General features: G+C 44.4%; 1 protein-coding gene across 1 annotated transcript; it reads left to right on the top strand.

Moving 5' to 3' along the window:
* The first annotated feature begins 33,367 nt into the window (after nucleotides 1-33,367).
* Nucleotides 33,368-59,727, top strand: CD96 (CD96 molecule). Its single transcript, XM_054389791.1, has 13 exons — nucleotides 33,368-33,425; nucleotides 34,276-34,701; nucleotides 37,344-37,453; nucleotides 39,108-39,330; nucleotides 42,407-42,462; nucleotides 48,499-48,589; nucleotides 49,409-49,573; nucleotides 50,714-50,767; nucleotides 51,752-51,826; nucleotides 54,790-54,867; nucleotides 57,250-57,339; nucleotides 58,454-58,574; nucleotides 59,619-59,727. Exons 1-13 carry the CDS (start codon nucleotides 33,368-33,370, stop codon nucleotides 59,725-59,727), a joined length of 1,656 nt encoding a protein of 551 aa, XP_054245766.1.
* Nucleotides 59,728-71,798: the final 12,071 nt, after the last annotated feature.

Raw genomic sequence — 71,798 nt, 5'->3', positions numbered from 1 at the left:
CATATACATCCCAGTGCCTGTGCAGGCTTCTGCTGTCAGTAGATTGGCAGCCTGAGGGTGTTTGAACACAGGGTGGTAAACACCCAGGAAATGTATAGAATTAATGCATCATGTTTTGCAAGGACCTCCAGTGTCTGCACCTGAGCACCTCTGCTCACTTCTTGAGCTATCACCTTTGTTTGCTTCACCTGAAGCATTTGTGCCCCACCAAGCTGTTAGCTTTTTTCAGGAGAGGCTGAATCATGCTGCAGGCTAAACATGCAAATGAATCAGAAAATCTGAAGGATTGTTTTGTTCATATCTTGCCCTTCCTTGTGGCCCCTTGCACCCCATGGTGCCTTAGCACTGAGAGGAAATTCCTGGTCTTGTGTAGAAAGGAGTATGCATAGCTATGGAGTAGATGGCAGCATTATCATAGGAGCGATTATCTTTCAGCTTTCTGGTCCTTGTCATGTAAACTGCGTTCCTGTCATGAAGAAAAGTCCTTATTCCCTCCTGACATTTTAAAATCTGAGTCTGTTCCCTGCTTTCCTTTCTCTGGCAATGTACTCATCTTAACCTGAAAGTAAGAGTGACAAAGTCAGCCTAGTAGGTCTGTGACATTGCATGTATCTAGGGAGGCTACACACAACTTCTGAATTCTGGCTTGACTTAATGAACTTGCTTTTAGATCCTCATAATTGTAACTATTGCAACCTTTTGTTGTTGTTGTTGTTTTCTTGTTGGTCCCCTGTGTCCCTCCCTACCCTACCTTAGAATCTTGGGCAGTGACACCTCCAACTAGACCAGGTTGCTCAAAGCCTTACCCAAACTGGCCTTGAACACCTGCAGGGAGGGGGCATCCACAGCCTCCCTGGGCAAACTGTTTCAAGGTCTCACCAACTTGTGTTGTTTCCTTCAGTTACTGTGCTGAACAGAAAGCAAACATTTACGAGCTGATCCGTTAAGATCTATCCAGGGCCTGATGATTTTTCCTGATCCTGAAAGGAAGAGAAAATATATGAGCTTTGTATTTCTTCTCTGTAGAGATCACAAAGTCTTTGGTGCAGCTTGATGCTGAGGTATGAGGGCTAGACTTGCCCAAAATGCACTAACAGGGCAGGATTGTTTTCTAGTTGCTGGATGCATTTGCTCCATGCTTTTGTTGGAGGTGCTATAGGTCCTTCAGCTGTCACCAAAAGCCTACACGCACTAGTTTTTCTGAAAGCTGAAACCTGCATCCACGTTTCTGAAGTGGCTGAGCACCTCTCTCTGTTTGGGCTGTGTTGCTCTCCATTTCTCTCTCATCTTGATATTGAGATGCATTGTATGGGCAGGAGGCCTCTAAAACTGTTTTGCTGTTCATTACAAGAATCCATATGAAGTGGTGAGGCTGACAATTCACATAGCTTCTTTGTGTTTTTTTTCTTCCTCAAGCATTCAGAGACTGAGGAAAATTAATATCACACTTCTTATAAACCTGTCCTCGTGACTGATGCAAACTCTTCTAAAAGCGTGCCAAAACAAAAAAGTAATGGTGTTGGGAAACATAAACTCATATGAGGACTTGCAGGAAAAGACCTTCGGCTATTTGTAATCTCCAGATTTTAAATAGTGTATCAGCTCAGAGGTGTGTGATGAGTTCTGCCTGCAGAGAAAGAAGCCTTTTCCATGCCCCCTATTCTTCAAGCAATGGTGGCAATGCATGTTGACCTGCATGAAAAACATCACTGGGCTTAATACAATATTGGAGCAGAACATGCTCTGAAATCTAACTTGTGTAAGACCTGGAGAGTTGGCAGCTTTCGTATGTTTCTCAAATGAGAAGCTGCTGATCCAGTTGCTTACTTTTCTGCTCACTTATCCTGATTATTCTCATCTTTGTCAAAACACACTTTTCCATTTTTCACTCTGTAGATTAAAGCCCAACAATTAGGATCTTTGCTGCCTCATTAATGGTAAAGTGCTTGTGGCTTTGCTGGAAACAATGCAACCTCTTTACACCCCTGACCTGTCTTAAAACAGATCTGTAAAGCAGAACAAGCCCAGTGAGAAAGGCTGTCCCTCTCTCTTGATGTGTTTAGTGAAGAATGCTTCTTCCTTATAATACCTAACAGTAAGTTCAGGTAAAAAATAGAGGCTTCAAAATTCCAACTTGTTTTTGCCTCCAAACATTTTTTGGTCATATTGGCTGGCACTGAGTTCTCTGCAATGTAAATCCCACTACACAGCACTTGAGTTTCTGGCCTTAGAAATAAGTGGAGACCTGAGTACACCAGCTTTTAATCTAAATAATTCCTTTGTTAGGACAAAGATCTATTCTTTCCTGTGCAGTTATTACACTGCATGCAGTCTCGTCAATGCTGGACCCAAATTTTCTATTAGAAAGTGGCACTCAGCTAGGCTTTCACATGTGCCTTCAGCTTTATTTAGAAGCCTGTGGTAGACCTGTATTTACTGTTACTCTGATGCACTTGAGCTGTCTCCACAGACATATCTGACCTTTAGTTATCTGTGTCAATGCAAAGACAAGCAATAAGCTCAACATCTCAGATGTGTATGTAGTTTCTGCGTGGGTCTGGAGTTTTTTGACGTTTCCTCTCCCTTCAGTGCTATTAGTTTAGCTGATGGACCTCATCACACAGTCTTTCCAAACTGACAGTTTACTCCAATGTATCATACCTGCTGCTTTGCCCTGGCATACCCAAACAGATAATTTTGAGCACAACCATTCCAAAAGGCAAAGGGTGATAAATAGCAAGTTAGAGAAAATTCAGGAAACAAAAATAAAACAGAGTTTACTAAGAGGCAGAGAGTCCCAAGGGAGGTTTTTATGAAGAGAACATAAATCCAGTGAGTTGCAGTTGTTAAGACCCATGGATTTCAAGGCTCAGGAGGAGTGACTTCCTAGACTGTTTATAACATAAGTAAATTACACCCACATATGAAACTGAAAATAGAATGAGAGCTCTGCTCTTTAAAAAGTTTTGCACCTCAGTGCCATAACCTTGAAATTAATCTTCCTTCCTTTAGCATTCTCATATCTCTTGCAAGTAACATTGCTGTGTTATCTGTGGAAGCAACCTTCATGTCAGTGCTCCTTGGCAGCCATACTGTGAAGATGCTGATGAAAGAAGAGAGGTCATTTTATATGAAGCTGGTGTACCAGATGACTGTTGCCCTCATTGTGTCCAAAGGAAAAGTTCGATTTCATGGAAACTGCCAATGGACTTGGTTGAGAAAATAAAGTATTCTGAAAGATAGCCTCCTCTTTCACAGTCTGCCTAATTAAAAAGCTAATTGAAAATCAGCTCAGAATGAGCTTTTCCCCTGTAGATATGACCTTTGCTCAGGCTTCAAGCAATGCTTTTGAGACATCAAAATATGTAGGCAGTGATCATAGACTGAGGCTGAGAGCAGATGACACCCATCTTAAGCCTCTCCAGGATGTACTTGAGAATGAAACCCTGGACTGATTCAGCCTTTATTTGCCCTCCAGACACCTGGGAAACTTAGAGCGGTTTATGGGCTTTCCATCACAAAGACAGAACTGAGAGCCTGGAAATGAAATTCCAGATTACAATAATGAGGAGTACATCATGAGAACATGATAAGCACCCAGTAAAATGCATGAGATTTTTAATGAATCTCTGCGGGAAAGATGCTGTCTCAGGTGAGCCATAATGTCTTTAAATCTCTGCACCAGTGAAGATTCAGTCAGCAGCAGAGAAAGGCAAGTGAAACTGGATGGTAAAGCCACCAAGTATTTTTATGAAAGAACAGTGACAGAAGACAGCCAATAACAGAAGCACAGTGTGACTGGCATTGCACACATTCCAAAACGGTGAAAAACAACCAAAGCCATGTCTGGACACTTCCTGGCCTTCCAAGTTAGCAGCCTGAACTGCCTCTGTATTTCCTGGAGGTGTTCAACGCCAGGTTGGATGAAGCCTTGAGCAATCTGGCCTAGTGGAAGGGAGGTTGTGACTAGCTGATCTTCAAGGTCCCTGCCAAACCAAACCATTCTATGAATCTACAAATGTATGTCTTCATTCCCAGCTGAACCTACCTGCATGTGAAAACTAGCTAGTTCCAGAGCTGAAAAAAGAACTGATGTTGACCAAAACCACCTTCTCTGTTAACATTTACTGCCTGTGCAGTAGCACCACGTATCACCTGTTAGTCTCATGAATCACTTTATCTGTGCCAGGCTCAGTAGGTAAGCTGGAAGGATCCCCCGAAGGTAAATCAAGGGGAAAGAGGAACTCAGATTTATATGTGGAGAGCTGAAGGGCGGAAAGGTGCAGCTGGCTACCCAGGTTTACAAAGCCTGTGGGAGCTGAGAACAGAGCTGGGGTACTTGGAGTCTGCTGAGTATCTCCCTGTTTCTTTTCATAGCTACACAGAAAACTAGATTTTTTTATTATTATTATTATTATTTTTTTCAGGAATATCATCTGCCTGGGCTTGTTTGTGGCAGAACAAACTGTTTTCTGAAGAGTGCCATACAAGATCATGATATGCAGCTGAACTTACTGATGGCTGAGCTTGTTATTTGTTAGTTTCCTTATTTAACATTTTTAGAGGTCCTGTCGTAATGTCTATGGAGAGGACAGATGTATAACAGTCAGTCTGACTTATGCAAATTAGAAGTGGGAAAATGGGCTTAGGTAATGGGGATGTCATAAATATCTCCAAATGATGAAGAGGTATGTTATCAGAGAGGTCGGGGCAGGACACACTGATTGCTCACATTCTAACATTCATTATGAGTCCCTTCTCTAATCCCTTTGGCCTTTTTGTACCTTTGACAAGCAGAGAGCTGGAAATGGAGTCTAGTGAGGATCACACCATAAGTGACATTAACTCCAGCAGAGGTGGCTGACTGGTGGCAGTTCTTCCCTGTATGTTGGTGTTACAGTGACAGATAGGTGCATATTCAGATGTGTTTCTCCAGGAGGCATGAGGCCCACAAGTGTTTGTTGGTTTCCAGCCTGCCAAAGATTTCTATTGATGGCAAAAATCTCCAGGAGGCACTCATAGAGGAGAAGAGTCAATGTGGGCATCAAAGCCACCACACCAGAGTGGGATAGAATCACAGAATGCCAGGTTGGAAGGCACCTCAAGCATCATCTGGTCCAACCTTTCTAGGTGACAGCATAGTTGAAATGAGATGGTCCAGCACACTGTCAAGCTGAGTCTTAAAGCTGTCCAGTGTAGGGGAATCCACTGCTTCCTTTGGGAGATGATTGCAATGTCTAACTGTTCTCATGGTGACACATTTTCTTCTGGATTTCAATGTGAATCAGCCCAGCAGTAACTTGTACCCATTGCCCCTTGTCTTTTCCATGCAGAAGTTGAGCAAGGGTGAAGGGGGGTGGCTTTGCAAGGAGCCCAGCAATAACTCCCAGTTGCCTTACTGGTTTAGGTCTCTTTCCTAGATTTTGGGGTTAACTCTCCCAGGCTGCTGGTCTGAGCTCATACTCTGCCTCTCTCAGGAAAGCCTGCAGTGATATCTGTGTTCACTTAGAGGCTGTGTGTTCAGGTCTGCTATCATGGACTCACTCAAAGTGATGGCTGCAAAGGCCCATTGAACTCTCACTGAAGGTGTCCCTGTAAGAAAGGCGTTCAGGTGGTGAAGGTGAAGAGCAGAGATTCTGGCTCCAGTTCACTGGAAGGAAGCTGGGTCAGAGGAACTCATCAGCTGTGTCTCCAGAACACAGCCAGCTTGTAAGTGCGTGAGACTTAAGTGCCCACCACGCCTGTCATGGGTAACCTGTGCTGGGTGTGGTCAGACAAGGATCTTAGGGCAAGTAGAAACATTACTGATGTTTGTGCCAGAGATAGAGGGTGCAAGACTGGGAAACAAAATACAATGATTACGACACATTTAGAAATAGAAAAGGTATACGATAATGAAAGTGCAATTGTGTTGTATCTTCTTCTGTAGTGCACTAATTAATAGAATCTTCGTAAGCCTCTGGAAGTCCTTAGATGTAACAATATCTGCTCATTTCTTCTGAATTTTCCTTTGTTGGCTTTTCCCAACTATTTAACAGCAGGGAGTACTCAGGGAACATCAAGTAAATCAAAAAAGCTAAAGCAGCATGTGGACAGGCACGCATACGAATAGTTCTGTATTTGATAAATCATTTTTTCAGACAAAATTATTGAACTAATTGGCTGTAATTGCTGAATCACTTCATTGCGTTTGTGTTTTACAATTTATCTTGCTCACTTATGCTTCATCATAATCAATGAGTTGTCCTTCAGGTGTGACTGAGGGGTGGTATAACATTGATAATTGTTAACTTTGCCTCCATGGGAACAAAATAACTTCAGGAACTCTAAAGCTGATTTTAGGGTTAAGAAAGGTAACAGTATTCAGCTCTACAGGGATCTTCTTGTTCTGTGTCTGTTACTAAACAATTAAGGACAGTGTGGATTGTCTTTGGAAGGAGCTGTTCTCTGGGCTTCTAGACAAGAAGCTGATTATGAAGATCTGGTGCCTAACATTTTGCAGCTGAGTCATTGCCAGAGTGATTGATTTTAGGCTATGAAGATGTTATTTATAAGCTTAAAACAATAGGAGAGGTTGTCATTCCAGGAAAGTTTCTATTTGTCATTTTTGTCATTACCTTGTTGGTAGTGGCTTGCTGTTGATTATGATTTATCAGATGTAGATGCTGATGATATGGAATAGAGTACCCTTCTGTGAAGTTCTGCTTCAACAAACCTGTCACTTCACATTTCTCAGTTTTGTTGTGTTATAAGACTGTGGTGCTGCTTTCATGACCAGTTCAACTTGTCAGGCTGATAGAATACTCTGTTTAGCGTAAGACTTGTAGCATATGCACAATCGTGATCAGAACCAGAGGAGAGACTATCTACATGAGTACAGTATCTACAATCCTGTTGTACTCAGTTCCTGCAGGCACAGAGAGAGTGCTAAAAAGAACAAACAAACACAGGGGAAAAAAAAACCAACAGAACAAACCTCTGAAAATCTCCTTGTCATGTTGGAACTTCTGTTTAAGGACAATGGGTGCGTGGGACTCGGATCTCTTGAGCAGGATGGACATTTGCAGTCTGGATGGCAGAAGTCTCCATTGCATCGCCCTTTGTATCATCATTGTATCCACTGTGATTATCTTAAACTATGTTCAAAGCACCCAGCTGTTCAGGAGCTGGTGACTATTTCTGCAGGATGAATTTCTGCTATATCTCGGTGTTCCCCCTATGCAAAACTTGGCCACTTCTGCAACATTAACTGCCTGGGGAGTCCCTTGGACAGCCAGATATCCCCTTGGGATGCTCACTGGCATACTGAAGCAGAGATATTGTTCTATGCGTATCAGGGATCTACCCAAGCTCATCTAGCATTTTCCCAAACTCCCTCTTGAATGACTCTTGGGAAAGTTAGTCACACATTTTACTATGACAGTGACAAGTGACAAGTCATTTGGTCAACACTATGCCTCACATCCATCTTTTGTCTTATCAGTCCACTACTGCTTCTGTGCAGAGACGAACCAAGGATCTGCTGAAATCCTGGAAGTCAAAGCATTACGGAGGCACATGGACTGGATGTGCAATCAGGCACTCTATTGAGTAGACCTCAATTATAATTACAGAACAAACTTGAGTTTCCTCCTTATTTCTCACAAAGTAAATGCAATAGCTCTTGCCACCCAATACACATCACAGTAATTTACAAGGTGTGTTTCCATTCTAGCTGATGCCCCAGGAAATGGTGGATGCTTGCCTCTGAGCTCACACATCAGAAACTCCTTCATTTCTGCCATCACTAGCTAAAATAAGTCGTTTACATCAATAACTGAAGCTCGGTGTTTTTACATGCATAATACCGTTGCCTGCTCAAAGCACAACCCTCATACATTTTCTGTAAACCAAAAAATAGCTGCTCCTTAAGCTGTGATTTGAATTTCAATATGAATTAAATAAAAGCAACAACATTTTTGAGGATATTAGCTTAGAAATTTAATTCTACTTTCTTCACTCCTCATTTCTTGTTACTTATGACACTTCACATCTTTAATACTAGCAGTTATTTACAATGGTTAGGTCAGTGAAAAAAACCAAAATCAATATGGCTTTTTCTGTTAAGAAAATATTGGCAGAAATTACTGGAAATGTCTTGACAGCTAAAGCATCTAACTAAAGGTGCCACATAAAATGTTAATAATCATTCAGTACTTTTGATCTGCAGCACCACGTGGCAGAGGAGTAAAAAGCCAAGCTAATGCTAAGCAGCCTTTGGCAAACGTAAATGAATGTGTAAAAGCCACACAATTCACACTGACGTTTTCTACAAACAAAGGCAACTCTACACTGTTCAATAATTGAAAAAATCCCTGTGGCATGAACATGCATGATGATGGACAGCAAAAATACTTTGTCTTCCTTGCAGTGCTTGTTGCAGGTTTCATGACTAGAGCTTGCTGAATTATTCATTGGAAACAGTTCTTGTTGTAAATATCTCCTTTTTGCATTCAGAAGCCAAGAGATGCTGTGCTTCAGTTAGAAGAAGCTGTCATATGATATTCGTTGGGCCAAATCCAGCACTCAGCTACTGTGTTGGGATGAGAGAATCAAAATGTTCCTTAGTAGAATCACAGATGTAGCTTAAAAAAAAAAACCAGTTTTTTCCCTAGTTTATCAGGCAGTTAGGTGCCATGCAACTTTCTTTTCACCCTATGTGTGGTCAGCTTGCTACATGAACTTGTTGCTCCCTAATCTCGTACCATGGGTTACCCAGGGAGATAGCAGTGTCACCATCCCTGCAGATGTTCAAGAAACATGTTCAAGGACTTGGCATTTTGGGATGTGGTGTAATGGCCATGGGGATCTTCGGTCAGTGATTGGACTTGATGATCTTAGAGGTCATTTCCAACAGAAACAATTCTATGATTCTTTGTTCATGGATCTTCACCTGCATCTAGTGATGCAAGTGCACAAAAAAAGACTGAAGGCAAGCTTCACCATCACAGTGTTCTCCTAGATAACCTCCCAACCAGTTCAAGGCTTTCTTTGATAATGTGAAACAAATATTTCTGGCCAGTGTATGTGAAAGTTGGTTTCAATGAACTGGTCACTGAGAGTTTTATTTCAGCAGGCCACAAATGGTTTTGTACAGGTCACCAGCTCTGGAGTGCAAGTTCCCTGTGGCAAGGAAAAAGCTGTGGAGATTTCTTTTGTAAAAGCATTGGTAGCGTTCTGCTGGGCAGCAAGCAAGCTACCCCAGTCAGCTACTGCAGAGTTAGTCTCCAAAGTGATGAATCATGCAAAAACCTAGTTCCTTGTGACTGTCAGCACCTTTGGTGAAGCACAGCTACATCGTGACCATCTCGTATATGGATAGCACATTCAATCAGCATTGTTGTAAGGAAGGGAAGGAAATCTCATACTTTTGGTTATGATGCCAGTAAAGGTCTTTAGTATGTCTATCTCTTCCTTTTAAATTTGAAAATAAATATGGTACACAAGCCAGATTCCTGTTTTAGGTAGGTTCTTGTAACTCATAAGCAAACCCCACTGATTTGAGAGACAGAAGACTACACACTGGGTTTCAGTAATTCTTATTGGTAACTCTGGGGTTTTTTTCCTAGAAAAACATATCTAAAAGGGTGTTTCTTAGGTTTAGGGAGTGAGACAGATGCTCTTCACCCCTTCCCAAAGGAGTGAAAGAGAAAACACTCCACATAAGATTGGAAAGAATTAGAAGTTTAAATGGAAGCATGATTCATAACTAATACAACAGTACAAAAACATGCAAAAAATACCAAACAATTCATATTCAGCCCAGCTCTCCAGTCTGGGGAAACCATCACCTTCCCAAAACCTTCCCCCCACCAGGCCTCATACCCTGGACCAAAAAAGTCCCCATGGCCTCCAATGCCCCACCCATACCTCCCTACCCAGACCCAAATGACGCAGTGAAAATTAGCTTGGCCAAGGCTGAAGCCAGGCTGCAAACCTCCTCCACACAACCAGAGATAAGGCCCCATGCATACAGGAGAACAGACAGGGCAGAAACTACAATTATGCTCATTTATATATGGGAGTAGACACAGAATTATGGGAATGGAAACAGCAAAAATTGCGTTTTTTTCTCGTGCCCACCTCCGTGCACCTCTCTGGTCCTTGGAGGTCTGTACTCTATGGTTAGGTCTTAAAGACATCCTGCCTAAACCTGTAACAGGGTGTGAAAACTTCTCCCATGAAACGTCAATGATCTCTCTCTGCAGCATGTCTTTTTAAATTAAAAATGCTTGTTTACTTTGGCACATTATTGAAAGCAGGATTGTTTTAGTACATGCTAGAGTGTCTTCAGAACTGCATGCTGAATTACATCAGTCTGCAACATATTCGAAATTCCTGAAGAGTTTTTATGTTGTTCTCATGCAGAGTCAATGACTGTTGTGGGCTTTTTTAATTCTTTGGAGAAGGGATGGGGAAATTGTTAATTTTTCCCAATACATTTTTAGAATTTGGTAAGTCTTTCAAAGATTGTTTTGTATTATAAGCAACAAAATTCAATAGTTGAGAAGGAGAAGGAATGGTAAGCTATAAATTTGAATGACAGTTCAAATATTATACATGCTATAAATTTGAATGACAGCTATAAACATTTTATCTGTATTCTCTAGGGGTGGAGAAGAGAAAGAAATCTTCTTTTCTTCTAGAAAAAAAAAACCACAATCCCAGACATCTCATTTTAAATTCTAAACCTTCAAATTTGTTCCTTCCAGACTCTGTATTTCCCACTGGTTGTCCTACAGTTTTCTGTACTAGCTTTTGCAGTGCACTAAGTCTGTTGGTGTTGTATTGCTTTCCTTGAGCCAAAAATCACAGGTAACTGCTCAGGTACACATTTGTCAGTGAAGCTGCTGTGTGCAAGATGTAAGGAGTCAAAAGAGAAAACCAAATAGAGGATAGGAAAGGGAAAGAGACTTCAGCACTTATTTATTTTTAAGTCATTAAATGTTATCAAAAAATTCGTGAAAAGCTTCAAATGAATGTTTGAATAATCAAATGAATTTGAATATGGGTAAAGTAATTGAGAAATTAATCTTTAAATCTGATAAAGGAAAATATTTGTCCAACAGAATATTTTTCAGCATGTGAAAAGGGGAATTACCACACACTACTTCAAGCTTCAATTTCTGGTTTTTAAAACCATCCTAAATATAGAGTTTTCTTTACCTGAAGCAAAATTAGCTCCTCTGTTTTTGGGTGAGATGGGTGAATAGGGGAATTATTGTTTTCCAGACTTCATTAGCTAGTAAAAACATGTAAAAACCAGCCTCAGTTCCAATACCTCATAGACTGAACCCCAATGGAGCACAGCTCCAGACATGGTGGAGCAAACGTACAGCTCCTCAGTTGGGCTGATGTGAGATGAACCACCAGGGCATATCTATGCCCTGGAAAATCTGCTCCCTGGCATATTTTTGCTTTTCTCATCTCACTCTCCTTGCAGGTCTCTTTGTCATCAACACTGTGACCGTGGGGTGGCTTCTCGCTAGGGCTGCTTTTAGAGCACCTTATTCATGAGGTTTTCTTGTCTTGAGACTTTCTGCTCTTGGTATCCAGCTTTCAGATGCCCATGGACTTCCCCTGACCTCAAGGCCTTGCTGCTGGCATGAAAGGGAGTCCCTGGTGTCAGCTTCTTGAAGCCAAACACCAGAAAAAAACAACAGCAGGAAACCCCATGAGAGGGACCTGGCCCATGTAAGCAGTGATGTGATACCCTGCTATATCACCCTGTCCCCGTGTGTCTCATAAATCTCTGTTCAATGGCAAGACCGTCAAGATAAATAAACAAGTAGCATAGCCCATGTACACTCGTGAGTGTAGCAGCTGAAGCTGCCTCATAGGGGACCACAAATCCAATAGCAACATACGTTTAAAAGAGCAAAAACAGTAAGGTCCATTTGAAGGAGCACCATGTGCCAATACCAATGGCTCCATACACATCAGGAATGGCTCTTGAATACCATAAATCAGTCCTTTGGATTGCTAGAAGGAGAGGAGGTTTGGTCAGATGTCAAGAGATACCAGGCTGCAATAAATCATAAAGACACCTGCCTCATATTCACAAGTGGAACGTTTCCAGAGATAAATATCAGGATAATGGAGTCATTATCTAGGCTTTATTGCTGAAGAGTAAATCCTAAAGAACTGATTTTTTTTCCTCCTTTTTGTTTTTTTTGTCCCTAAGAAGCAATAAAGGAGAGATCCTGCCTCTAGCGCTGTACAGGCATGTGTTTGTTTTCAGTGCTTCAGACAATGCTTTTGAAAAGTCTAGTTGCTACGCAGAGAGAAGCCTCCTCTCCCTCACCACTGGCTCTCCTCCCCTCAACAAACAGTGAACACCATGGCTTTCTTCACCCTGCCCTTGCAGAATGTTGCAGCACTGTTTCCAGCCACCAAAGGCATTCATTCCCATTTTTGTCATTTACCAAGGAGCATAGTTCAGTGGAAGCTCCAGCTTCACTGCAGGAAATTGACAAGCTTAAATCCAGACCTGAGACATCTCTGAAAGAGCTCCAGTTGAAGCCAGGGAACAAAATGCAATAAATTGGTTGGCTTTTCCACAGGAGGGTAAAAGCTACTGAAACCTGGTAAAGCCAGGTTCTGCTGCAGGAAAAGCCACATTTTAAAAATGAGACGTGGAACATACTCACTACAATCCAGAGGTAAGTTAAAGTGATCACCTCTCAGTGACTTAGATTTGGCGGGTGTGAAATAAGCTTTTAAGAGGCAGGCACATTCTTGATAGAAACAGACATGTTATTGAGTTCTCATTGTACAGGAAACTCTATTGCTCCCTGCAAGCTCTCCCTGAGAGGTGTCACAAACTGGAGCAGGTCCTTGAAACTCTTACTACTCTGACCAGCCTTTAGAAGTGGTTCACTCAAGGTTAGAATAAAGGTCTGGTATTGCTTTTCTCCTGCTTTCTTGCAGAGTAAATGGAACTTCCTTTACCACAAAGCTTGTTAGTTACCAGAATTTATAAAGCCTTTATGGAGAATATAATTTTATTTAATTGCATCAGGAGGAAAAGAGGAAAACAAAGAGGAAAAGAGAGTTATAAAATGATGCTTTCAGAGATGTAAATACATCACATAGCATTTCTCTAAAAAGAGGGAAAGTAAAAAAAAAAAAAGAAAAGAAAAACAAGCAGATGCATGCTTTTTTTCTGACAGTAGGATTAAGATACCTGATAAAATTTGTGCAAGAGACAGGATTTTTTGAATGAGGCTTCAGGGTTTTCTTTAAGCAAATGTTATTTTAAAAAGGATCCTTAAAGGAGATGTCTCCAAAAATTAAAATCTCATCTGGATATTTTTTTCCTCTGATCAGGACAAAATTGAACAGGAAAGTAGCTAGAGCTGCAGGATTTCTGCTGTGGCAGAACTCAGAGTATCTGAGACACGTTTGGGTCAGCTCTTGAATTTAGCCTTTGCTCAGATTTTTTACATGTAGATGAGTGCTACTTCAAGACTTACAATTCTGACTTTTTGCCACAGCCTGTTTATTCATCCACTTGTGCTTTATAAGGAGTATAAGACTATTTTAAGGCTGTGAGGCAGAAGGTGATAGGAACAACCAGGTTTTACATAGCTCTACAAATTTCATACATATAAAGTGTATACAGAACAAGAACATGAAGGCAAGGCATTCCTTTATCCAACACTATTGCAAATAAAATGATTGTTTATCAATAAATACGTAATGCACTTTACAACCCCACTGTAAACAGTGAGAGCTGAATGAATTTCAATTATGCAGACCAATGATATTGTGCCATCCATTCCATAAATCAGACCTAGGCACAGGCCTACAAGCTCTTGCTGCTTCACTGATTTTTACTGCTGTACAAAATGATAACTGGAAACCATATAGAACAAGGCAAATTAAGAATCTATTGGGGGAAAATGCAATTGGAAATGAACATCCTCCTAGAAGCTATATTCACCAGCCAAATGCCTTGTGAGATTTTATCTTCTGTGCACAGTATGATGATATTCCTATGCATATACGGTTAAATTAATTTTCCCTTATCAGCATAAAAATGTGACTGGCCAAAATAGATTAGAACTGCATAATATGTTGGATCACATTTTATTTAGGTAGAGAAGAGGGAAATATTTAATTTCATCCTGGAATGCTATTGAGCAGAACAAATGATTGAGTTCAAACAAAGAGATTGTGCTTCCTGGGGTTTTGTTCTTTTGTTAGGTGAATGAAATGATCTCTGCATTCCTGATGAGATGAGGATTTTCTCACTTGCAGAATAGTGAAAAGAAAACAAAATAATTTCTCTGTAGTCAAAGAGAAACTTTTCTTCCCAATGGAGTCCAGTCTCATTCTCTGAAGGATTATTGAGTTTTGTGGTGTTCAGTCAGTTTGTGCAGTTTGAGGGTAAGATGGGATGATGTGGTCTGTGTCCTGCAGGACTGTCCTGTAAATTAAGTCATCTTGTAAACAGCTGCCAAATGCCCACACCTGTGAATAAAAGCTTGGTCCACAGAGGATAAGCAACTGACTTCAAACCAGTCCAGTCAGGTTCTTCTATTAACCTGCCATTTGCTATTAACATTACATGTGCCCTTTTTAGCAGTAGTTTGAATTCACCTGCAACTACTCTGAGCAAGCGACATCAGGGCCACCAGCACAGGGTTGGCAGGCTTGTGCCTTTGGACCCTGAGGATGCTGTCCCTTGTGCACAGCACCACTGAAACTCAGGACATGGAAGACCATTTTGTTGAGAGAGGAAAAAACTGTAAGAGCAGGGTGGTGGGTTTGTTCACTTTCTAATTCTGCTAGTTTACTTCTAAGTAAGTGTTATCTTCAGGGTGGTTGGGCTTTATGGTTTTGGTGGTTTTTTTTTCTTCTTCAGCCACAATTCTATGGAGAATTATTCAGCCTTCAGCTATTTTTTATGAAAACTTTTGAAGAAAACATCTAGCGTGTTTCTTAGCTTCATGTTTCAATGACAAAATGCCTTTCAAAAAAAGACAGGCAAATATCTCCAGTAAGAAGATTTATTTTGATGGCTACTTCTACTTTCAGCCATGTAGGTATTTTTAAATCCAAAATTCAAGCATTTTTTTAATTGAACTGGTGAGGATTTAACCTTAAGATGAGGTTTAATTGCATATTTTTTTTATCACAGAATCACGAATCATCCAGGCTGGAGAGGACCTCTGAGATCATCAAGTCCAGGCATTTCACCGCTCTACCATGTCTGTCATTGCACCATGTCCCCAAGCACCAGATCTATATGTTTTTTAAACAAACCCAGGGATGGTAACTCAACCACCTCCCTGGGCAGCCCTTTCCAGTGCCTCACAACCCTTTCTGTGAATTTTTTTTCCTAATGTCCAGCCTAAACCTCCCCTGGCACAGCTTGAGGCCATTCCCTCTGTGCCCACCTCTCTACAACCTCCTTTCAGGTAGTTGTAGAGAGCAATAAGGTCTCTCCCCAGCCTCCTTTTTTTGTAGACTAAACAGGCCCAGTTCCCTTATTGTTATTTATTTCACTGTCTTCTTCAAAATGTCGGTCTTCATTCATATGTTTCTCCTCCTTCAGTAACACAGTATTTTGTGTGCTGTGCTAAACATTTTGGCCAATGTGCCTTTCTAATGTCCAGGACTCACTTGTCTCTATACCCTATGTGGTGGAAACCTCCCAACAGTAGACTTCATTGGACCAAACAATCCTTAGGGTCCCTTCCAATCTAGCATTCTATGATTCTGTGATTCTGCAAGTCCTTCAGTGGCACTGCTCTTGTGTGCCTGAACTTCACGCAGAACTGAATGGAAATCTCAGCTCTTTGGGAAGTGTTTCCTCCAGAATGTGACATTTTGTTGAAACTATAGAGGCTAAGAATAATGCAGCTGAACTCTGTTCCCTGTGATTGTGGTTTTAGAGGTTTTGTGTATCATAATTAAAACTGTTTGTAGCTTATTATACTCCATACCAGAAATCTCATGTACCCGACACTATGTTTGGGTCTTGGGTTTTGTGCAGTTCTGTCAGCTGGTTTTGGGAAAGACATTCCTTTTCCTTGGAGATCTTACTTCTATCTGTGGACCACTATGGTCCTAAGAAACAGTTGCACCTTCTTATTTGAGGCATATCCTCTTTGGGCAACCAGATTAAATGAGAGGCATTAAAATAAACAGTAAATAATGATAATTCACCAGGTATCTATCGGCTGATTTTATTAGTAACAACATTGTCTTTGGGTAAATTTAGAAAACTAAATAATTGTCAAAACCAATTACTCAGTTTGAGTTCTTTGTGATACAAATCAGATGTTATAAACAGTCAACACTTATGATAGCAGAATTTTAAATGTCAGTTTCAATGCAAAATTGCTATGTTTTAGGGAGGAAAAATAAGGGAAAAGGCTCTTCAAAGCACCAAAGATCTAGTAGATAAAAGTAAAATTAATTTTAAAAATTAAATCATTGAAAAAATATTTTTTAATCCTCACTGCTCCTCCCCCTCCACCTGCCCAGCCTAGCCCCAAGTGGAGAGTGGGAGCAGCATCTATTGTGGTAAAACATTCCTTGGGCTGTCTGTGCCAGAGGAAATGAAAAACCATTAAATGGATAATGGAATAAAACTGCAATGAGATGTTCAGAGAATCCATCAATAAAAGGATGGCAAGCAATTGCTAAAGACACCCCTTTCTAAATGTATCTTTATTGCTAGAGGATGGAAATATGAGAGAGAATTTGCAAACAATTGAATTTATGGTAATGGCATATAAGAGTGTTTTACCACCTAAGCAAAGCACAGAGCAAATATAAAAGACAGAATATGCTCATGTCCCATGGAAACTCCTGTGCTTTGCCTGTTAGGGAAGCTGTTCCATTCTGATATTAAAGTCCGGTGCACTGAAAAATGCATTAGGAGTCAGTGGCTGGGTGGCATTCTGCTCTGTGTCTGCTTTAAGGTGAATTGTTGGTCTGAAAGCTATTCAAGACGTGAGCAACAAGGAGCTTGCTCCTGTGCGCTCAAGGTAGCTTTGTTGCTTAGCTTCAGTGATAGCTGGTCAGCCTGGTACTCTTCCCCTGACAGTTGATGGGCATGTCACCTCAGGATAGCCTAAGGCAATTTGCATTTTAAACCTGTTTGAAGATGCACTGTCACTAGGGCTCTTGAACCAGCAGAGGTGGCTGCTGAATGACAAACAGAAAGAAAATAAATGGTGGGCTGAGAGATGGAGCCTGCCAATAACCAGATAAACTGCAAAGGGAAACACAAATTATGCTGCCAGTCACAGATGCCTCTTCTGGACAAAGCCCCAGACAAAGTCTGATAGAGTTGAAACCCTGTGGTCGGAAAAACAGAGGCACCAGGAACCCTAAGCTTGGAGAGAGCCTGTGCTGGGCAGGGAGGGTGGGGAGGCTTTCCTGTAAAGCTTGTTTGGGTTTGTGTGTGCAGAGAAATTGCTGGCACGTGTTCAAAGAGGATATTTACGTCTGGGGCTTGGATTGATTTTTATTCCACATCCCCACCTCGTGGTGCATCAGCCTACTCCAGCAGCCATGCCTTTGCCTGGTGACCATAGAGGACTGGGATGTCCATACCACAGTGCTGTGCTGCTGGCTGGGTCAGCTTCAGAACCAGCCTGAGATTTCTGTTGGTCTGGTTTCCAGTGTGCAGACCCTGGAGAGTCAGCCAGAGGATGCTGATGGGGCTTAGCAGAGCAAGAGCAGGTGCTTAGTTCACCCTTTCCCCCCTTTTTGGCCTTGCCTTCCTGACTACACGCAGCACAGCAGCCAGTGAGGAGTGGTGCTCACTCTGCTGCTCTCCCTCCAGTTCAAGACAGGTGTGTGGCACACAGTGCTGCCAGGCTGTGTCTGCTTCCCTTCCTGCTGCCTTTGGCTTTCACTTGGATGGTCATTCCCCAGTGAGCTGACAGCAGCCACTGGGTGTCCCAGCAATGATGGGGTTCCTTGGCTGCATTGCTGCTCTCTGCTGAGCTGAGGGTCTGCAGACAATTCTCGGCAAGCCACTGACGGTTTGCTAGATTTATCTTCTATAGGTTTGTCATTGATAGTAGCGCTTGGAAACTGAAAAAATGGGAACAAACTAACCCAGGTCAGGACATGTCATTCTGGAGCATATGCTCTTCCTGAGACAGATGCAGGCAAGGCAGAACCTATATCAAGCTATGATGATTTTTCCTAGATTCATAGAGTGGTTGGGGTTGGAAGGGACTTGATCATCTAGTTCCAAGCCCTCTGACATGGGCAGGAACACCTCCCACTAGACCAGGTTGCTCAAGGCCTCATCTAACCTGGCCTTGAACACCTTCAGGGAGGGAGCATCCATGACCTCCCTGGGCAACCTGTTACAGTGTCTCATCACCCTCACTGGAAAAAGTTCTTTCTAATAATTTTTTTGTAAGTTCTCTACAAAGACTGAGCCTGCAAAAAAAGTTTCAAATACTCAAAAGGAGGTACAGAGGAGCAAGACCATTCTTGCAAAGAACCAGCAATCAAAATCAAAAATCTTTTACCAGGAATTATTCCCCAGGCCTCAACAGCAGACACTCAGAATGGAAGATAGAGAGTTTCAAAACTGGTAGAAGATGACTGTAAGGTGCTATGTTAACAGTCAGACTTGATGATCTTAAAAGGTCTCTTCCAACCGTAAGGATTCAATTTGAAGGTAACCAGCAGTGAGATACTCTCTGTCTTTCAAAGCTGCATGGGACAAGTGGAGCCCAAAGAAATGAACAGCAGGAATGACAGTAAGCAGGGGCAGCCCATCTCAGCCTGGACACATGGAGAGCAGATCTAGGAGAATGTCACTAAGTTTGAATGAAAATGTTAGAATGGCCAGCTGATGGTCCTGCTGAGGTGGTAGGACAAGCTACTGCTAGGCAAAGTGTCTCTGATCAAAGCCTCTATTGCAAAGATAAAGCCTCAGATGCTAATGGATTGGGCTGTGGCACAGCCTTGTATCTCTTTCCCTGAAAACATTTCCTGAAATCTAATAGCAGGTACAATGGTGTTGCTGTTATTAATGACTCTACCTTGCCCAAAGGAAAATATTTCTGATTTATGACAGGTTTTTTTTGGTTTACACTGTTCTACCTGAAGCATAACAATTGCTCTATCTCTGGAACGTCCATAAATGACAGAGGTATAGCAATGTGACTTCTGATGAAAGATTTAAGCCTGTCGTTCCAAGAAGTGCAGTTGTCTTGGCAGCAAACAAGGATTCAAGTACCTTTGAGATATTTGCCTTTAATTGTGGGGGAATGGCTTCACCAGCTGCAAAAACATTTAAACCTCAGAAATGCTTGTCTTTCTCATTAGTATCTCATTGAAGCACCTGTTACAAAGAGGAGGGCTGGAGGGGGTCTACTGCCTTGTCTGGGAGGCAAGAAGAGCCATGGAGGTTCAGCTGAGCCTGGCCTCCGGAGGTCTCTAGTATCTCCAAAGGGTTTGTTTCTTTGAGTAGCTAAAGGTCTGCTGAGGAGGAAAAAGTTCTAGTGTATTCACAAACCTGATAAAGCTGTGGAGCAACTGTGGAAGCTGGTCATGTCCCTTCATAGGACACAATTTGGGTCATGTTTCTCTCAGCATTATCATCAGCATGCAGGAGTTGGATGTGTTTGATGCACAGCCCTGTAAGTAACCAGTGTATGGGGAGCTGGGCAAGAGGAATTCTGATCTCAGCAACTGCAGGACTATATGCTGTTTTTCTGTACCATTACAGCTCTTGTGAAAAAATGTATATTCCAGGGGTGGGGTTGGCTGGGGGTGGGGGGGGAGGTAATATAACAAATTACATTTTCCCAGATTGTTTTTTGTATTAGGGAAAACTGGAGTGGTCCTGTTGACAGTTTTTGGAAAACCATGATAGAAATGAACAAAAGTCAGGATTGTGCCTCTTCTCTAATTATGACTCCTTCAAACCTTTTTTGTCAGAAGGCTGTGCTGGACTTTCCAAGCACTGACACACAGCTGTGGTTGCTCTTTTCTCCCCAGGAGCTGCCTCTCCCACCAGTCACTACCCGCACAGTGGTGGTTTGATGAGCTCTGCCAAGGCTGGCTGCTTCCAATCTCTGGCTAGTCAAAACAAGTGCTCAGCAGGCTGCCCCTGCCCCTGCTGCCTCCTCCTGTGCCCCAACCAGGAATCCTCATTTACTCAGCTGTCTTGAAGCCTAGATCTGATTCAGTGTGGTATTTGTTATCCTCAACTTTCTTTATTCAAGTAGAATGGCTGAAAAATAGCAAATGCAAAACTGCACCTGGTGGGGTCCACCACTGTAGAAATCCCTTTCTGAAGGCTGGAGGTTTTGTATAAATTAAGTTCTTTACAGAGGGAGCTGTGCTTTTCCTTGTCAATCAGTACCTTCTGCCTAGTGCTCAGCTTCCATTGTAGATCTGTTCACCATCAGTCCTGCCTTCAATTTATTCTGTGTAAATCAGGATGCTGTAATTGAACTTCTCCAAGTCTGCACTGCTTTGTCTTAAAGTACCCCATGTGTCCAGGCTTTGATTGTTCCTCTGACAGTCTACAGGCATCCTGGCTGTTTATTAGACAGCTTCTTATCTTGGTTGTAGTCTTAAGCAACTTCATAATTTCTGGAGCTGTGCAGCTGTAATTAGGCTTCTTGCTTTTCTGGCCTAGATGATGCTACCTTAGCCCATATATAAAGAGAGCAGAAAAAGAAGGTGTGAGAAAGAAAACCTTACTACTGGCAGCAGTCAACAGTAAAAGGTAAGAACACTGGTGACACATGTCAGCCACTGCATCCTGTAAGGCTAGGGTGTTGAACAGACCAAAAAGGTGCTAACACAGGGCCAGAATCTGCAAAAATGAGCAAGATGAAGCCTTGTCACGAAAGCTGTTGCCTTTTCCCATTGTTAACTTGTACCAATTACATACTGGGAAGATGAGCTTGATTTGGGGTTGCAGACATATCTGAATCTTCATCAGGTTCTTCTCTCCCTCTACTCTGCCCTGATGAGGCCTCACCTGGAGTACTGTGTGTAGTTCTGGGTACCCTAGCTCAAGAAGGACAAAGAACTACTCGAGACAATCCTGTACAGGGCCACTAACATGCTGAGGAGACTGGAACATCTCTCCAACAAGGAAAGGCTGAGAGAGCTGGGGCTGTTTAGTTGGAGAAGAGGAGGCTGAGGCGGGACCTTATTAGTACTTAGATATTTGTAAGGGGTGGGCATCAGGAAGATGGGGCCAGACTCTTCTTGGTCGACCCCAGTGACTAGACAAGAGGTAATGGGAAAAACTTGAACATAGAAGTTCCATCTAAACATGAGATGGAACTTCTTTACTTTGAGGGTGACAGAGCACTGGAACAGGCTGCTCAGGGAGGTGGTAGAGTCTCCATCTCTGGAGACTTTCAAGACCCACCTGGACCTGTTCCTGTTCCATCTGCTTTAGGGAATCCTGCTCTGGCAGGGACATTGTACTTGATCTTCAGAGGTCCCTTCCAACCCTTACCATTCTGTGATTAAATGGCAACATGCCTCTGCCATGCTGCTAAAGAACACATATTCTGATTTTTCACCCACAATAATACTTGAAGTTAGAAAAAGATTGAGGACTTACAAATGCCCTTTATCCCCTGGAGAAGGGAGCCTGACTGGAATGCATTTGAAGGTGCTGCAAATTAGAAATATTTTAACCATGTGTTCCTACTGGTGAACACACACAGCAGCAACAAATATTTATCCAGGTGGATGAACACAGGAGTCAGTTGATGAACACAGGAGTCAGTTTGAGCCTGAAGCTGTTACTGCTCCTAGCTGCCCACATCTTTCCCTGGTGAGTCTTTGATGACACACCATTCTCCTTGCTGGAAGCAAGTCACCAGTCAGGCTATGCCGGGTATACAGGCCACCAGAGCTGGTCCATCTGCCAGCCTTTCACAGTGGGACAGCCTGGGGCTCTTCTTCTGGAGGACAACAGTGCTGCCAGGATCTTGTACAATGTGATGCCCTGCTGGAGCAGGTTACATCAGACGCTTGCCTGGCACTATTTTAATTCCTCAGCAGGACCGTGCAGGGTACAGCCTGCCAATGCTGCTGTTTATTTAGCTGCCCTTAAATGATATTCAGGCAGGAAAGAGTTTTAATAGATTATTGCTGAGCAAGGAGTGTGGACATAGTTCTGTGTCACAGAACAGGATGTTTGTAAACTAATTGCAGCCTGCCTGGGCCACAGTTGGGCTTCTTTCTTTTGAACTCCTCTAGGGGAATTCAGTCGCTGCTCGGTGTTAAGGGTTGGGATTTTCTTCCGCTTTGGCAGAGCCCTGAATACCTTCACTTTTCAAATGGAGGGGATGATGCCCTAACTCCCATGAGGATGACACAGATCAGCAGGGAAAACTGGCCTTCAAGTGCAGAGCCTGAGGCCCAAAAAGCAGGACTTGCAAGCTTCTGTCCTCTTGAGAACTAGTTTCTGTAGTAAGATGAACTCCAGCCAGTGTCATTTTAAAGCTAAATCCTGAAAAAAAATCTGGAAGACAGCAGACCAAACTCAGTTGTTAAAAAAACAGTGGGGTGTTATGGAAGAGCTTAATAAGGATGATCAAATTGGCACCAGAACTGCAGCAGAGCAAAGCTGTCAGAGCAATTTCAACACAAGGTTTTGGTTCCTGCTTTTGAGCTGCAAAAAAAAAAAAAAAAAAAAAAATGCATGAGTGCTAGCAAGCTCTTTCAGGCCCAGAAAACCAGGCATTTAAAAAGTGGCTGAGAGTTATGTGTTAGGAATTAAAATATACAGGCACAATGTTTCCTTTAAACTGATTCTCCATGCAAAGAGAGGGGACCGTGGATGCCTCCTGAGGTTTCTCTCTTGAGAAACTTTCTGTGAAAATTGATGCTAGAGGTGCCTTTTCCCTGCTCCAAAGCCAGAGTGCTACCCTTGCTTGAAAATTAGTAGCTTTAAAGAAACTTCAACATCAATTGCAAAATTCAGAGCTCTCTCCTTTGTTCACATCTCTGTGATTCATGTCAGGAAGGACTGGCAGGGTACAGTGTCTCAAACACCTGAAAACCATGGTGGGTGGGAAGAACTCTGGCACTGCTGGCTGGCAAGGATGGCTGCCAGCATGTGGCAGCAGCCAAGCATACCCCGGGTGACTTGTTCCTAGTGGCCTGGCAGGCAGGGCAGTGCCCTGCTTCTCAGCCTTTTTCTGAGCTTACTGCTTTGCTCATGAAATTAATAAGATTTGTCATAAAAAATATGCACATTGACCATCTGTGTTAATAATTGACTTAACAAGGATCTAACCGCCTCTGGCCCATCCCAGAGAAGTTAATTGAGGGGATTGTGTTTGTAATCTGCCTTGAGAATCCTAATCTTCTGTTCCAGTGCTGCCAAGCTATGGGTTGATTGATTGATTTCAGTCTCTTGGAGCAAAATAACAACCTCCTGAGAGAGGCTTTGGCAGTTCCCCAAAAAGAAAGTACACAGCATGAGGAACAAGGAAATAATAATGCAGGCTTCTTTGTGGTGTTGCTAAATCCTGTTTCCTAGAATATGCAAACCAGTAAAAGTTGAACTCTTAGGTGTGCATCAGGTCCTAGGAAAGAAAATGTTGTGAGCAAGGGACTTGTGTCTGTATAGATGATGCATGGTAAGTGTGGGGTATAAATAACAAAACAGGAGGTCATCCTTAATTTTTGAGGGGTGGGAGGCAGGTCTTACAAAAGTAAATCCTTGACCTGCTCTCCAGAGGAACTGCTCACCTACTTGAGCTACTGCATGAGGGGTCAGGGGTAATGAAACAAGGGGCTGGTGAGAGAAGGAAAGGTCACCCATAGAGAATGATTGCTGGAAACTGCAGCAGACAAATGGAAAAGTAAGGAAAGCAGACTGGAGAGCCTATTAGGAGATATAATTCTTCATTAGGTGCCTAAGCCAGACTAACTGCATCAAAACTATTTTAGTTAATATTTTTAATAGATAATAATTCTAAGCATAAGATAGCTAATATACTCCCTCTGATCAATATTTTGTTGATTTTGAAACAGCAGGTTACTTCTTTGAAAAAATCCTTGTTCTTTCTTTTGGGCAGCTGGAGCATGATAGATGTGTTGATCCCATAAAGCTGGGCACAAACTTTTTCTGTTCAGGGGAAGTGGGCCATCCTCCCTAGAATTCAAAGGAATACATTTATTGCATCCAGTGATTTCAGACACAGGTTGTATCCACATTGCTATAATGAAACCTTTCTTCTAGATGAGCAGACCACATCCATAGACTATTTCTTTCTTTTTTTGTTTCATATACAAGTCTTTCTACTGTTCAAACCACTGAGCTATATATTAATTTTCTTTGAACTTATATTTCTTTCATTATCTATCTTGCCCTCTTCAGCTTACTGGGAACCAGAGTCTGTGCACAGCAGGAAGCCCGCCAGTGAAGTCCAATATCTCGTGATGATATGAGCTTACAGCCCAAATCTAATAAAGATAGATTAGTTTTATTTCCTATTTAGCCACGAGCAGTGTTGGTAGAACAAGATATTAAATCAGACTTCTTAAATTGTACCTGTGTTCTGAGCAGCTGGTCAGCTGTACTGGTTGCCAGCCCTGACGCTTTCTCTTACATCCTGCAAGATCACAGCCAAGACTTTCCAGAAGCACAGCAAGACAAAGGTGCCTGCAGCATACTCAGGTAAATCACTGAAATGAGCCTGAAATTATTTTGATCCAGCCTCCTGCAAACAGATCTATGGCACTTTTAAACTTGGTTTTCTTGTTTTGTTTTGGTTTGGGTTTTTTTCATGCATCTCTGTGGTGGGCTTCATTCCCCCTCTTTGACAAGCTCTTTGCTGCATAGTAGCATCTGTTAATCCACTCTGAGTCAGTGCAGTTTTGAAGGGAAAAAGGATGACTGGTGTGGGCTGTGGCTGCCTTAGTTTGCATGATGTTTGCTGCTTCAGCTGCTGTGCATCTGAGCAGGGGGTAGGAGAGGGAAAAGTACTCTGGAGAGGCTGATTCATAAGCCAGCTCAGTTCAGTTCTGTAATGAGAACTCTTTACTTATTTGCAATTAAAATGTCGAATAACATTAGAAGTGTTTGATTTGTGTTCAGTCACAGGGCAATTCTTCACCTTTCTGACTTTAAGGAAAATTTCACAAGGGTTTTTTTTTTATTTTTTTTTTTAATCCAATTACAGTAACAGACTGAAAATAATTTACTGAATCGTTGATTTTCCAAGGGGCAGAAGGTGGCTTTCAGCCTTTCGGGAGGTAAGACTTGGGGAACACAAGTGCCTTCCCTTGTCTACACAGTGGTGATCTCTTTGGGGGACACAGTCTGGAAGCATCCAGGTGCCACCCATTGATGTGGGCAGTGCTCTGGTTAGACCCTTAAATCCACTGCATATTCATTTGAAAACGGAGGCAATCATGCAACATAGAAGTTAACTTCTCTGGTAGAGGTCTCAAATGATTTCACTGCTGTTAGTAGCGCTGCTAAGCTAAATCAGCTGTGGAGAAGCTGAAGCATATCCTCATTCTGGGCAGGAGGACAAGTGGGGCTCAGTCAGGTGGTGCTTGTGTGCCTGTCACGAGCAGGCTCCCAGAAGCAGGTAGGCCACACATCAGTGATCAGGATGGAAATAATAGCTAGGACAAGGGGTTGAACTAGGAGAAGGGCTGTGGGAGGGGACTACCAACCTACTCTTGATTTGCAACCAAAACTCTGGTCCAGGTGACACCTGGGGACAATTTTCATGATACAATTGTCCCTCCTCCCCTTTGGACACCAAATGTGTAATCAATGACTCTCTTAAATCCCCACTGGCTAGGATATGGTGTTCCACTGAAACAAGCAGCAGCAGCTCAGGCCCTTTCTAGTACTGCTTCAAGAGGTGATAGACACAGCTAGAAATTGAACAGTGACCCTTATAAAACAACCGAAAGCTAGAAATCTCTCTTAATGTTAGTGATGGTTGAAACTTTAGGAATTCATACTGAAGGCATGGTGAAAGAGATTTTATCTGTTGAAAACTATTTTAACTCCCCATCCTTTTCTTAGGCTCCTTAGCCAGGAGGGCTCTGTAAGATGGATGTTCAGCACATGTTACAGTACTAACAAATCCTCACAGTCTCCTTGGGGCAGGTTCATATTATGCCTTTGAGCATGGAGTGAACCAAAAAGATCCACATCTGAATAAGCTGAATGTTACTCTGATTATGGCCTGGAAAATATTCTTTTGCAGAAATATCTTGGAAGCTTCCTATTCTCCATTTTACATTCTTAGCTATTTCTGTGCTGCCTTTATCCCATCCAGCTGCAGGTTGTTAACTCTACTCAGATACTCAGACTTAGGAATGCTTTTGACCTGTGTTGCTGTCATATAAGCTGCACTCAGCTCTGTATTGCCTTCTGGAGTAACTTCTCTCTTTCCAGGACCTGGATTGAGGTGTCCTGCTCTACAAAGCTCCAGGTTAAAGCACTTTGGAGTCCAGACATGGGCTCCACTGAGGCACAGTTTCTCAGTCAGGCTCAATGTGAAAAATAACCTCTGCTTTGCTGTTCTCATTTCTACTTCACCAGCTTTTCTAAAGAGACACGGAATGAGGGTGTAGTGGGCAATTTAATAGGTGATGGATGTGATGGGAGAGATATTTCACTTTTCCATGGTTGCCTCTGACTTGGTGATAGCATAAAAGTTATTTATAAGGCTACAAAGACACTACGTGCAAACAAACTCATCAATACCTGATGCTTTCAAAGAATTCTCTCAAAAAAACCCCACCAATAAATCTAAGTTCTCAATGTCACTGTAACCTGGCTTTTTATTGATGTCAATGATTTGATTTTTTTTTTAATACTGAAAAGGCAGTTGCTGCCCTCAAATTGTCACTGTATCTGAAGTCAGCTTGCATAACTTTAATCTTTTCTATTTGATGCATTCCTACAGTGGTGAGTTCTAAGCAGTCTAATGCATTGAGCCCTGTCCGGGTGTCTGTGTCTGCAAGAAGGTATCCACATATGGCGGTATGGAGGCACCCAGATTTATCAGGGGATGAAGTCCATTAGGTAGTCTGCAGGGTAAAATGAGCTGTACAACCTATCTGGGCTTACAGCACATGGGATGTGAAACTACGCTTTTAATTTCTCATCAAGTGGTCTGCTGCTTGTCCTGATAACTTCCTCTTTCCTACAGAGCTCAAGATAAAGCCCCACAAGCTCAGCACAAGGACATGGACTTGATGGAGCTGGGCCAGAGGAGGGCCACAAAAATTATTAGAAAGCTAGAGTGCTTCTCCTAGGAAGAAAGGCTAAGAGTGTTGGGGCTTCCAACCCAAACCATTCAATGATTGTGTGATTAAGCTGTGTCTGAAAAGCCCTGTGTTAAACACTCTTGCTGGCATTATTCCTGAAAGCTGCTCCACACATTGTCTGAAGCTCCTTGACAAAGTGACCAGGGGCTGGCATGGCCTTTCTGAGAGGCTTCAGTAGAAACCTCAGCCTTGTGGTATAACGTGAGAAGATGCTTCCCAGCACTGAAGGTGGGTTAACTTTTCCTAACAAATGACCTTTTTTGAGACTTTGGGTGCCTTTACATTTCAATACATGTTTTTTAGCCTGCTTTGAAGCACGTTCTGACAAAATGTGGAAGATAAGATGTACATGAGCCAAAATGGGAGGAAAACACTGCTTATGCTGTATCTGGAAAAGAGAAAGTAATCAAAGAAAGCAGGGCTGGTCTCATCGGTGCCTTCCATTTTCTTTTGAAAATAACGAGTCTGCAAAGTCTTTATTTTTCCATGTGTTCCTGCTTTTCACAGTGATTTTTCATTGGTGTGTAGTTGTCAGGTCAATGCCCCTGATAACTATTTTGTTTTGATCATTGGTTGCAGTTCTTATACTCTGCTTTCTCAGTAACTTACACTTTGCACAATGTAACATTGAATGGTTTATCCAGATGGACACCACTGCTGATCAGAAATGGCGTTAAACAGGAGCAGAAGAACACAAGGATGTGTGGCTGGACTGACAGAGAAGGTGAGGGAGCTGATTCTCTTCCATTTACTCCCAAGAGCATACTCTCTTTCTCTGGAACATGCGCAGCAACTTCGGCTGCTTAATTACACCGCTGCCAGCTTTGGCAGCTCCTTTCTTGTAACACACAGATGAGGATTCAAGAGATGTGCACACAGATGAACTCAGCACTAGACTGCCCTCTGGGATCCTCCTGTTTTTGCAAAAGGCACCATGTTACCTCATCTGAACGGGGCTGTGAACATGGAGCAGTCACAGAGATCTTCCCTCCAGACAGCAAAAAGAGGATTTGGGGACTGTGGGCCTTGCCTACCCCTTCATCTAGACCTGAAGGCTCAGACGAGGCCCCTCAGAAGCAAGTTCCCTGCTTACAAGGGAATTCTGGCAGGATTTGCCCTTGTGGTGAGCAAAAGCCATTATTAAAGAGCCATCCCTCGTCTGATTTGGCCCCAGCACATCAGTAGGATGCAATGTCAAATGAGATGTGTGTAGAAAGAGTCATTTTGAATTGTGCTGGTGCCAGCAGCCATGGAGCTGGGGAAGGAGATGGAGCAGCCCTGCTGCCAGGCCAGGCTGAGCTCTTCTTCATTTTCTCTCCTCTCTTTGAGAGAGCAATGATGAAAGGTCTTCTCAGATCTTTAAACATCTTTCATCTGGAAAATGGCTAGAGAAGGCAGCACATGCATCTTGCCATGCTGCTTAAACTTCCCAGCCGAAGCCCAGGCTGCGTTATGTTAAACAGCATGTGGGTGTGGATGTGTAGCCATGAGGCAAGAGGAGGATGGAGCAGAGTGAGAAACTTCTTTCCTCCCTCACTCAGAACAGGTGGTGCTGTAAAGAAAGGTGTGAGAGCTAAGGGTAGGAAGGGCAGATAAAGGAAGCAAAGGATCACTGAAAAAGCCCAGTGGGGGTCTCATCGCCACCTCAGTGCCTTGTCCCTTGCCATGCTGTTCAACCCAGCCAGTGCCACCCACTCATCACCCCTCTCTCAGGTGCCATGGCTAAGGCTGCCTGCCAGCTACAGTCATTAGCACAATTTTCAAAGAAGCTCAAAACCAAAACACAATGACAAAGTGGGAGTCTGTGTGCCGAGCACCAAGTGAACCTGAAAGGTTAGTTTACTCTGTAATGAAATTCCTGGTTCAAAGTCTCCATCTCTTTCTCACTGGGGAGCAGGGCTTTCTCTAAGCAATGTTTAGAGGACACCAGTCTGCAAGGGTAATCATTCTCGCCTCTGGCAGCAAGAGCTTGCACTTTAGAATTTCTGAAAAGGTTCTCTTTGTGAATAATTGAATTTGTCCCTGGAGTTCAAGATTTCTTTTTTTGTGGGACTGACTGCAGCTCTGCTTCTTCCTTAGGTGCAGCTCACTGTAATTGAGGTAGAGGAATTCTATTGCAGTTGAGGTTTTTGTGAGCACATAATAGGGTGATTGCAAGAGGAAGAGTCATTTGTAGCATTTAGAATGCCTCTTCCAGTAGTGAAGAGATATGCAGAAAATAATTAGAGAACCCCACCACTGCCACCCTCACTCCCACACCAGGGGCAAGAAATGAATGTCACATGAGGTGACAGAGGTATCCCAAAATCCCATGCTGCAGAGCACTGTTGGGGCCCCACCATGGACAATGCTCAGAACCCATTGCTTCTGCCTGGCACACAGGGGAGGCCAACTGCTTGTCCAGTCCAAAACAGAATACTGTGGTTCACACATTCTCCTGACAATGTGTTGCTGGCCTGGGCATAGTTTCTTTTCCTTTAAAACCTCCAAGTCTTCCTGTGGCCTACTGGTCTCTCTGGAAAGCACATGTAGCATGATGGAAAAAACTGTACAGCCTGACTCTCTGATCAGCATCCCTGCAGCTACTCTACCAACAAAAAGCCAGTCATAGATAGGTCTTCTCTCCAGCTACCTATGAGATCCACTGCCCTGGGCGTGTTTCAGTGCATCCTCTCATCCCCACCGCCTGTAACTTGCTGTGTGACTTCCCACCGTGGCACCTGCCGAGCTGCCTGTGAGTAACTTTTCAGGAAAGGGGTTGGGAGGGAGAAATCTCTCATAATAATTTCCACTGCTGTGAGCAAGACCTCATGTCTGCCTCCAGGGAAGGGACAGCTCCCTGTAAGCAAGCTGAAATCAGCACCGTATCTCAGAAGGTGGTTTTGATGCCATGTGCAGAGGCAAAATTTATCTGGTCCCACACATCAGGTCAGCAGCAGGGTGACTATTTTGGCCTTTGGGTTTAAGGTAGGAATTGGGGCAAAACACAGCTCTGAAGTGGAAAAAAAAAATCGCTCTTGCTGGGAAGTTCCTTTCTTTCTCTATCACAACAATGCTGGGAGGCTGCATTCAGCCAAAGCAACATGGCAGCAGTATATTTTTAGGATGTTTAAGGGGGTAAACAAATTCTAAGGACAAGACATAGTGATCTAGTAACTCAAACGAGCTGCACAGGGATTTCTGTGGATACTGAATACACCATATGACACTTGGGCTATATCACTGAATTGTGATGTATATTTCAGATCAATGAAAAGGCTCATCTGAGACTTACTTTTTCCCATGTTACACAAAACACATTCTTTCCTGGTATAAAACTTATATGAACTGATCAGCAGTAGAAGCTAAGGTAACTGGGCTTATGGATGAGAGCCCAAATTCTGGATTGAAATCTAATTCTCTTGGCCTCTAGTATCTGCATATAATCTCAGAGTTCTTTGTGGTCTCTTCTCTGAACTGGAAAACAGGGCATATATCTTTAATACTTCTACTCCCTTCTTTGGCTGTCAGTTACGCTGGCCTGAATATTCTGTCCATCCTCAGCTTAAGGACTTCTTGGTCCTCTGAGACAGATCTTTCTCTGTCAGGCTTCTGAATGACAGGCAGAGATTTAACCCCCAGAGACAATTCCCCTAACATCTAGTGTATTCACTCCAACTGCTTTGAGTGTGTTTCCTCAGATGGGAGCAGGGCAAACAAAGAAGGAACCAGGCAGCAGCATTTATCCTCCAAGACATGTCTGAAGTGCTGGCCAGGCTATGAGCTGCTCTAGCTGGAGACTTTAGCCTGCTTAAACACGCTTCTACAAGGCTGCATATGCACAAACTGGGCATGTGCTACAAATGTTTTTTGCATCTGATAGTGCCCTAATGAGACCACACCGGGAGTATTGTGTCCAGTTTTGCGCTCCCTAATTCAAGAGAGACATGAATCTGCTAGAAAGAGTCCAATGGAGAGCCATGAGGGTGATTAGGGAACTTAAGGGAGAGACTGAGATCCTTGGGGCTGTTTAGTTTTGAGAAGAGAAGACTAAGAGGGGATCTGATCAATGCCTATAAATATCTGAGGAATGGATATCAAGTGAGTGGGGCCAATCTCTTTTGGTGGTGCACAGTAATAAGACAAGGAACAATGATTACAAACTTGAACATAGAAGGTTTCACCTTGACATGAGGAAAAACTCCTTTACGGTGAGGATGATGGAGCACTGGAACAGGCTGCCCAGAGAGGTTGTGGAGTCTCCTTCTCTGGAGACTTTCAAAACCCACCTGGATGCATTCCTGTGCAGACTACCCTAAGTGATTCTGCTTTGGCAGGGAGGTTGGACTCAATGATCTCTAGAGGTCCCTTCCAACCATTAACATTCTGTGATTCTGTGAAATAACCAGTGAGGTATTTTTTAACCTTGGACATTGTGCATTTGCATGGTGGAGCTATGGGGAGGTGCATGGTCTTCAAAAGCAGACAGCTGGGAAGGAAATGGAAAACAGTTGGCCTGGAGGTGGTGGCTGGCAGTTTCTGTAGGACTTGTCCAAGCATCAGAGAGAAGTGACATAAAAGAAATGGGATGACAAAGGCACACAGACCCCTAAGAATTGTTTCAGAAAAGACATGGCCTGAAATTGTTCCAGGGTAGATATTAGGAAAATTTTCTTTTCCGAAAGCGTGATCAGGCATTGGAACAGGATGCCCAGGGAGGTGGTGGAGTCGTCATTGCTGGAGGTGTTCAAGAAATGTGTGGATGTAGCACTTCAGGACATGGTTTAATGGCCGTGGTGGTGTTGTGTTGATAGTTTGACTTGATGATCTTAGAAGTCTATTCTAACCAAAATAATTCTATGATTCTATGTTAGGACCCAGATGACCCAGGGATAGACCAGCCACTCAAGGCAGGGTGCTGATGGTGGAGAGAGCAGCATGCAGGCCACTCACTTGCTCTGCCCTGGTAGGTGGGCTGGAATCAGTTCTCTCAAAGACCAAAGGGTGGGCTGTCCTTGGTCCTCCAGTGAGTGAGCTATGAGGGGCAAACAGCTTCCTGCCCATCTGTGCTTTCAAGCACCCTTTCCATATCAGGAAAAGCCAGCAGATAACGTGCATCCAAGCTGTGCACACGAGGTGTCCTGCCCTGCTGTTCTGGTGTTGGTGAAACAAGTGCGATAAGCAAGAACTCAGATCTGTCTCTCTCTGGAAACCTTCCAACAGCAGCTCCAATCTGCATGACTTGCCTGTGATGAGCAGCTTTGCTGACAGGTGTATGCCTGATTTATGGAAGTGCAGTGTGATTCCAGGACAAGTTGGAAGGGTTTACAGGTGACCTGCAATAAACACAGGTGACGGGACTGGCAAGAGCCATGCGCTTCTCCCTGGGGGTGCTGCCATTGCCAAAGCTGAATGCAGTGAGCCATGGGGGTTAATCAGACCAAGTGATGTTGTCATGTGTGATTCTGCAATTTTACATGCTGCAAAAAATAATTAATGGTCTGATTCTCAGGAAATAAAAACAAACAAGCAAGCACAAAACCCAACCAAACAAACAAAAAAACCAGAAAGATTAATCTGGAAAAATCTCAAGTCACTGTTTTTTAATTTAGGGGAATTAGGTTTTTGTTATTTTTCTGGGTTTATTTAAAGATCGTGTAGATAGTCTGGTAGTATATTTGAGATACTTTGGACTAACATGTGAAGGAAACCAATGCTATTCAACCTTAATACACCAGACAAGTTTTAGAGAGAACATAAACCAGAAAATTACTTACTCTGAACTCAGGTGAAAGACAAATGTAAAAAAAAGGTTTCCAAGATGGGCTTAGCGTAGGTGGTGCTTTCAGTACAGAGGTTTCACAAGATGCACTGGTATTATCGCCCTGGCAGGAAGCTGAGGCTTTCACATTTAATGAAGCTTCTTTCTGAAGTCACGCTAAAATGATGAGCCTGACAGTGTTGCACACCTGCATATTTGCACAGGGCACGTAATTTTTACTTCCTTTTCTGAGACACTGCTGGGGAGAAGGCCAAGAGAGCTGAGCCTTTACCAAAACTTCAGCCAGTGAAGATGGAGAAAAGGTGGCTCTTCTCCTTCCTCTGTTTGCTGTTGTTGCACAGCACTGCAGGTAAGTGTGTCAGCCTCAGCTCAGCTTATGACAGAGGGTGGTGAGGGGCAGAGTGGCATGTGCAAGGGCAAGATGTAAGAACCTTCTGTTTCCTGATGACTTTCTAATAATCCTAGTTATAGTCTGCAGCTAGTAAGGAAGAAATGGCTTGTGCTGACCTGCAGTTTAGTTTATTTAAAATGCTCAACCTATTTTCACCAGAATAATCATTGCGATGAGCTCCCTTGCGTTTAGGGCAGCATGTGCTTATCTCCAGTGGGCAAAAAGGAAAACTGCTTTCAAAATCAAGTAAAAAATATCTCACTCACACACACAAGTATCTGTGCATGCAGAGAGAGAAAGAGTTGAAACCATGCACATGGGGACGACTTGCTCTGACACTGCTGACACTGAAACAGACACTTGTTAGGCCAAGTGGGAGCAGTTTCATAACATGACAGTAAAAGAAGAGTTTTCTCTGTCAGCTCAGTAAGGGCAATGAGAATGGTGCAGGGCAGAATTAGCCAGCAGGGATAACTGTGTGTTGCAAAAAGAGCTGGAGAATCACTGGGCCCAGATTCTGGTTTATTTATATCACTTGAAAGATGGCCATTTTCACAGAGGCTCTCAGAGCTCCCATTTCTCTCCCACAAGAATAACGGGAGCTCCTGGCCTTCTTCCAAACAAGTGTGCCTTTACTCTCCCAGTTCTCTCTGCAGTCTGTACTGGTCTGCTCACTGGAAGGCCTGCTGACAGTTTTAGGGTATTCATAACTGTTTGTGGCTAAGGCACCAAACCATGTCAAAGATGGCTTAGGAAAAACCTTTGTTCAAATGTTCTTTTACTTAACGTGGTCCTATTTGTTTTTAAGGCCATCCTGAAGATGTCATCACAAAAACAGAAGTGGTCCATGCTTTGCCAGGCACTGATGTGACCCTGGCATGCAGCTTCCTAAAACCACACAACACCTACATAATCCAAACACAGTGGTCCAAGACTGATGGCACCCAGCTTACCAGAATAGCTGTTTATCACCCCATTTATGGCACCCACTACTTCACGTTTCCTGAGGCTTCCTACAACTTTTCAGTGTCCTTCAGCGTGAGGAAGTGCTGTGACCAGGGTGATGCAGAAGCTTTGTGTCCCCCTGATACAAACACCACAGTTGAGTGCAACCAGTGGGCTCTACATCTGACAAACATTACCACCTCCCTCAGTGGCTACTATGAGTGCAGCTTTTCTACCTACCCCCATGGGAACAAAGCTGCAGGAATTCAACTCATTGTCAAGGCAGAAGGTAAGTGGTTATGAATGAGCTGTTGGAGTTTGTGATGGTGGCATTGGGGGGGCAGTGGGATTATTGGGATAAATGGACATTTCTCAGTTAGTGATGGTGACTTGTTTGGGGTTTGCAATGGTGCTACTGAATGCCACTCTCTACAGAATTTCCTATTTACCAGGCACTCTTTGGTTATTGTTATCCAGCTCATAATTAGGAAACTTAATTTGTTTGGAGGAGCATGAAGTTAGATAGGAAGGGGGGGGGAAAAGTTGTGAGATGAGTAGTTTCCACGTTTTTGTTTTGGAGAAACATGCTACAGAGAAGAGGCCTGGAGCAACCTGGTCTAGTGGAAGGTGCCTACGGCAGGGGAGTTGGAAGCAGATGATCTTTCAGGTCCCTTCTAACCCAAAACATTCTATGATTTCCATGAAGACTAGACGAGCAGCTCAGGCTATGGTGGAGCTGAAGATGATGGATCTCCAAAGCATGTTATGTGCTACTATTGGTGTGCAGCACAAGGCACCAGAAAGAGAAAAACCATTGTCCAGTTGAGGCTGAGGGCTGGCATCTGGGATGGAGAAAAACGCTAGTCATCAGTGAAGTACAGCTCCCAACTACATCAAAGTGAAGTGATTCCAGATGGAGTCAACTTGTAGATGCTGCAAAAAGCCCATAGAGTAGCAGGCCTATGTAGGACTGACAAAGACTGAGAACCTCAGCCAGCAGGCCACTAACAGAGATAGTGTCCTGGTTTAGAGCCGGACAGATCCTCTGTTGCCCCAAGAGGGACAAAAGAATGACACTCACACACGTGGATTGCAGAGTGATGGAAAGTTTAAATGGAAAAGCAATTGGTGTTTTACAGAAAACTACATAGCACAGCGGCAAAGATATCCCAAAGCATAGAGTCCCTTCTACAACACCCAAAGGCCCCCCAACATTTCCCTTCTCCCCCTTCTGAGGGTATACCTAAAATCCCCAGGGCTCTTTCTTCCCCCTCCCCCTGCTAGGCTGGTCTCAGGCTAGCCAGGTCTGAGACTGCCCCTCCCCCCACCCCCCCTTCTCCTCCTGGCATTAGGCCTAGACAGGCATAAGAGGCCTTGAGATACTTCCCCACATTTGCCCGATAGGGAAGCATCTCCCACGGGAGCAGAGAAGGAAGAAAGAGGAAGAGAATGACTTTACAGATGGATTTATAGGGCACAGGATTTATGGGCAGAAATATGCTCTTCCCTGTGTCCACCTGACTGGGTTGGACACTCAGGAGACCAGAGGTATAGCTTATGTGGCAGTAACAGGAGGCACCCAGCCTAAACTGCCACAGATGGGAATCAAAGATGGGGGAAATAAGCAGCTGGGACATTTGACTGTGAGGACAGACAGCAGCTTTTTGCAGACTGAGCTGCTGGGGCAGCTACTCATCTTTGTATCTCTTGTGTGACAGCACCCTGGCATGGCAGCTTGCACCAGCAACATCTCCTGTGCAGCTTTCTTCCTGGGAATGCTATAGATTTGCTTCCTTTGCCCCTTCTCTTCCCTTTCTGCACCATCCAGTCCCCTCAGACCTTGTGCACTCTGTGTCTCCATCATGATAGCTGGTTCTTCAGCTGCTTCACTCTGAAGGAGAGCTGAAGACAAGCTGCTTCTGCCACTGGGAACCACTCTGGGCTTTTCTTTGCATCCTGGTATCAAAGGCTGTGTGCTGTCACCTCATGACATAGAGGAAGTCACAGTCACCAGACCACCCCCGCTGCCTAGTAACGTCACAGCCCAACTGCCAGACATTCTCCCTGCACTCAAGATAAACGATAAATGAGCATCTCAACATGCAAGCCACAGTTATGAGGGCAGCAAAGTTTGCAGGCTCCCCTGCAGTGTGTGATGCCTGCCCAAAGGGAGGAGGGAGGCAAGGCCATGGCAGGCAGGCTGTGTAGGGATACCACCTGGGTTCAGGGTCAATGAGATCAGTGCCCACCAAGGCACTCATAGCATCTCCTGGCCTTCACCACTGCACACGTGTCTGCACCGCTGCTGTGTTCTTCTCAGTGCATCACTCTGTTCTTCTGCAGGTGGCCTGGAGGCCTGGGCTGGGAATGGGCAGGACAAGAGCTCCTTAAATGTTTTTTGAAATCGATGACAAAGTGGGAGTGACAGGCTCTGCTTCTGGTAGCAGGCAGGTTGGAGAATTACAAAAGGAGCGCTTGCCCTGGAAAACAGGGTTAATCTTAACCTGTCTGACATGCTGGGGGAAAAAAAGGTCTGTGGAAGCCTTTGGAAGTTTTCAGAGAAAAGGAAATACAGGTGCACAAATTTGATGGCTTATTACTGCAGAGGAAAAAAAAAAAAAAAAAAGGAGAAAAATTGAAGCTTCAGATTATTCTCAGCTCCAAAAGAAGACATCTTGATCCCACTCAAGCAAAGGTTTTCATGAACTGCTCAAAAAGCTGTGAATCAGCATCATGACACTGTGTGTAAAATCAAATGCAGCGCTTTCACTTAAACGCCTATGGGTAATGGTTGAAAAATACAGTTCCCTTCTAATCAAAAAAGTACCTGTTTCTTGAACAGGAGACTAGTCAGCATCAACTTTTAAAGCACAACGAACATCATGTTTCTGATTTTCTTTCTTGTTTTTTTTGTTGTCGCAATGACAAAAGAGGAGCAGCACTACATGAAGGAAGTGCAGTTAAACCAGGCTTTAGAAATTCCATGCCTTGAGAACACCACCTCAGAACATTTGTCCCATTATCCTTTGAAGTGGCTAGTGGTAAGTATTTTTTATCTCAGGTATAAATTTCAGAAGGAAATAGAATTGAAATAGAAATGTTAGACTTTACTCTGTCCTGTAGAATCTGCTAACAAAAGGTATTGATTGTGTTGGACTGTGATAATGAAAAGAAAAAGTATAAACACGATTTTGCAACACAGACAGCACAAACAATATCTGTGAAAGAAAGAGAGAAAGAAAGAAAGAAAAGGGAAAAAGAAAGAAAGAAAAGGAAAAAAGAAAGAAAGAAAAGGGAAAAAGAAAGAAAGAAAAGGAAAAAAGAAAGAAAGAAAAGGAAAAAAGAAAGAAAGAAAAGGAAAAAAGAAAGAAAGAAAAGGAAAAAAGAAAGAAAGAAAAGGAAAAAAGAAAGAGAGAAAGAAAAGAAAATTAATTCTGTCTTAACTGTTTTGAATTCTTCAGGAGTACATGTGGAGCAGGTCCATGAAAAGAGGCAAAGAACTTGGCAAACAGAACTAAAATATTCCTTGCATTGGATTTCTCAGGAATTTTTTTTTTTTTTTTTTTGTAGTGGAGCTTTAGCATCTCTGACAAATATATGGTTGCAGCATAGAGGAGTGGTGTATCAGACTGCATTGAAACAAGAAAAAAAAAAGAAACATAACCAGGGGGCTGACTCTAATATTTTTGGGTGTTGTTAACCTCTGTCACCGATGCATATCAAAGACAGGCAGATGTGCACACTCAGTTATCCACCTAACCACATAAGCAGTTTGCTGTGAGACATAAAGCTGATTGAATGTTTGTACTGCATCTCACTTTCTGGATAAACACATGTATGCATGTTTTAATGTAACCTCTTAGCATTCATTTCAGCTTGCAGAGACAAATATCAGCCAGCAGCATCCTTGAGCTTTTCCTGTTAATTCCCATCTGTTGTCAATGAGGAGCTGCAATTGCTGGAGGTTTTCTTAAGGACGACTTTCAAATATTCTAGATCTTTTTAATCTTTTTTTCTCAGCTTATCTATTTAGCTCTCCCCTTTGCAGTGCATTCTGAATCTTGAAATTCTTAACATTTTTGTAGGGAACGTCCTTGTCCTTAACTTTTTAGTGTTGCTAGTTCACTCTATAGAGTATCAGAGGAAAGGGAAAAACCCCACAGAGGTCATCACAATGATATGTGTGGGTCACCATGTGTCATTCAGGGTATCACTTGCAAATAGGCACCAAGGCACAGATGCCCAAGATGTGCCAGCTGCACCCATATCTAAGGCTGCCTGGTTCACTAGCATGAAGAGGAGATAGCTTTTAGCTGTTATTTTCAAGTTCTCTCTATTTACAATCTAAAAGAGAAAGGATTTTCTTGCAATTTCAGACATATTTACTATTTATTGGATGCTCAGCATAACTTAAAGTGAGAAAGAAGCTCTGTTGCCCTCTCTACAGGCCTCAGAGATCAGGACTCACAAGACAGCTGTTTGCTCCTTAATTCATTGGTAAGGTGATGACCTCTATTGGTCTCTCTTGGAGAGGAGGAGTTTGGAAAAGAAGTCGATGTTGCAAATGTCCACTCACTACTACGCCATGGTACGGGTGCAAGGGAAGATTTTCACAGTTGGAACAGAGCTGGTCTACAAAAATATTTGGGAGAAGTGTCTAGACTTCACACATGATATGGGTTGCTCCTTCCACAGGAGGAAAATGGCAGGAAAGAGGAACTTGTGAGCAAGGAGCCCTTCCATCCTGCGGTGTACAGGAACGGCAATGCGCGGTATGGGCAGAGACTCCGCTTGGCTTCGGATAATGCTCTCAAGATTTTCCCTACCAAAATCATGGATGATGGCAGGGTGTTCTCCTGCCATGTGATGCACCATCCAGAGAGAGTCCAGAGGAGCAGCACCACCGTGAGAGTGTTCGGTAAGGGGCTCATGCCATGGCCCTCTGGCTTGTACTCAGCAAGGCAATGCTGCTGTCTGCTTCTGAAGGCAATTGATTGTGGCGTTCACTGGGGGTTTATAGATGCTTTTTTTTTTTCAGCTGCAATGAGTTAAAATTACAGAAATTAACCCTGAGGTCCTTGGGATGACCTTGAAGCCATTCTTTCAATTTCTGGCATCAAAAATAGTAGATCCAAGATCCCCACCAGCACACACATTGTCACTATCTCATCTCGATGTGTGAGGTTATGTTGGCACTTTGTGGGTTACAGGTATCCCTGCTGCCACCCAGGCACTCTTGCAGCTGAACCCATGGGCAGGAGGAGAAGGAAGGTGTTGTGGCCTGAGGAAAGCTCCTTGTGTGGCATCCATCTGGCAGTGCATCAGACCTGAACACAATAGAGATAGCCCAAGTCTGAGGAGCAACAATGGTGCTTCCCCACAGATGCGTTGAGTTAACCTGAGTATGTCTGAGAGCTGGGCAGGAGAAGATGGAGAAAGCGTGAACAAGTCAATGAAGTTGAGAGTCTTGATAGGCTGAGTAAAAACAGACATTAAATTGAGAGAGCTGTTTGAAGAGGGCACTTTTGGACTGAAATGGTTTGAAGTATTTCTTTTTTTAAGAACAGGGTCCTTTTAGATAGTTTCTGAGAAAATGTATGGGCTTCTCAGGTCTGACTTTGCCAAATATTGATTTCTCATTTTTGTAAGAATAAAAGCTCCACAGCAGAAACTACTATACTAAATACTGAATTTCTGCTAGACCCAAAACATTGGTAAATATCCTAGCAAGACAAATGAAAGTCAAACTGTTAACAGGGAATTAACTAGTAAGAGGTATTAACTGGAAAAGATTTATTCGGTCACTCAGAGATATGCTTGAGAGCTGCCTGCCAGCAAACATGTCTTCTGAGAAAGGGAGGACAGTGTCCAGTACAGATGTGGGGCCAGTACAGATGTGGGGCCAGTACAGATGTGGGGAAACATACCCATCCTCAGCACAAAACAAAACAGGCACTAGATGAGATGTTCTTTAGTCTCCTAGACAGCTTTTAGATGAGATTAGAAGATCTAGTTTGTTAGACTTTTTCTTACATCTGAAGAAGTATGATTGCCTTCTGCCAGCCCCACTACTATCTGCACAGTTTTGGCAAGGCAGAAACAAGGATGAAATGTTAAGACTTTTGTACAGGAAGAACACACACACACACAAATAATCCCAAACAATTAAATTCTACTCAAAAAAGCACTCTAAGTCCAGAAAACCATAAGGCCATGATAACTAAATATAGGTCACTCCCAGGTACAACACATCAATAACACTGGGCAGAAAAATGGACACTAAAAAACAAGGTGGAAGAGTCCCTGGTGGGTTTGAGACATGGAACAGCAGGAAAACTTCAGCTGTTCACCTCAGAGGAGAATGCAATGCACTGAGGTGACCCTATATAAATTAGCAGGGTTAGGGGAAAAAAAATCTTAATGGTAGAGATTTAGATTGGAGATGGTAGAGGTTTATATTGGAAAGAGAAAGAATTATAGATCTAATAATCCAGGGGACGCTCTTCTTTCCAGTTGTGTTTTAATGCTCAGAAAAGACCAAAAGCCCAACTGATGCAAGGCTGCTAAGATTTGTTCTATGTTAGCATAGTTTTAACAAGTCGGTTGATACTCCTGCAAACCAGTGAACCCAGTGGCTCATGCAGATCTGGAAAGGCTTTTATCTACAGCCAGCTATATCTAGAACCAAAATGCTTTTTCCATTTCTGGTGGATGTGGTCACCAGAGACTCACTGCTCTGATGTGACAGTGGGCTCTGAGCTTCCTAGCAAGGCAAGAAGTGTCTGTGGTGCAACACTCACAGATCTGCCCAGATGACAGCATGTGGATAGCTGGTACCTGAAATCAGTCAGCGTTTTTGGTGATGGTTAAAGCTTTGGCAGATGATTTGACTGGCAAACACCCACAGGAACCAACAACTGGGGCATGTTTTATTTCAGCAGGCTCAGAAAGGGTGGCTCTGCTGCCAGAGCTGTGACTGCAGGATGACTTCAGCTCATTTCTCCATCAAAGCCACCCAAGAGTATTTTCAATAGGCAGTGAAATACACCATGGATCTTGTGGTAGTAGCTGCTGATATATGCTTGTAAACCACTTCCTTGACCTCAAACTGAAGTGTGCAAGCTTTCATCTTGCTAGGTGTGTGGGTAGTGTCACAGATGGAGCCACAGACTTCACTCACAAGAAAGAAACCACTGTATATTTTAGTGACATAAGACAGTGAGTTAAGTTCAGGGGCGTGTGACAATGGTTTCACAATGTTCAGTGGCAAGGTACACTTGACTATTTGCTGCAGAGAGCACAAGATAAAACAAAACTGTCAAGGAGACCTTCCCACTTAATCATGAGGTTCAGAAAGGACCCCCTTCTGCTTAAAATTTCTCAGAGGCTAGTTTAGGTGTGTTAGCCTTAGTTACAGACTTGGTCAATGGTTTATGTCTAATAGATTATATCTGTGCAATCAATCCTTTATGTCACTTAGCTAAGATTTCAGAGTTTCACACTTCTCAATTCATTTGCCAAGTATCTGACATGATAAGTATTCTCTCGGCCTCAAAGAGGAACCTTGAGATGCTTACTTAATCAAAGGGAGATCCTAGCATGCAGCCTGCTGCTGTGCAAGATTGCTCAGTAGGCCCTTGGATGCCCATGATAGAATAAGGCATTTCCATGTAACTACAGATGTTAGTTTCTTTCAGATTGGGCTTGAGACATTGACCAGCGCTGCAGTTAAGTGGGCACATTGCTCAGAGTATCCTTTGGCTGCTGTGTTGTTAGCCGTCTCCCCCTAAGCCCCTTTGAGCCAGATTCACCCAGTACAACCAGTACTGGTGGTTATTTGGCAGTAAAGGTCAGGTTGCAGGGAGAGGAGGAAGCACACTGTCACTGGTGGATGTAGGGTTTCATTCCCATTCTTTTTACTCACCAAGGCTGGTCAGTCTTATTAGAAGCTGCTGTTATCCACTTCACTTAACACTTTTCTGTTTACTTTCCAGCCCACCCCGAGATCTCTGTTAGCCTGCAGGAGGGCTCACCTGACACCTTGCAAAAGGTAAGAAATTTTGGACCAAATATTAATGACTGTGTCACTGCTGTGCCATCTCAGCAGGATCAGGCAAGCTAAGCTGAGTTAGACATAGGCAGGACCTGCAGACTGATGTGGCTTATGGGGAGATGTGCAAATCAGTGAGTTCATGCCCTTTCTCCTGAGCAAATCCCACCCCTGCAGCAGTCAGCTGCCCCAGGGAGCCCCAAAATGGAGCTAGCCAAGGGCTTCTCCATGGTATGACCAAAATCCAGTTTTGTGTTAAACCTCAGGCTCCAGGACAGGATTCAGAGACTGTGAGAAGCTGCTGATGTTGGAAGGGATTTCAATCCTCCCTTTCCCTTCCCATCTGCCACCTGGCAGCCTCAGGGTACCCTTTCCACCGCTTAAAAAAAAACCCTCTCACCCACTGCCCAGGATGCTGTTCTGGGGGCCAGGCACCCCCATGCCTGCTACACAGCCTCTGGGGATAGCATGGAGCATGTTCTGGGAGCACCAGTGTGGCCTGGTGTGTCAATGAAGAGGCGATGGTCCTACCAGGTATAATGTGCCATGCTGAAGCTGGAGCAGTCAGATACTGATGAAGCAACTGGGTCTAAGCCTGAGGGCCCCTTCCTAGAGCTGGGCAGTTACAGGTGTGTTTTGGAGTCTCTTTTACCTCTTACTTGGTCAATAGCAAAGCCTCAAGGTCTGCTGTATCACACGGGCCATGCTTAGCATAAAATGTACTTATGGCCTATGTGAGTGACCAGCAAGCCACTCTGGCTACTAGCTGTGCTGCTTTGCTTCCTGTTCGATCACCCAGGTTGAAGCTTTTGATCTGTGAGCATCCTAAATTAAGAAAGTTTTCACTGGAAACTGCACCTGTAGACAGGCAGAACCCTGTATTACCCATGTCCTGTTTCAGACAAGCCATGAGTCAGCTGGTTCTGCAAAACTGGTATAATTTTCCTGGTGACCTATTTACAGGTGTGATGATGGATACTGTAGTTTTTTGTCTTCTTGAGCTGCTATCATGGATTTTCTATTCCCAGTAGAAACTATTCCAGGACCCTCTGTCCATTCTTCACTTCCAAACCACACCTTGAGTACTGTGTCCAGTTCTGGGCTCCTCAATTCAAGAGAGATGTTGAGGTACTGGAACGTGTCCAGAGAAGGGCAATGAAGCTGGTGAGGGGCCTGGAACACAAACCCTATGAGGAGAGGCTGAGGAAGCTGGGGGTGTTTAGCCTGGAGAAGAGGAGGCTCAGGGGAGACCTTATTGGTGTCTACAACTACCTGAGGGGAGGTTGTAGCCAGGGGGGGGTTGGTCTCATCTCCCAGGCAACCAGCAGCAGAACAAGAGGACACAGTCTCATGTTGTGCCAGGGGAGGTATAGGCTGGATGTTAGGAGGAAGTTCTTCACAGAGGGGGTGAATGCCCATTGGAATGTGCTGCCCAGGGAGGTGGTGGAGTCACCACCGCTGGAGACGTTCAAGAGGAGACTGGATGAGGCACTTAGTGCCATGGTCTAGTTGATTGGATAGGGCTGGGTGATTGGTTGGACTGGATGATCTTGGAGGTCTCTTCAACCTGGTTGATTCTATGATTCTATGAAACCTCCTTTCTTTCTCTTTTCCTCCCTTTCTTCCAGGGCTTTTGTCAGATTTCTATTTCTTCATAGAAAGCATTTATAAAAATATTTTGAACTAACCATGCAAACTAATGAAGGTGATGATAGGGTTGAGTCCTTATGGGTAAGAATCAGGAGTAAGGCCAGCAAGAGTGATATTGTGGTGGGAACCTGTTATGGACCACCCAACCAGGATGAAGAGGCAGATTAATTTTTTATAAGCAGTTGAGAGAGGTTTCACAATTGCTCTCCCTTGTGCTCATGGGAGACTTCAACTTCCCAGACGTCTGCTTGGAATACAATAGAGCAGGGATAGAACAGTCTTGGAGATTCATGGAGTGCATGGAGGATAATTTCTTGACACAAGTGGTGAGGGAACCAACCAGGGAAAGTGCCCTCCTGGACCTGCTTCTTGCGAAGAGGGAAGAACTTGTGGGGGAAGTAAAGGTTGGAGAGTGTCTAGGGCTCATGATGATTGAGTTCTCTATTCTTGGGGAAAAAAGGAGAGGGGCTAGTAAAACTGCCAACTTGAACTTCCAGAGGGCAAACTTTGGCCTGTTCAGGAGACTGATTGACAAAGTCTCTTGGGAGGCCACCCTGAAGGATATAGGAGTCCAGGAAGGCTGGACATACTTCAAGAGGGAAGCCTTAAAGGCTCAGGAGCAGGCTGTCCCTCTGTGCCAAAAAACAAGTCAGCGGGGAAGGAGTCTGGCCTGGATGAATAGGGACCTTTGGCTGGACCTCAGGAACAAAAGGAGAGTCTATGGCCTCTGGAAGAGGGGACAGGTCTCTCTTGAGGACTCTAAAGATGTAGTGAAGCTATGCAGGGAGAAAATTAGGAGAGCCAAAGCACCGCTAAAGCTCAACCTAGCTACAGCCATTAAGAATAATAAATAATGTTTCTATAAATGCGTTAACAAGAAAAGGAGGACTAGGGACAATCTCCATCCTTTGTTGGATGCAGAGGGAAACAGAGTGACTAAGGACGAGGAGAAGGCTGAGACACTCAATGTCTACTTTGCCTCGGTCTTTAGCACTGGAACCAGCAGTTCCCTGGACACCCAGCCTCATGAACTAGGAGTCAGGGAGTGGAATCAGAATGAGGTCATTATAATAAATGAGAAAGTGGTCAGTGATCTGCTACACCTCTTTGGTGCATGCAAGTCTATGGGGCCGGATGGGCTCCACCCAAGGGTGCTGAGGGAGTTGGCAGATGTGCTCACCAAGCCGCTTTCCATTATTCACCTGAAGTCCTGGCTAACTGGGGAGGTCCCAATGGACTGGAGGGTAGCAAATGTAACACCCATCTACAAGAAAGGCAGAAGGGAGGATCCGGGAAACTGTAGATTAGTCAGCCTGTCCTCGGTACCAGGGAAGGTCATGGAGCAGGGCATCTCAAGCACCATTACACAGCATACAGAGAACAACCAGGGGACCAGGCCCCGTCAGCATGGGTTTATGAAGGGCAGGTCCTGCTGATCTCCTGATCTCCTTCTATGACACAATGACAGATGAGGGAAAGGCTGTGGATATTTCTACCTAGACTTTTGAAAAGCCTTTGACACTGTTTCCCACAGAATTCTCATGGACAAAGTGGCTGCTCATGGCTTGGATGAGCACAGGCTCTGCTGGATAAAGCACTGACTGGGTGAACAGCCCAAAAAGTGGTGGTCCGTGGAGTTAAATCCAGCTGGCAGCTAGTCACAAGTGGTGCTCCTCAGGGCTCAGTGTTGGGACCACTTCTTTTTAACAACTTTATGTATGACCTTGATGAAGACAGAGTGTGTCATCAGTAAGTTCACAGATGACACCAGGTTAGGTGGGAGTGTTGATCTGCATGAGGTGTGGTGGGTTGAAATTACCCATCAATTATTGGAGAATTACCCCCAAAAACAAAAATTGCCAGACCAGCTCAATTGGAAGCAAATGAAGCTATATTTACAAGCAAACTAAAATCTAGAAATATGAAATGCAATTAATATGCACAAAATATACAATATTTACATACATTTACGACTTGTAAACAATACAAGAACCCTTCTGGACAAAACCAGGGGGGCTACCAATAGCTTCCCCCCTGTACAAGGGAAAAGAGAAAAGCAGAGAGTAGCTTGTTAGTACTTAGCCACAACAGGAACGCAGCCAAGGTCAGCAACAGCCAAGCAAAAGCTACCAGCTAGTACCAGCTAGAGCAAAGAGCCAAGAAAGAAAGTTAGCTTATAGAACTAACTTTATGTTAGTTATCCAACAGATAGGATTATTTAGGCCTTATCATTATTTTCCCTTTACATCCAATGGTAATTTATTTACATTCTACCACTTTCTACTCAAGATCTGTGGAAAATTTCTTAGGCATCAGCCTAAAACTGCCACATGAGGGTAGGGAGGCTCTGCAGAGGGACTTGAATAGATCGATGGGCCAACATTAATGAGCTTCAACAAGGCTGAATGCCAGGTCCTGCACTTGGGTCACAACAACACAACAACAACAAGCAATGCTACAGGCTTGGGAAAGTGTGGCTGGAAAGCTGTCTGGCAGAAAGGGACCTGAGAGCTCTAATTGACAAGCCTGGTTTGTACCAGAAATGCTGTGTCCAGCAGGAGTGGGGAGGTGATTGTCCCCTTGTACTCAGCTCTGGTGAGGCCACACCTTGAGTATTGTTCCGTTTTGGGCACCTCAGTATAAGAGAGATGTGGAGGTGCTGGAGCCAACGTAGAGGATGGCAACAAAGCTGGGGAAGGGCCTGGAGAATAAATCTTATGAAGAGTGACTGAAGGAGCTGAGGCTGTTTAGTCTAGAAAAAAGGAGGCTCAGGGGAGACCTCATTGCTGTCTACAGCTACTTGAAAGGATGTTGTAGAGAGGCTGGTGCTGATCTCTTCTCACAGGTAATAAGTGATAGAACAAGAGGGAATGGCCTCAAGCTGTGACTGGGTAGGTTTAGACTGGACATTAAGAAGAATTTTTTTCATGGAAAGAGTGGCCAGGCATTGGAATGTGCTGCTCAGGCAGGTGGTTGAGTCACCAGCCCTGTATGTGCTTAAAGGTCATTTGGATGCGGTGCTTGGGGATATGGTTTAGGGGTGAACCTTGTTAGAGTAGGGTTAACAGTTGGACTTGGTTATCCTGAGGGTTTTTTCCAACCTGAATGTTTCTCTGATTCTGTGATTCTGTAAAAGTGCTTGAAATTATGGGAATAATGAGAAGAGAGGAAAGCAATACACAATGAGTTCAGAGGTTATTTGCCATGGCAAGGAAAGAGCTTCAGCTGGGTAGTTTCAGTCTTTATACTCAATGATTGACTTCTGCTGTCTGCAGTGCATCAAACTTGCAAAGTGGGAGCAAGAGAGCTTGCTGCTGCACAAGTAGTGCCTGCTCTTTTCTTTTTTTTCTTTGTTTAAATGGACAAGACAATTTCTCTTAGTGCCATAAACTGGTCAGCAAATGTAATTGGCAATACCCAGGCAGCATGATGATGAGACCTCCCATACTGACCCTCTATCCAGTGGTGCTTGATGAGAAAGTGAATTGTATGTGAACACAGATTTTTTTTTTTATTTATTTTTCCTTTTTTTTTTTTTTTTGAGTAATTGCCTTACAGCTAGGACTACTGCATTTAAAGCATGCAATTTCTTGTGTCTTCTGGAAACCTCTTATACATATCTGAAGGGTGGGTGTCAAGAAGAAGGGGCCAGTCTCTTTTCAGTGATGTCCTGTGATACAACAAGAGACAATGGATACAAACACACAGGAAATTCCACCTCAGCATGAGGAAAAACTTCTTGCTATGAGGATTCTGGAGCCCTGGAACAGGCTGCCCCGAGATATTGTGGGGTCTCCTTCTCTGCAGATATTCAAGGCCCATCTGGATGTATTCCCATGTGGCCTAGCCTAGACGATCCTGCTTTGGCAGGGGCATTGGACTCAATCTTCACAGGTTCCTTCCAACCCTTACCATTCTGTGATTCTATGATTGTACCCTCTACAGAAGTGTCTGATTTTCTAGATTCAAAATACCATTGTGTTAGGAAGTCTTTCCATGGGATTTTTCTGTTGGCCTAAGATATCTCATTCTCTCCCCACAAACCATGCCGGTTACTGGCTCCAGTGTTTCTCCATGTGGGTGTTTGTCACCGAGGCATGGGCTGGGGGCAGGAAGGTTGGGGGTCATCCTACCTCTCTCCAGCACAGGACTGAAGGGCGTTGGAGCCCTGTCATTAGCCCAGGGTAATGGGGGCATCCTGGGACTCTCATTCTTTGGAGTCTGCACCCAGAAAAAGCCAGGGGGAGAAATACAATGAAGGGGATGGAAATGCTTCCTTCTGGAGTGCAGTGGTGAGTAAACAAGCTCTGTCCCTAGGGGATGTTGGAAGCTGGTAGCCAGGGGAGAAGTGACAGAGGCTAATGCCTAGCTTTGGCTATCCCACAGACCAACATCAGCTGCGTGGTGAGGAACGCATTCCCCAAGCCAAGCCTCCTGTGGTACATGGACGGAGTGAGCCTGACAGAGCAGCCTGGAGGTAATGCATCCTCTCAGTGGGAGAGTGTCACAGCTTTACAAGTAGTTCCCCAAAAAAGTGATGGCTGCTCATCCACCTGTGCCATGGGGAGCCTGTAGGTGTCCATCTGGGTGCAGGAGTATCACAACCCAGTATCCTAAGCCAACCCAGGCAGCAGGAGAGGTCATGATAAGATTCAAAAATATCCCTTGGACTGAAAAAACACCACCAGATAGTTGTGGAGTTAGATTTATTAGACACAATGAAAATTCTCAGTCACTTGCAACTTAAGGACACTTGGTTGGACTGAAGCTGAGGGAAAATGGGAAGAAAAAGGAGAGGAAAAGAGAAAGACAGAAGTAAGAAGTAAGGTAAAAAAAGAAAGATATCACTCCTTGGATTCAGTGATATTTTCACAGGCATAGTCCAAGTCCTTCAGTGACAGGTGTACATCTCAACAGAGTCTTCTGTGGTTAGATGCAACACATGGACTCCAGAAGCTGGGGTCCTTTTATACCCTTTTGTTGGGGGGTGGAAGGGTGGTTTCTCCAAATCCCAAAGAGAGGTGTGCAGTTATTGGAGTGGTTTTAAAATAAGGAAAGAGTGAATTCCCACCTCTGCAGAAATTATCTTTTTTCATTATTGAGCCATTCTGCCAGGCCAGCAGCTCTCCTCTAGAGCTGTTAAGGGCCACCAAAGCCATTGTTGTCTCTATTCAGACCAGGTGCATCACACATTGTTTTGAGACAATAGAGTCACTGGGCTCTTACCAGCGGTGAATTTGGACTGTAATGAGAGGGTCTTGCAGCTTTTCTTTTGTTTTTTTCTTCTTTCCCCAAGAAATCTCTGTTGAACAAGACAGTGAAGGTTTCTATCAGCTGAGATCAACGCTGATGTTGCCGGAAACCTACGAGACACATAGGACATTCTTGTGTGCATGTCTGATTCCCTTTCTTGGGAGTGAAACACGGAACATTTCATCAGAAAAAATTCTTGTTTCCTTCGGTAGGTTTTTCACAGCTATGGCTTGCTGAAACACAAAATGTATCAACTACCAAATGTGTGCATCCTCTGTTATGGAAAATACTGAAGAAATGCCAAGTGTATGGAAGCTTTATTATACAGGTTAATCACACAGCTTGAACTTTCTGAGAAGTTTTTTAGCTCAAGTTTTTGCTCAAGCTCTAAATGAGCTAAGAAACTCCTGCACAAGCACAAGGTGCTTGCTGTTTGTTTAGGCAGCATCTTGTTGCACTCCTTATAGACAAAAATACACCAGCTCAGCCCCATGGCACCGTTGAGCTGTTATAACCATGTGTTTGCCACCGAGCACTCCTGGCAGAAGGTTTGCATGTGTGCAATGCAGCTTTCTGGAAAACCAGACTCTCAGAGTCAGGGCAGCATCATACATCTTCAGCAAAACCTACAGAAGGCCTCTAGAACAGCTGAACCACTTTGAACAGAAAAGAAACCCCACTATAGCCTGTGCTGCCTGAATACAGTGGTTGGTAGGAAGGTCAGACTTCCTGAGGGTGTCCTCTTGTGCATGCCTCCTTTTCTGGTGCAAATGTATAATTATACTTTTTTTATTTTATTTTTACCGTGTATGGCCTTGCTGTACAGAAAACAGCTGAATTGCTGGCTCCTTGGCATTCCCCATAGGTCAAACCATGGTGACTACTGTCAGCTCAGCTGTCTTCACTTGTGGCTGTGCTTGTTGGTATGCTTTTCCTCGAAGAAATACTGCCTCAAAAGCCACAGCTTACTTCTCTGGAAATAGAGCTCTGGAGGAAAGGTCAATAAATTATCTTTTTTTTTTCCCAAAAATTACTCATTTCACCCAATTTGCAGGTTTGTAGAACTATACTGAAATGAGAGAGCCACCAATTAAAGCAGTCTGCATCCTTGCCTGCAGGCTAAAGCAACACTTAGTTCCACTCTGTACAAAAATGTTAGTGTATTTAGAAGTGACAAAAAGGAAAAAATTGCATTAATCCTCAGCTATGTTCTGAGAAGGTGCCACACTGATGCACAGTATGACACAAACCCCAAACTAAATTTTGAGCTTAACAAAAGCCTAACCACTTTTAAGAACTGCTTTCATCTTTTCTTTCTTTTCTTTTTTTTTTTTTTTTATCTTCACAGACAATAAGTCTAATGAAGCTTCATCTGAAGCTTTTACAACCATGGCTTCAGAAGGTAGGTTAAATTAGAGAGCTAAACAACTTGGGTTTTGTTAGAGGTGCATCTATAAATTCATAAAGGTGATGGGGAAAAGGCTTTGCAAGCTTGTTTCTGTATGAGTAGTAAGATACCACTTCAGAGAAAACACAACAAACAGATATTTTGGTGATGTAATCTCTCACAATTAGGCCAAAGCATAATTAAACTCCAGCCTTGAGAGGCAGTTAATGTTATTTCTGATGCTTTAGCTGGCATTTGAACATAGCTCTTTCAGTACTGAACTGATAATTAAAAATAACAGCCCTAGTAATGGCTCTACCTTCTGCTTAAGTGCACAGACACCATCCTCAACACTTTTGCCTCATTAAAGAACTGATGGGAAGTTTCTTAGTTTGTGTAAATTTGGTAAATCCATGCTCAGTCCCCCAAGTTTGTCTTATGACCATTTTTGTAGACAGAGAAATTGTTCCCTCCACATCTCAGCTGAATCTCTTTGGCCACGTCTCTCCTGGAGCAGCTTGCTCTGCTCCACATGGGAGACAGCTGCATTTCATTGGTGGGTAATAGGAGTGTGTGTAATAAAACGTATATTTTATACATTTTATATTTAATATTTCCTGGTGGTGGTGTCTTCAAACACCACTGTAACTTATTTACAAAGTATAATCACAGGTTCTGTTATTCGGTTGTGAGTGATACATTTCACATATGAAGACAGTTAAATGATTCAAGCACAGATCTAAGAATTCCCAATGCAGCGATTCAGATTGGAAATAAAGGTGGTGCTCCAATCTGCAGTTTACCACAAATGGATTCCATGGCAGATTAGCTGGGGACTCACAGCTTGTTCTGCTGTCTGGTATCTTCCCAGATGCTGTGACTGTAATTCCAGCAGCTCTTGGCTCAGAGAAGGCTGGAGGGTTCTTTCCTCTCATGCCTAGTTCATGGTCAAATATCCTATTGACTAAATGTGATGCTATGGCATCTGTTTGTCTTTAGAGCACCAACCCACATCTTTGGTCTCTCTGGGTTTCACAAGTCAAGTAACTTTGGCTCCTGCTTCCACGGCACAAGGTAATCAACTCTGACAAAATGTTTTCTCTATTCCTTCAAGAATGCAGGAGAGAGCGAGCTAAACACAATAACCATCTTGTATTTTTTGTAGCAAACAACTTAATTTCCACTGAATCCCTTTTCCTAGTGCATTATACACTAGGAAGTCCACCCTTCGAAAATAAGTATGTGAGGAAAGTCTGTCTTGATTTTTGTCTCTCTTAGTGCTCCATTCATCATATATGCACTAATTTCAGCATGTGAGCAGACACTGAGTATATATTTTTGCAGTGCTTATTGTTTGTATGTTTTAAATTAAATATTATACAAAAATAGAACAGCATTAGAGCTAAAAAAGTGTGACCCAGACACTGGAGCATAGGAGTACAAATACAAAAGCACTGATAAACAAAATATTTACAGCAGATGACTCATCTTGATGATTTCTTCTCCAGGCTCATGCCACTGGGGACAGTGGAGTGCAGGGCACCTCACTTAGTAGTGCCCTGGGAGAAGCACAGGCAGCAGAGGCTGGCAGACCCTCAATAGTGTGGCAGCAACTGAGAGCAGGTGAAGCTGTGAACCTCCTGATCCCAAGACAGAGGGTTGCTGGCCCCCAGTCTCAGCCAAGTGTGTTTTCCTGCAGCACAGCCTGTCTGCATATACTTTTTTAAAAGTTTCTTTTCATTTGGAGCCCAATTGTTGACCCCTCAAGGGTTGGTTGGTTTTAAGTAATAGTTAGAAGGGAGTTGGGGCTGTCCTCATTCTTGCTGTCATGTGGCATGAGCAAATATGTCCCACACTCCCCTTTCAGGGACAAAGTAGCGCATGCAGGCAGTACGAAGAAGGGGCAATGTGGCAAGTCATTGTCAAACACCTTCTTCCCCTCCAAGCAGCACCAAAGCTTTGGCTCAGAAATAATCCATGACTGAGGCAGCAGCCAGCCAGAGGAGAGCCACAAAGATGATCAGAGAGCTGGAGAACCTCCCCTATGGGGACAGGCTGAGAGAGTTGGGGCTGTTCAGCCTGGAGCAAAGAATGCTCCAGGGAGATCTTAAAGCAGACTTCCAGTATCTGAAGGGGGCTACAGGAAAGCTGGGGAAGGGCTTTTTACAAGGGCCTGTAGTGATGGGATGAGGGCAATGGCTTTGAGCTGGAAGAAGGGAAATTTAGGGTGGGTATTAGGAAGAAATTCTTTCCATTGAGGGTGGTGAGACACTGGAACACATTGCACAGGGATATCCTCGATGCCTTCTCCCTTGAGGTGTTCAAGGCCAGGTCTAGTGAAAGATATCCCTGCCCATGGCAGGGTGCGTGGAATTAGACGATCTTTAAAGTCCCTTCCAACCCAACCCATTCTATGAATCTGTGAATTTGTGGCAGCCTTATTCTCCCAAACAAATAAATTGATTGCAGCAGGCTGACTTTCATGAGCCTGTGGGGCATTGAACATCCTCCTTAATGTAATCAAACTGTAATTGAATCCTGCAATCTTCATTTAAAGTAGCCTACATTACCCTATAGCAGCATTTACCCAGAGATGCATGAGCAATGTGAAGGGCAATGTGTGGAGTAACTCAGGAAAGATGCTGAAGGCTTCATCCTTCCCCATCACAGTGCTGCTTCAAAGATGGACCACTTGGTGTAAATCCCTGATACATGAAGAGATTAGACAGAGATATGCCAGGACAGGAACATAGATTGCAGTGGCACTGAAATTACAGTTTGCTGCTTCTCATGATGCCTTCCCCATCACCAAAGAGAGATGTGCTCAGCTTGGCTGACAGCAGGACAGCAAGGTGCTTGGCCAGGTGGACTGAAAGCCATTCTATCTCAACAATTTCACAACAAAGGCAATGTGAGCAGACAGGATGCTCCTTGCTGGATTGTACCTTTCCACTGGCTGAGGAGGTATGAGGTCAAAGCTACAGTGTAAGCCAGAGCTGAGACATTTTCTCTCTATAAACAGGAAACACGTGCCTTTTAACAACACCCCTGACATGTGGCAGACATGGTGTGCCTTTCCGGATCACTGCTGGTTCCCACGCTCCTGCCTCCATCAGTCTGCCACTGTAAAAAGGGGATTGGTTCGGTTCATGTCATTTGGGAAATTTTTAATGAAAATCCAAGACACAGCTGGCAGTTGATACAAGGGAAGAGTGCACAGACAGAGACAGGAGATGAGGAGGGGAGAGAAACCCAAGCTTGTTAAAACTGCAGCCTGGTCTTTGTGTACCTTCCACCCTAGCTCCATCTCTCAGTCTATAGGTGTTCAGGCTTTGAGTGCTGGCCTACAGCTGCATTCCACTTTCTCAGTTTTGTTCTGAGGCCTTAATGATGCTTTTCCAAAAATGAGACAGAGGGTAGGAAAGGTGGACTCTTTCTAGTAAATATGAAACAGTCATCTTGGGAAAACAGAAGAGGACTTTCTAATCACCATCTATCCATATCTGAATATCAAATAGCCAGCTGAGCTCTAGAATACTTTGTACATTAAAAGAAGATTGAGGAAGCTGACATCTGGCAGAAAGTCATCACGGGTGTGACTCCTGTACACTAACTTCCTCAAAGCTTCTCTTGCTAGCTGAGAAACAGTTTTGTCTCATTGGAGCTGGTGAAGTCATGTCTAAATTCTGATTTTTCTGTGTTTCTTTATCGCTCTATCACCTTCAGGTCAAAAGAAGCTGGGGCACTTGAAACTACTGAGTTTCAGCTGAAACCCAAAAATGCATGCTTAAATGCCTGACATGTAATCTGAAATTCTATTCATCCATCTTACCAAACTCCTCTTGGGTTTCTAGCTTGTGACATACTTTCAAGCCAGACAGAGAGGTTGTGCAGCTCTTGTCTGAGGGAACACAGTACCACAATTGGTTACAAGTGTTTGACCTCATTAGTCAGGAAATGGAGAAGAAAAAGGGGAAGATGAAAAACAAATTATATGGTCTTCTATAGCCATTTATACAAGGCTGTGTGTTTTTCAGCAAGAGTGCTGACTTCTGCTCCAGAGACAAAAAGAGGCATCAGCCCCACAGCATTTAGGGAGAGTCTGACAACAGCAGGTGAGTACATGGTGTACCTCTTTTGCTTCATGGAGCTGTAATAAGGGAACAATGGGTACTGCAAAGAGAAAACGTGGCACTAACTTAGTGAGTGTTGAGTTACAAATCTACAGTGACCTGCAGTATCATTCAAGAAGTGACAGAACAAGGGGCAATACACAAAAAGTGGAACACAGGAGGTTCCATGTCAACAGAAGGAAAGAATTCTTCACTTTGAGGGTGGCAGAGCACTGGAGCAAGCTGCCTGGATTGGTAGTGGAATCTCCATCACTGAAGGTATTCAAAACTCACCTGGATACGTTCCTCTGTAACTTACTCTGGGTGATCCTGCTCCTGCAGGAGGGTTGGACGAGATGATCTTCAGAGGTCACTTTCCAGCCCTTACCATTCTGTGATACTGTACAGCAGCAGGTACTCAACTCTGCACGGTCCTCAGTTTGTGATGCCTTTGCCAAGAGCATCAGCTCTGTAGTGCTGCTTATTGTCAGCTGCTAGTTGAGAGTCATCACATTGCCATGCAAAAATGGTTCTGTGGTTACTAACCACAAAAAAGCCATGGCCAAGCAGAGGCCAAAGTTGGGTAGTGTAATCTGTATCAGCTTCTCAATACTTCATAGAAGGTACAAGACAAAGGCTTGAGCCTTCTAAGTCATCAAGGATTTGCACCAGCAGAAGAGGGACAAAACCACTTAGAGTATCCTGGTTTTATTAGACATATTTAATTTCATAATATTAAAATTGAAAGAGTTGCTAGGCAAATGTAGTGACTAATCAGGGTAGTTTATAGATGAAATAAATTACTGAAGAAGCTAAATAAAATCACGGAGCAGCAATGAAACTGAGATAATGTGGGGCAATAAAGGCTGGCTAATAGGACACTGAAAGGCAAGCTCATTAAAGATCAATAAGTCAATTAAAATACCCATAGGGGTGGATATTTTTTTCACACATCTTTCCCTTTAGAAAATCTCTACTCAGCAGCAGAAAGCCAGAAGGTACTTCCCTACAGCTGTGTCTGCCTGACCACCAGCTGAGGTATGGCCTTGAGAGGTCCTCAGTCCATCAGCTGTAGCTGAGGGCCATTTCAGGGCACATGGGCACTGGTGTGCCCACTGATGCATACCAAAGAGTGTCCTTGTAGCCTCCCAGGGCCACTGAGCTTCTGCAACAATCTTCAGAGGCTCTTAACAGAAGCCATTATGTAAATAATAATAATTAGTGCTCATCAGCATGCCACAGAGAGCACAGTGCTAAGTGTATGTCCTCCTTTTTCTGTGTAAATTTTTACATGCCAGATCTACTCTGTGTCTTCCCATAAAACTGAATACTTTATAAACAAGGAGAAAAAAAGAACTGACCATGCCCAAAACTATGAATTTTTAGAGTGCCCTAAAGTTGGTAGAGCTTTCTAACATATATATATAGAGAGAGAGAGAGAGAGAACTTGAGTGCTCAACTTCTGTCAGAATCAGCATCTCATAAGAAAGGTATTTGACTGTCTCTCTCTGCCTACTCATTTTCATCATTTTAACAGTGGATTTTTTTTCTTGGACTTCCAGATCAGCAATTACACTGGACACTTACAGCTATCTCTGTTGTCATCAGAGAAAAGTAAAGGGTGTAAAATAGCCACAGCTGAGCTAGATAAAGCAGTCAGGTACAGGCTTGTAAGATTACTGAAGGATATTATTTCTTTTTGTACAGATTTGAACAGTTCCAGCACTGAATCCTTGCAAAGCCTCAAGAATGCCACACACTCCTCTGAGAACACAATTCTGCTGCCTCGTGAGTGCTATGGCAGCTCTGGAAATGCTGTGCCCATGGTCTAGTCACATATTTTAGCTGTTATTTCAGAAGATGTGAACGTGGAGATGGGTAGAAAAAAAAACAGCATTATATCCTTAGGCAGCACTGATCTTAAACATAGGTAGCTTAGCTGTATTAGGAAAGGCAGAGAATCTGTCTACAGACGGATGACATGGTATTTGTGGGTCAGACACAGCACTTGAGAGAGAAGACAGGTTTCACTCAGTCATGGCAAAGTCAGACTCTGTGTTGCTACTAAGCCACTTAATATCTTTAGCTTTTTCATTACTATCAAAGAGGTAAAAAGCTTAACCTTCTCCCAGATTACTGTGCAGCATACTGCTGGCTTGCTGGAACATCCTAACAGGTGTTTGCTAATAGTTCGTCTTTCTTTCCTCTAATATTCTTTAATTTCATACATATTTAGCACTATAGTTAAAAAATGGAGATATCTTGCCAAGTGAATTTTGATACCATGATTCTGGAATTTGCTTTCCACCAGGGTGAAGAAGAGCAGCCTCAAAACTTAGTAAAAAAATAAGCCACTGAAAATGTTTTGTGCCCATGTCTTTCTAGGTGACTTGTCCTTCAGCATCACAGAGCAGCCAGTTTCAGTTACCAGAGGGAAAGATTTCTTTACCACAAGCAAGCTGCTCAATAGCACTGGTAAGGCATTACCCTACAAACCCTCTTCTTTCAGCCATTGCAGTCAGCAAGGAACACTGAGAATGAAATTTGGAGCATTGTGTGCATTTGACCAGAGGAGCTCAAAAAAGGGAAAAACGGGTGAAAGGAGGAGTCCTGGCTTCCCTGTCCCTCCACCACAGGTTGTCACAAGCTTTCAGCATTGCTGCCATCTGCAAGCAGTGCCCTGGTGCATGTTTTCCTCCAGCAATGAAGTTTGGCTGGTTATAGCTTCTGTGCTTCAGGGGCCACACATGGCTCATGCACCATGGTGGGCTTAGTAACTGGCCACAGTGGTGCCTGCAGGTCTAAGACCCAGGCTGGATGACATACCAGTACCACTAACCTTGAAAGGGTTGAGATGCCAGCACAGCAGGAGGTGACACTGAAGAGGTGCCACTGAAGAGGTGCCACTCAATGACTCATGCTCCAGCCCTCTCTGGCACCCAACCCACTCCTGTACCCTCTACACAGCATGTAGTAGGAACATGCTTCTACTCTCCTTCCTCCTTGTAGTCAACACCTCAAGGGCACCTCTTTCAGCCACCAGCACCCCCAAGGGTGGCTCTGCAGCAGGGGGCGTGGGGAAGGGCAGGCGGTCTGAGGTGGGGGTGCTGTCCTGCCAAAAAGAGCCCACCCCAAAAGGCAGCTGCACCCTTAGCTAGATGTTTCAGCAGGGTTCGGTGTCAGCAGCATGAAAAATAAGCGGGAAGGAGGGCTGGGGAGGGTAGCTGTCCCCATGTGCACCATGACATGCTCCCTTTTATCAGAGAAACTCACAGGGACCAGAGCACACCAACAGGCTTTGGGTCAAATGCTTGCTGTGCTGTGCCTGAATAGTCTTGTCATGAACTGATGGGCAGCTGAAATCATGCCACAAACCCAGTCAGAGACAAAGTGGGTTAAGTCTGTAACTTAGGGCTGCAGTGCTCAGAGCTTGGGGTCCTCAGCTTGGACATCTGGCAGTCCAGTGCTGGTCTGGGGCTTGTTTTTCACCAGCACTGTGCTGGGAGGGAGCAGAGCTCCAAAAGCAGCAAGCCCAGGCTTCCTTCCTCTCTGAGCACCTTTACTGAGTTGTCTCCTGTGTCCCTTCCAGGTGACTTGAACATGAAAGGCAGTCACTTCCCCTGGCCAACTGTGGTAGCCATCCTGCTCCTCTTCTGCAGCTTTCTAATAGTTCTAGGCATCAGGAAATGGTGTCAATACCAGAAAGAGATGTAAGTATAGGGAGGGGAATGAAAGGGGTGGAAAGGTAGCACAGAGGACACTACAAATTTCAACCCAGCTATCTGGATTTTTGCATTTTCAGCTGTGACAACCCATGGTGCACAAGGCCTTTAAGTGAATGGATTGCTGATGTCAGTTTTCTTCATACAGCAGTATGACATGTGGGATGTTCTCAGTCCTTTCATCTGTTCTGTGGTTGATCTCTAAAATAAACTAACAAAAGAGCTGTGGTGCAGCTTCAAGGTGGGATGGAAGAATACAAGTCAGTTTTATTCCCCACAGGCCACCACCACCACTTCTATCAGCCTCCCTGCTTTTGCTCTCTCATTTTGCATGGTTACTTGAGGACAGGTTTTAATGAAATTGTACTTCTAGGGAAACTCTATTTGAGTTGTGAATAATATATGTAAAAGTAGGCTACCTGTGAACTTAACCCCAGCCAGAGAAGCACTGAGTTTGTAATTATTACCAAAGTTTAATTCCCCACTAAAGCACTTGGAGATCTAGTGATGAAGGCAGTGGCTAAGAGCCAATTATTTTTACTTTTACTAACATTACTAAAATACTTGAAAATTCATGATGATAATGAATCTTTTGTGGTTCTAGAAAACCCTTTGGAGACATGACTACAAATCTTGTACATCAAAGGTAAAAACGGGATTGATTTGTTTCACTGATTGGGACAGGACTTTTCTCTACCTTAGCCTATAAATTGACCAAAAAAAAAAAAAAAAAGTCACGAGAGCAATGTGAGCAACAGATCTCTGCAAGGGTGCTGAATGGTTCACTGGGACCATGATCTGTTCTTCTATAGCATGAATAAAACAAAACTGAGGTGGGAGCTGAGAAAGCCAAATGAACACCAGAAGGTGCTCTGGGGCTGTTGAACAGAACCAGGGACATTGCAGTGTGTAAAAGCAAACATCAGGTGCTCTTACCACGGCTCAGAGTCCATGTGCCTCTTCCTGCAAACGTTTCACAGCAGCCTTTTATACGTTTTTCTGTTATACCACTTTTTTTCTCTTCTATTTCAGTATGAGCAGACCTCCATCTTTCAAGCCACCACCACCACCGATGAAGTATGCCTCCATGGTGGAGTCTGATGGGACTGCCCCATCCTGCCATGAACTGGAGAACCTGTGACATGCCTGCACCCTTTGTCGAGTAAAGTAGCCGACTGATAGTGAAAAGGCTCTGTCTTTAAAACAGTGAGTACAGGAGCTTAGTGTTAATGACCTACACTAAAATTCAGAGCACCTAAATGACATTAATGTAGGAAATTGAGCACTCCTGAGGACACTGGCCTCATCCCACCATTTCTGTGTCATCTTGAGATTACAAGTGCTCAGTTTGAATTGGTGATCAGCTGGGAATTTGCCTTCTTGTAAAATGGGAGCAAATTAACACATCACTCTGCCAGTCTGCCTGAGGAGTGCCAAAGCTTTTTGTTTTACTGAGTGCTTAGAGATGACAGCTCTGCCACATGGACACTGCCATTACACAGGAAACATTGGCTTAGCACAAGCTTTTTGATACCTACATGAGACATTCTTACAATTTTTATTTTTTTACTATAAAAATACGGACTGTTATGACCCGATATATAATTTCCTGTCACTGTGAAACCAAACAAAAAGCATTCAGCACCTCTCATGGAAAGAAAATGATCTGCATCTGTCATTACAGGGTTCAGCACAGGGTAGTGAGGAGAGGTGGGTGAGATGAAATGGCACAGCATAGGCCTGAGGGAAATGCTTGTGAAGAAGACTCAGTTGCCATTGGTGAAGTCCTAAGAAATAGTTAGCTCTGGCCTCATGAGCTTTGTGGGACAGAGACTGAAGATAATGGAAAGGACAACACAGACGGGTACCAGCAATCTAAGAAGTTTCTGGAATGCACAGATGACAATTTCCTCCTCCAGGTGGTAAAGGAATGCACAAGAAAAGGGGTTATGCCGGATCTGGTCCTCACCAACAAGGAGGGACTGGAGAGTGATGTGAAACTTAAAGGCAGCCTTGACTGTAGAGACCATGAAATGATAGAGTTTAAGATCCTCAAGACATCAAAGAGGGTGCGAAGCAGACATTGTCTTCTTCAGGGATCTGCTTGGCAGAGTGTCATGGGATAAAGCCCTAGAGGAAAGAGGGGCCCAAGAAAGCTGGTCAGTATTCAAGGACCATCTCCTCCAAGCCCAGGAGCAGTGCATCCCAAGAAGGAAGAAGGCAGGCAGGAGTGCCAGGAGGGTGGTGTGGATAAACATGGTGCTCCTGGACATACCAGGGCAAAAAAGGAGAGTCTATAAGCAATGGAAGCAAGAACAGGCTACGTGGGAGGACTACAAAGAAGTTGTCCAAGCAGCCAGGAATCATGTTAGAAAAGCAAAAGCACAAATAGAATTAAATTTGTCCAGGGACATAGAATAAGAGAAATGTCTTCAGGTACATCAGGGACAAAACGGTGGCTAGGGAAAATGTGGGGCCTCTCCAAAAGGAGAGTGAAGATCTGGTCACAACAGATATGGAGAAGGCTGAGGTGCTCAACAACTACTTTGCCTCAGTGTTCACTGGCAAGGGCGTAGTTGCACCACCTAAGCTCCAGAAGACAAAGGCAGGGATTGGGAAAAGGAAGATCTGCCCACTGTAAGCAAAGAGCAGGTTCAAGATCATCTAAAGAACCTGAAGGTGCACAAGTCCATGGGACTCAACAAGATCTATCTACAGATCCTGAAGGAAATGGCAGATGAAGCTGCCAAACCACTGTCCATCATATCTGAAAAGTCATGGCTATATAGTGAGGTCCCTGCTGACTGGAAAAGGGGAAACATAAGCCCCATCTTCAAAAAGGAAAAAAAAAGTAAGATCTCGGAAACTATAGCCCAGTCAGTCTCACCTCTGTGCTTTGCAAGATCATGGAGCAGCTCCTCCTGAAGGCCTTGCTAAGTCATACAGAAAATGAAGAAGAGGTGATTTGTGTTAGCCTGCACGGATTCACCAAGGGCAAGTCATGTCTGATGAACTTGGTGGCTTTCTATGATGGAGTTACATCATCAGTGGATAAGGGAAGAACAACTGTTGTCATCTACCTGGACTTGTGTAAAACATTTGACTGTCCTGCACAACATCTTAGTCACCAAACTGGAAAAGCACAGACCTGGGGAGGGGACTGCTCACTGGATAAGCAATTGGCTGGATGGCTGCACTCAGTGAATTGCAGTCTATAGATCAATGCCAAATGGGGACCAGCAACAAGCGACACCCCTCAGGGACTGGTTCTGGGACCAGTACTTTTTAACATCTTTGTCAACAATAAGAAGAGTGGGACTGAGGCACCCTTGGCAAGTTTGTGGATGACACCAAGCTGTGTGGTCCTGTTGACATGCTGAGGGAGGGATGCCATCCAGAGGGACTTGGACAGGCTTGAGAGGTGGGCTGAAGCCAACCTCATGAAGCTCAACAACGCCAAGTGCAAGGTCCTACAGCTGGGTCAGGGCCATCCCAAGAACAAATATAGGCTGGGTGAGGAGTGGCTTAAGAGCAGTCTCGAGGAGAAGGACTTGGGGGTGTCAGTTGATGATAAACTCAACATTAGCTGGCAATGTGCACTTGCAGCCCAGAAGGCAACCATGGCTTGTCCTGCATCAAAAGTGTGACCAGCAGGACAAGGGAGGTGATTCTCCCGCTCTTCTCTGCTCTCATGAGATCCCACCTGGAGTACTGCATCCATCTCTGGTGCCCCCAGAGTAAGAGGGACGTGGAACTGCTGGAGTGGGTCCAGAGGAGGGCCATGAAGATGATCTGTGGAGTGGAGAAGCTCCCCTAAGGGGACAGGGTGCAAAAATGGGGTCTGTTCAGCCTGGAGAAGAGAAGTCTTCAGGGAGACCTTAGAGCACCTTTACAATACCTGAAGGGGACCTACAAGAAAGCTGGGAAAGGACTTTTTACAAAGGCTTGTAGTGATAGGATGAAAGGGAATGGATTGAAGCTCAAGGATGGGAGATTTAGACAGATTATTAGGAAGAAACTCTTGACAGTGAGGGTGGTGAAACACTGGAACAGGTTGCCCAGGGAGGTCACGGATGCCCCCTCTGTGGAGGTGTTCAAGGCCAAGTTGGATGAGGCCTTGAGCAAGCTGGTCTAGTGGGTGGTGTCTCTGCCCATGGCAGGGGGTTGGAACTAGATGATCTTCAAGGTCCCTTCCAACCTAAACCATCAATCCATGAAAACACCAGTCCTTTTGGAAGCGCTATGCCATTGGAACAATAATTAGTCTTGAGTCTGCTTTTCTGAAATTCTATTTATGGTACATCTGAATCAAAAAGAAATGTAATCATTTGTTTCTCCTTTGGTCTTAACGATCCTCTGTTATTTGCTCCCTTCATGTTTTTCAAGACCTCGGGGCTTGCTTCCCAGCTGGCTTAAGCCTGTGGAAGGGATGGAACAGGCTTCCTCCCATTCTGCCAGGGCTGCATGTTTCCTGACACTGACACTAATGATGGAATGACAAGCCAAGGGTGGGATCAGCTCAGCCTGCTGCAGAGTTCTCAGCCTGGACAGCAGCTGCACCAGAACCAAGGCAAGGCACAAGGGCTACAGCAGGAGCACTGCTTTGGGCAGCAGGGTGGGCTTACATTGCCTACAGCCAGCCAAGAAACCCTCCCTCCAAGCTTGTCTGAAAACATATTCCTACCACAATGGTATTTCTGTAATTAATGCAAATCAAAAAATCATTTATGTCAAGCTTACAATTGGGATTCTCCAATACCAGTTTGGAGTTGGATTTGCTTTATTTACTGTTAAATACTGGTCAGTGAGTATCAAGGTTCAGAGCACCCTATTTTCTAGGACCTGATGAACAAGTTACTGGAATAGAATAATCCAACAGACCTCCTGAAAGTATTCTGATGTATTATTTACCTTATAGCACAAGCAGTTTTAAATCCATCAACAAAGGTTGGACAAAGGGATAGAGAAGACTCTCAGCAAGTTTGCTGATGATGCCAAAGTGTTGCTGATACCCCATCAGACTGTGCTGCCATCCAGAGAGCTGGACAGCTGGACAGGAAAAAAATCCAATGAAATTCAGCAAGGGCAAGTGTAGAGTCCTTCATCTGGGGAAGAACGACCCCATAAGTAAGTACAGGTTGGGGGCTTACCTGCTGGAGAGCAGCTCTGGGGAAAAGAATCGGGGAGTGCTGGTTGACACCAGGATGACCATAAGCCAGCAATGTGCCATTGTGGCCAAGAAGGCCAATGGCATCCTGGGGTGCATCAAGAAGAGTGTGGCTGGGAAGTTGAGGGAGGTTTTTCTCCCTCTCTACTCCACCCTACTGAGGCCGCATCTGGAGTATTGTGTCCAGTTCAGGGCTCCCTGGTTCAAGAAGGACAGGGACTTGCTGGACAGGGTACAGCAAAGGGCTACAAAGATGATGAGGGGACTGGAACATCTCTTATAAGAGGAAAGACTGAGAGAAGTGGGGCTTTATAGTCTGGAAAAGAGAGGACCGAGGGCAGATCTCATCAATGCTGATCAACACTTAAGGGATGGGTTGCAGGAGGACAGGACCAGTCTTTCTTCAGTGGTGCCCATGACAGGAGAAGCGGTACTGGGCACAAATTTGAACATAGGAAGTTCCATCTAAACATAAGGAGGAACATCTTTAATTTAAGGGTGACAGAGCCCTGGAACAGGCTGCCCAGAGAGGTGGTAGAGCCTCCATCTCTGGAGACATTCGAAATCCACCTGGATGTGTCCCTGTGTGACCTTCTCTATGTGAACCTGACTTGGCAGTAGGGTTGGAACTGACGATCCCCAGAGGTCTCTTCCAACCCCTACCATTCCGTGATACTGAGATACCCAGGCTTATCTCTACTGAACAGCAAACACTTGCCTTCCTGCAAGACCACACCGTCCTTGTATGCATGGGAAGCTCACCATTCATTTGCATACTTCTGCTCTGGATGGGTTTGCAGAAGCAAAGTAGTTTACTTTTTGTCATACTATCGATCACCACAAAGTAAGGCAGCTTTTTGTTCTTAAAATTGGAAAACAAAGAGCTAGGCAGCTACATTGCAAGGGCTGCAGAGCCCTTGTTATCTCCCTGGTTATTGGATGGGAATGACTGTTTGCAGCATGGTAGGAGTGGTTATTGTACTATCTCTGTATGAGTGGTTATTGTACCATCTGTAGGAGTGGTTATTGTGCCATCTTGGGTATGGGAATGACCAGGGCTGGGTCAAGTCAGAGATGCTTCCTCTGACACGACCGGTCTGCAGGTGCTCAGGATACTCCAGGCTTGGCTGTTCCCACTGCTGCCTGGGAATGGGGCAGGCCGCACGGACAGGGACCTGCCTGCCGCATCCCGAGGGTGCTGCTGCTTCCATAGCTCTGGATCAGCAATACAAAGGTCTGCTGGCGGCTCCCACCCGGATGAGGAACATCTCTAGCCTCTCCGGGGGTTCTTTCTTACACCCGCTCCCCCCACCCACCCCGGCCGGGGACAGACCGCCGGGAACGGCGAGCGGGCAGCAGGGGGCGCCGCAGCACCGCCGGCGGCGGCGGGCGAGGAGTCCCGTCCGCGGGACTTCTTGTGCGGGGAGGAGCTGAAGAGGTACTGCCGGGGCGCTTCAGAGCTGCTCCCGGCAGACCCGGGCTGCGGGATCGGCACAATCCGGGTGCCAGCCCTCCCCTGCCAGCCCCAGGGAGAGGCAATATCAGTGTGGGATCTTGGCGGAGAAAGAGGGACAGCCAAGCCCACCTGCCAGCCCTACCTTTCCACCCCCCTGCAGTTCAGCCGGGTGCAGGACAGTTCGTGCTGCTGCTGGGCGTCAGCTGCTCCTGACGGGATTACACCCAGTCACGCAGGAACTGCGGTCAGCATCGAAGCTCGCCCCCGCTTTAATTTAAAGAGGAAACAGCCGTTGTGCTGGCATCCAGCCTCTCAAGCCATTGCCTCCGGCATCGGCTGCCCCAGTGTGTATGCTTAAATCATACAGCCTGGACTTGGGCTCTGTTAACCCTGAAATAACCTGGCCCACATGAAGTTGCCTGATGCTTGGAGGTGGCTGCAGGAGCATCAGATAAAAGCTTTTCCATAACAGTAAAGTGTTCCAAACTTTAAAGATTGTTAAGAATAGCCTTGAGTGGTATCTTTTTAAATGCAAATGCATGGCACAGTGGAACCTGTAAAGCAGAGCTGAGCCAGCCTAGGGTCACACACAGCACCAGTGTGATACTGTGAAATTAACCCAGTCTGCCGTCTTTCCTACAGGCACTGTGCAGCTGTGAAAGCAACTCAGCTTTCAAAAGCCGACCAGCAAGGTGGTTTGCTGTAGAAGTGGTTTTCATCTGCTTTTGGGAAGTACATATATTGGGGAGTGGGAAGAAGGATAAAAGCCAGACGTGTTTTCAGTATTTACTTTCAGTTACTAATGTGCTTGGTGCAGTCAGGGGCAAGACCTGGGGGCTTCAGTGGGAGTGAGAGACTTTCCCAGCACTCTGCAGCTCATATTCCTGACGGCTGCACCCAGGCTGTGCTGGGCTGCTCACCAAGGGCAGGGAAAAGACTGCTAGCCCCAAGCCTGTAGGGGGCAGGTGGGCATCTTCAGCCTCTGCCTTTCTGAATGCAGAAGAGACAGGTGTGAGTTTAAAGGATGCCATGGCCCATGCCAGCCTGGCAACCATCCCACCAAGCCTTGCTCCTCCTAGATTATTATCCTTTGTTTCCCTCTGAATCACACGTTTTTTAAACAGCGTTACAATGGCTTTTGTTACAAGGTACCTTTTGCTCTTGCAAATTAATTAAGCTTGGCTTGTTTATTCCCAAGCACCACCACAGCTTGCAGGGTGTGCTGCAGTCATTGCAGTGCAGATCACTGTGAAAACCCAGGCTGACTGGCCATCCCAGGGCTGGAGTCGTCAGTCGACTGTTGCAGATGACAGGCTTTACCACCTGGGATTTCCTGGGGAAACAGCCCGTGTTAATATGGATCCACAGAATTTTCTATTTGAGGGAGATATTTTCCTTGTTGCAGCTGTGTTGAAGAGCTCTGGCTTCATTTTAATGTGTATGTTTGTTTAAAAAGCTGTGTACAGAAATTATACCTGCTAACCAGAACAGGGAATTAGTTAAAAAATAAAATTACTAAATTGAAACTATTAAAATTATTAAATCCAGTCTTTGCTGGATTTAAAGCCATTACTTATCAGAGCAAGCAAAGATTAGCAAGGCCTGTCTGCACTTAAACTCCAGAAGCAGCAGTATTTTATTTATTGTTCATGTTAGTAGGTAATTCTTCCTGACCCTGCACTTAACTTTTAGCAATAACCCAATTGGAAAGGTTCTTAAAAGCTCTGCAGAGGGATGATGATTGCATAATGTTGTCCAAAGGGTTGTTAATGGAAACAATATAAAATCATATTGTATTTTAAATGACTGCTCAGGGACAAGACAAAGTTTGAGGAAGTCCCCAGCAAAGATTATTTGATTTCAGGAAACAACATATTGTCATTAAAACTCCTCTTCCATCTGTTTTCTAGCACAGGCTATTCCATCTCTCCTGTCTAGGAGAGATGTTTTCCAGCATATGCTGTGTCATCTCATGTCTCCTGTACCAGGCTGACCCGGTAAGAATTTTAATCAGGTGGGGGAGAGGGGGGCAAGTATCTGTTTGCCCCTTGGCTCCTCTCCAAGTAGGAGGATTTCCAAATTAACTCTGGAATCCTACACAGTTTGAAACACCCTCATGTGGTGTAAATTGAATAGCTCACTGTTGTCAAATAAAGGACTCTCAGGTGTCGGGGCCTGTCTTTAAAAATGAGTAAATAAAGGCAGGAGAGAAGCATGTAGAATGTTGACATAGATGGACACCAAGGCTGAAGGGTGGACAGAAAGAGGGAGGACATCAATATTAGAGAGGGTATATGCTGTTATATGCTAGGCATCCAAGTGTTTGCAATGGGCTTAGAAAAAGCAAAAAATGCTGTGATAGTCATGCGGTTTTTCTGACTTGATGTAAAATGAACACTGCTCTTTGGTCTACTGCGCTTGAAGCCGAGTTTTAAATGCAGTGATGTCTGCAGAGCTTTGTGATTGAGTGTGTTTGATGGTTTTAAATGTTAAATAATTCCGTTACAGTCAGAGTAAAAATGGTAATGAACAGCTTGGAAGAGTCTGAGTATACTTGCATGAAATGTTGAGCAATTAGCTTCTCTCTGTGAGAGTGAATCCTGCAGTTCTCATCAGTAGCAAAGTGACCTTTAAAATATGCAGATGACACAGAAGTCATTTCAACAGCCTGCGTGATCTACTGTCTGCTGATAAACTGTGTGTAAGGACTTGGAATTTAAATGGAAGTGTAGATTTTGGACTGAAATGGATAATTTTGAAAACATGAACAGGAAACCTTTAAACAGTTGCAACATTACCAAGGTACTCAACTTGGTGAGGAGGCGGCAGCACTTGATGTCATCAACTGGTTTTCAGTTGCTTTAAAGCACCTTTTAAAGTTCATTGCTTTATATTCTGTATATAGCAGCCCAGAAGCTACTTGTTAAAATGGAAATAAAACACATTTGTGTGTTTGGAACTGGATAATAGGAAAAAACGTGCTGCTTAAATAGCATCAGCCTGATCTGCACTGCTTATCTTTTGATTGTGTGTTTCAGAAGAGGAGGGTGAGGACTGTGGGAATGGGATCTGAGCTGCTAGACTGGGCTGCCTGTGACATTCTGCACCCAGGCACAAGAGAACAGCTGAGCTCTTAAGTAAATCCACAGCATCTCCATGGCTGTAAAATCCCTGGGGAAAATGGATAGTAAAGTGTGAGTCAGGATCCTCACTACTGAAACACAATTCATATGTGAGTGCTCCAAAAACGTGGAAAAATAAAACCTACTGACCTTGATACAGACATTGGGGAGGAAGAAAAAAAAGAGTTGATAATGTGATGTTCTTTCTGTCTGCTTGGGCATTAATTTCTGCAGCCACTTAAACACACACTTGAAGTGAAGCATTTGAGCAGTCTCATGGGACAAGACTCCAGATCATTTGTGAGTGTAGTCTGCAGAAAATAAAACTGTATTATTAATGCACATTTGTTCCCTCTGGCCATGGCAATTAATGTTCATCATTGCAGGGTTTAGTACCAAAAAAAATTCCAGAGTTCTGTGGAGATGGAAGAGGCTGAGATCTGGGGGAAGAACAGGCAATTTAATGCCCTTCTTTTCTAGAAAAACACAGGCAGGGTTCTGCTGCAGTTACCCTGTATGGCATCTGATGCTCACCAGCTGATGCCTCACACTGCAGTGCTGAATGGATACACCTCCTCCTTCTCTTATCACTCTGGGTTTTAGCTGCATATCCTAAGTGTCCTTTGCAGCTTGGAGGTCTAGAAACCACCTCAACCCCAAGAGCCAGGGTGTGCTCACGCTGTAGGCTATGGTATGGGACGTGAAGCTGTGAAAAAGTGACAGTCACTGCACTGCAGAGCACTGAGGCATCCCAATCCTGTCACAACTTCAGTACTGTTAAAAAGTGATGGCAAAGGGTCAGAAACTTTGGGAGGCTGTGAAGGGAGCTGGTTTGAGACCACGTTCCCCAGCGCCAGCCTTAGCCCCTTCTTCTCAGGCTGGTCTGATGGCAGAGCACTGCCAAGACCTCCTCTTCTGGTGGAGGCTACTGCTGAAGGTAGTGGCAATCAGGCTCCTTTTCCCACATACCTCCCTGCTCCCCTTCAGGCTCTGCTGCCTGTCACACACAGTCCATCTTCTTTGTGTCATCTGAAAGATGAGAGATGTAGGAGAGGGTCTGGTAAGGACACCAACGATCCCATCTGTGTCAGCATTCAGCCCCAAGTTGTTGGACTACAACTTTGATGTTTAGAACTGTTTAGAAGGGCTTGTAGAAATAGAACAAGGAGCAATGGTTTGAAACTGAAGCAGGGTAGTAGATCTAGACTGGACATAACACAGAAGCTCTTTACTTTGAGAGTAGTAAAATCCTGGAACAGGTTGTCCAGGGATGTGGTTGAGGCTCTGTCCCTGGAGACATTCAAAATCAGACTCAGTGTGGCCCTGGACAGCCTGATCTCGGAGGTGTCCCTGCTGACTGCATGGGAGCAGGACTTTTGAAGGTTCCTTTTCAACCCAATGCAATCTGTGAATGTTTACAGTTTCACTGGCCACAGCAAAACACTGTCCCAAAGACACAAAGATATCCTCCAGAACATAAAAACACTGGTGAAATGGCCACCACAATGCTACACCAGAATAGTTGTGGTTGCCAGCCTTATCTAAGGAGCTCACACACTGGTTTGTTGAGCAACCCTAAGTTGTGATGGTGGGAACATGAAAGTGAAGTAACATAAAGTATTGATTAAACTTCCAGGGATAAGGACCAGTGGTGTCACTAATGGAAAATGCTGGCGCTCCAACAAAATAATGCTGCCTTTAGGTCAAGATATGAATTCCATGTCAAGAGCAATGTTTTATGATCCTATGCCTATGGCCTACATCAGAGGTGAGTATCTTAGCTTGTGCTGACAGGCAGGGGAGCAGCACTGGACAGCTGAATGCACATCACTCTTGTGTTTGTCCTGGAGAGTGGCGAGTCCCAGGTCAGCGATGCTTTGTGAAAACCTGTTATTGAAATTGCACTGTTTTGAAGATTGTTCAGTATCAAAGCAATATACCTTTGTTGCCTTTCTTGAAAAGTAAAATGCAGATTTCTGGAAGGAGGTAAGATTCTGGTTGTATTGTACTGTATTTACAGATACATTAACTTTATACTTATTTTAAATATATAGTACTATTAGCTGTTTTACTGTGTATTACTTAGAAGAGTTTATGAATAATATGCAAACTTTAATAGTTCAAATGAAGCTACTTTTTATGCAAATAGTATTTATTTTAAAACACTATTTATTTCAAAATGTTTCCTTACAGGGAAAACAGGGGCCTCATGAAACATATGCCCTTACTATTTAATATTCAGCCTTTAGTTACTTGATAGTGAAAAATTATCTTTCAAAGCAATGGGTTTTTCCTACTACCATATGATGGAATAGACTCCAGTGTTGTATACTTACTTGGTCATCTCTGTCCAGCATGGGGAGATGCAAGTGATGTGGTTGTATGGATTTTTAGGAAACAGTTGAGATGACAACTTGCTCACCAAGATTCGTGATAGTGCCACGGAGAAAAAAGTACCTCTTACATGATCCATTTCGTGTGTCAGCAAATTCAGAAACAGGTTTTGACAAGGTGCTTTCAGTCACAGCTCGATGCAGTGTGAGGCAGAGCGTGCAGCTATGAGACTGTGACACAAGAAAGTTGCTGGAAGAGCGAGGGGAAGAAGGGATAGAGGCTGCTCTGTCTCGCCCCTTACATCCTCTGCTGCGGTGTGGGCACTAGCTGACCAGTCCGCACTGTGAGGCCGTGGCCTAGGCAGCTTCTCTGGTGCTGCAGCACAGCGAGCATCAGAATCCGACTGTTTCCCGGCATAAGGAGGGTCGCCTTGCGAGTGCCGCACACCCGTGTGCGCGGGGAGCAGGCGAGCAGGTCCCCGCAGCGCACGGCCACAGCGCAATGCATGGGGATGTGTGGGACTCCACAGCGGGCGCCAGGGAGTGAGGGCAGGGCCGGCTGGCTCGGAAGGTCCCGAATTCCAGGTGACTGGGCCTGCAGGAGCCGTGCGTGTGCCAGCTGTGGTGCCAGGGCACGCAGGCCCGCGGCTTGCGTTCCTCTAGTCCCAGACTGCACTTCCAACCCGCTCAGACACCGCGCTTCGGTGGTGCAGACGGAGACAAACGGCTGTGCCGGCTCTGCCAGCTGTGCCAGCCGCTGCAGTGGTGAGTGGTCAGCTCTGCCCGCGTCGTGCCCACGGCGGCGGCTTCACGATCCCATCACTCACAGAGGCCACAGTAGCCAGGCGGGGCGGGGTGAGCAACGAACAACCAATGGCTGCGCGAGCGTCTACGGCTGGGGTGGGACAAGCAGAGGAGAAACCGTGCGCGGCGACGTCATTGGCTTGGCTGTGGAAGCGGCGAACAGCAGACAGCCAATGGCTGGGCACCGTGCTGCGGTAACGTCACCGCTCCCGACAGGGCCGCACCTGTTACATAAGGGGAGGGGCGGGCCGGCCCCTGTGGCTGGCCCAGAGTCTGCCGGCTGCGGCAACGCTGGTCCGGCCCGGTCCAGCTTGGCTCCCCGGGCTGGGG

This window comes from Indicator indicator, chromosome 1 (genome assembly GCF_027791375.1).
Source record: "Indicator indicator isolate 239-I01 chromosome 1, UM_Iind_1.1, whole genome shotgun sequence".
Taxonomy (NCBI): Eukaryota; Metazoa; Chordata; class Aves; order Piciformes; family Indicatoridae; genus Indicator; species Indicator indicator.
This window is presented reverse-complemented; position numbering and strand designations above follow the sequence as displayed.

Coding starts and splice junctions, on each gene's coding strand:
- CD96 (XM_054389791.1), top strand. CDS start 33,368: ATGGAGAAAAGGTGGCTCTTCTCCTTCCTCTGTTTGCTGTTGTTGCAC. Junction 37,454..39,107: donor ATCCTTTGAAGTGGCTAGTG/GTAAGTATTTTT, acceptor CTCCTTCCACAG/GAGGAAAATGGCAGGAAAGA. Junction 51,827..54,789: donor TCCTGCTTCCACGGCACAAG/GTAATCAACTCT, acceptor TGTGTTTTTCAG/CAAGAGTGCTGACTTCTGCT.